This window comes from Trematomus bernacchii, unplaced genomic scaffold, assembly GCF_902827165.1.
Source record: "Trematomus bernacchii unplaced genomic scaffold, fTreBer1.1, whole genome shotgun sequence".
In the NCBI taxonomy this organism is placed as follows: Eukaryota; Metazoa; Chordata; class Actinopteri; order Perciformes; family Nototheniidae; genus Trematomus; species Trematomus bernacchii.
In genome coordinates, this window is record NW_022987594.1 from 667,781 (window position 1) to 739,869 (window position 72,089).

Consider the following 72,089-nt stretch of genomic DNA (forward strand, 5'->3'; position numbering starts at 1 on the left):
ATGAAGAATGTATCCTTCCACAAATCTTTTCAACTGCTGTATTCATAAAGTTGCCACGTGTTTTCAAATTTAAGTTAAGGCACTATCTGTGCAGAAAATTAAAAATATTCTTCATTTGCAGTATTTTTTTAAAAAGGTGTTCAGAAAGATTGCATCAATTATATGCTATATATATAATATCAATATTTTTATTAAAGGTGGGGTAGGTAAGTTTGAGAAACTGGCTCGAGATACACTTTTTGTTATATTCCATGGAATGCTCTTAACATCCCGATAGCAATGAATATCTTAAGTGCTTTGACAAAAAATCCATAAAAAAAATTCATCTGTGGAAGCCGTAATACTGTAAAAAGCACGACCAATCATTTTAGCCGACCCGGCTAAAATAACTGGATGGCCTACCTGCCTGTCAGCCTTCCATTTGTGCACAAACTTATCTCGTGCCCTCATTGGTCATGTGCACGTTCGGGGAGGGGCTCTGTAAGGAAGTGGCAGATTTTTTCCGGCTGTGTATTTTCAAATTCTAGCGATCTCGAGCTGGTTTCTCCAAAATTACCTACCCCACCTTTAACAAACCAAAGTCAATTTAAATAGCGGGCAAAAATTGGTTAATTGCCATGCATGTGGTGTTTGATATAGTTTACGTTCAATTTCAACTATTTTAGGCAGAAAAACGTATATAGACTAAACCTTTTTTAATAATTTACTATACTTTAGAAAGGTTTTTGTGAGAAATCATTTCAAAAGTAAACTTTTTTTTCATTTTATATTTAAATTTGAAATGTTTGCACACAACATTTTTATAATTTATACATTTTTATCAATTTTTTAAAATTATGAATAGATTTATTTTAATGTATTTCCTTGAGGCTGGGGAAGATATATCAGCATGTAGTTCAACATGCAAATGTTCTAATGCAAATAAGTATAAGTATAACATGGAAAAGGAAATAAAATATGTTTCATAGGAGGATGTGGATTTATTTTTCTCTCACCTTGTAATTACACAATCAAACAATCTATAATTTAGCTCTGGCCTTCACTCACAAAAAAACATTTTGTTGAATTGGACACATTTTTTCAAAACTCTATTGACTGACATGCAATGACTGTCTGGGACTGATGGAAGAATCTGCGAGGAATGAACTAGGAGCAGTGAAATAATCATATTTCAGTGTGCTGAAGGATAGTTGTGACCAGCTATCCAGGCCAGACTCTAAAGACTTTCCAAGGTGTAAAATGCTGCTGCCAGAGTACTGACTGGAAGTATTGCTGATATCAAGTCTACCATCCTCTTAAAATACTCTGTCCAACAATATCAGTCTCATGAAGAAAGGTTTTTTAACGCATATTCAAAATAGCAGAGAAACATGCATTCTTGTACTCAGGAGGGGACATTGACAGAGGAGTACTGGAAAAGTACACAGTAAGTACTTCATAGTAGGCTACTTGTGGGGGTTTCACTAGTACTGAGTCCAACAGGATCAATCTCACGAAGAACTAATGGCAACAAAAAGGAATTCCCTCATCAAACTTAGCAGAAGTGGCTTGATTTTGTTCTCAGCAGGGGACTTTGACAGAGTATTTCTAAAAAAATACACAGTAAAAGTACTTCAATGTATTGTTAGTAGTAGGCTAACTAATACAAAGTCAAACAGTATCAATTTCATTAAGAACTAATGGTAAAATAATATTTTTATCATTCATCAAAGATAGCAGAAAAACATGCATTATGGAGGCGACTTTGACAGAGGATTACTCACAAAGTACACAGTAAAAGTACTTCATTTTATTTCTGGTAGAAGTCAAACTAGTACCGAGTCCAAGAGTGTCAGTTTCCTTAAGAACTTGTGGTAAAAAATATTTGTATCGCAGGAATAATGAAGAGCAGCTGATTTGAAAAAACAAACTTGAGAGGCGGCTGAGGTGTAGTCCATTTTAGACATAGGCTTATTATATTTACAGCCCTTAATAACATCCATTTTCTGGGCTCAATATGTGTCTTGGCCATTTTCGTTGTGATCGCTAAATTCCCCTTGTTTATAATAATCACCGTTCCTTCAGCAGGATGTGAAGTGTGATTTTAGCAAACGAGTGCTTTTGTTTTGAAATCACTTCCGTGAGATTCGCCCCGCCCCTCGCTCCAAGGACTGTGGCCGTTTCTCAGAGAAGGGTCTAGCTGCGGCCGCGGCCAGTACACGACACTACACGACACGCCCCCTACACGACACGCCCACCTGACACGACACTACGGTGGCTGAGAGACATTACCGTACATGGCAGATTAAAAGCGAATTGACGACACTGACGCTGACGCAAGGATATTTAAGGAGACATGAGGTTTACACATAGACTGTATATATACAGTTTACAGAGAACAGACAAACAATATGGCGCACCGAGTACAGGTAATTAACTTATTGTGGTTTTAGATATAATTACATACTATTTATTTAGGTTCTCGTTTGTTTGTCGATGTGGCTGTTTAGCGCAGTGTAATTGTGTTTATTTTGCTAATTTGTATTTTAAATATTAAATGTAAAGGAATGGAATACATATATATATATATATATATATATATATATCTTAGCTTGACATGCTCGACGTTCAGTTAGCATGTCAAGCTAAGAGCTAAGATATATGTATATATTTTAGCTTGACAGATGGAACAATGCATGTACTCGCATTTTTACAAGAATCTGATTTTATGTAAGTTTTAAATATTCATTGAAGGTGTCTTTCACATTTGAATGTTTAAAAAAAAAAAACATGTATTAGCTGCTATACTGACATGCACATATGTATAATTATATTATTATTTTAAGTGTGGTTTAAAGTTAAATGATATATAGTTATTGGGTAGAGCCAAGTAACCCAGGTGGATGCAATCAGGCCTCTGTTTTTAGATGGGGTTTGTGGCCATGCTGTAGGCCTGACATTTAAACCATAGACTGTATATATAAAGATTTAAACTAGCTGAAGGGCTTTCTGTTCGAACCACATTGACATCTAGAGGTTGTTTTGTGCATAACATGTCAACCAAAAGGGTAGAGCTGGCTGAATCAGATGGAGTTAAACTTTTTTTTTTTTCAACAAGATATCAAGACACAAAATGTGCTCTACCAAATGGTGGCGCTGGCAGTTAAAGGGTTACCTTCTGAAAGTGAGGAAGTATGACCAGCTTTGTCCCATAGGATTATACAGGCCAGTCCTTTGCTGCTTGTTTAAGGAGTTAACTATTTCCAATATTAAAGTCACTGAAATTGTATTCTATTTTATTCACCTATAGACAAACAACACAACACTCCGTGATGGAGCACGCCCAGAGCTCAACAAATTGGACTCGGACACCTTCCAGTGTACATTTTGTGAAAGGACCGGGTCATACCCTGGTCTGATGGCTCATTTGCAGAGCCACCAGAGGGCACTTGTGAAATATGGAGGTAAGTACATCTATAATTCTATATGATCATTGTATACTTCATCACATTACATTACATGTTACTTGTTAGATGTGTTTAATGCCTCACACATTATGGATACATGTGTTATTTCTGTGCCCCAGGACATCCTTGGTGTAAATTAATTTTGAATTATAAATTGAACATTAAAAATTAGATTTATATTCAGGTTATGAAGTGTTAATAATGCTGGAAAAGTATCCTTATTTGGGGTAGGCACAATATAAGCATAATCACACATTCAATCTGCAAAAATTCAGTTTATAGGCAAAAATATTATTGTTGGTGACATGATTATTTATTGCTCTCGCACAAACACCTTGTTTCAAATTGCATATTTACAAGAAATTCATGTTGGTTTGTTTCTAGAATCCTCTAAACCACTTTCTGTCTCTTTTTAGGTTATAATGTTTATAAATGCCATCTCAAATGTGTGGCCAGCAGCCATTATCACTGTGGCTTTTGCCCAAGAATCATTGGGAGAAAGGAGATGTTTATTAGTCACTTTAAAAACTGCTGCACTGAACATCCAACTACGTTGGCGGCGGCCCCAGCAAGCACAACGACTCCTCCAGTGATGGCCCCGACGGCCGCTCCAGTGATGGCCCCGACGACCACTCCAGTGATGGCCCAGACGGCCGCTCCAGTGATGGCTCCGACGGCCGCTCCAGTGATGGCCCAGACGACCGCTCCAGTGATGGCCCAGACGACCGCTCCAGTGATGGCTCAGACGGCCGCTCCAGTGATGGCTCCGACGGCCGCTCCAGTGATGGCACCGACGACCGCTCCAGTGATGGCTCCGACGGCCGCTCCAGTGATGGCTCCGACGGCCGCTCCAGTGATGGCTCCGACGGCCGCTCCAGTGATGGCTCCGACGGCCGCTCCAGTGATGGCTCCGACGGCCGCTCCAGTGATGGCTCCGACGGCCGCTCCAGTGATGGCCCAGACGGCCGCTCCAGTGATGGCTCCGACGGCGCCTGCTCCAGTGATGGGCTCCGACGGCCCGCTCCAGTGATGGGCCTCCGACGGCCGCTCAAGTGATGGCTCCGACGGCCGCTCCAGTGATGGCTCCGACGGCCGCTCCAGTGATGGCTCCGACGGCCGCTCCAGTGATGGCCCAGACGGCCGCTCCAGTGATGGCTCCGACGGCCGCTCCAGTGATGGCTCCGGCTGCTGCAGCAACATGGCACAATATTTCCACAGCCCCCAACATTTTGATGTCAAAGCGCAAAACCACAACATGTTGTTTTTGTAGCCTACAACTAAAAAGGAACATTTTTCACATGATGTTCTGTTCAATAAATGTTCATTGAGGAAAAACGGTATCAGTGTCTTATTGTATATTTCATCACAGTGAATGCAGTGAATGCTGAACTTGCCGGACCATATACTTGTAGTTGAAAGTACACAATGAAACACTGGCTTGCTTGTATCAAATCAATACAATTCCCACATGCCCTACCCCGGAACCTGCGGTCTTCAGACTCTGGCCCCCCGCACCAACCTGCGATCCTTCGGGGACAAAGCCTTCAGTATGGCAGCCCCCACTCTCTGGAACGCTCTCCCTGCGGAGATCGGCAACATCCCCACGCTTGACGCCTTCAAAAGGGCCCTCAAGTCTGCCAAGGTCTTTGGCCCCAAATCTATTTGTTTTGTCTGTCTAACTGTTCGTCTGACTGCCTTTTGTTATGTTTGTTTCTACTCCTGTTCTTTTTAAAGCGACCTTGGGTCTCATGAAAGGCGCTATATAAATCCAAGTTATTATTAATACATCATTGGAACGGTAAGAATCTCAGCTACAACACTGACTAAAGCCTTCCCATCTCCAGTATGCCTACATGACAAGCATTTTTATAATATACAGTAAACATATCTTTGACTTATTGCAAAATTATAAAATGAAATTCACCCCTGCTGTCATTCTGGCTTTGACTGTTCAAATGAGATGTCAACCATCAAAATGGGATAAGGGGTTCCAGAAATATCACTGTGCAAAACACACCGGCCAATTTTGACCGATAATAGTATGGGAAGGGGGGTATGACCGAACGCAAGAGAAGAGACAATCATCAAGCCAGATACCAAGGTATTTACAACAGGCAACCACTTCAATTACTTTTCCTTTATGTTATTGTTATTTGTTTTTTATTAGTGCTTTTGTCGTTTTGAAGGAAATTAAAATACTGTATTGAGTTGGTTTCTTCTGTTTTGGAAGCCTTGTATATCTTTTTGGTCTTGTTAGAAATACCCCATGGTAAAACTGTGTTCTAGCAGCAGTTAAAGAAGCTTAGTTTGCTGTCTTATACTGCCAGATGTATTAAGATGGTTTGTTCACAATTTACACATAAAACCTAAATGTTCATCTGTTTATTGTTCTTCTTCCTTTATATTCAAAGCATGTTGATTGTCTATTGGCTATATCTTGACATTATGTTAATTTGATCATACTTGCCATACATTTATTTTAATTTATGCGATTCCTTCAAAGGTTTTGTAATAGACCCCTAGTACTTTTAATTTATAAAGTAATAATACATGTGAATGATTGAGCTCATTAGTGGCCTGACTGGCCCTCCTAATTTGTTCCTTAATGACCCCATGATGTGATTATGTATATCTTAAAACCTTTAACAACTATATTTAGATGTTCACAAATATCTACATTTATGTATAAAATACATGTGTAGCAGTTAGACAAACATAATCAATAGATTATCTCATTAATACCTATTTTATATATTTAAAAAAAGTTTACTAAACCACCGTTTGTTGACAAAATGATTTGGGTTGAAAGTTATACTGTTGTGTCTCAAACGGATAGACTAGGTTATTAATTTATTTGCCTAATAGTTGCTTAAAATGCTACAATAACATTTGCAATTCGTTTTTAATCTGCCATGTACGATCTCAATAATAATAAGTGTCGTCAATTCGCTTTTAATCTGCCATGTACGGTAATGTCTCTCAGCCACCGTAGTGTCGTGTCAGGTGGGCGTGTCGTGTAGTGGGCGTGTCGTGTAGTGTCGTATACTGGCCGCGGCCGCAGCTAGACCATATTGGTTTCTCAGGCCCCGGCTCCACGGGAACGCATACGGCAAAACGCATCGGAGTAACGCAAACGCAACCGCAAAAAACCTTCCGCCCACACGCAATATACACCGGATTGTGTCAAGCTCCACGAGACGGCTCCGTTTACATCCAACCGCTGGAAAAGCTGCAGTACATATGCCGAGCCTGTATGTGGCGCTGTAACTTCCTCCACAAAAGCAGCAACTTCCTCCACAAAAGCAGCGAAGAAGAATGGTTGTCATGGCTGCACTTCTGTTTATTCTCCGCGGTGGGGGCCGAGGGATCCGGGCAGAGTTTTTCGCCGGTCAACGTGTGTTAAAGTTTAAATCTTCCGGACAAAATTATAAAAGTGCCGGTCAAAGGTCTTCTTTGTTATTTATTGAGCTTTAAAACAAATGAATAACGACGATATAATGATATATGATAATAAAATACACGGAGCCTGTCTCTTTTTCCTCTCTTCTGACAGCGTCAGTGTCTGTCTCATGCAGCAGCTGATCCAGTAATGATGACTCGACAGTAAAAATAAACATATTTATAACTAGTTTAGGTAGTTTGAGAGGTAATTAAAATAGCTAAGGGGGATGATCTGACTTGAAGTGTGTGTTTTGCTCCCGCTGCATCACAGCGGGAGGAGCTGCGTGTCTCCGTCCTGTCAGATTAGACTTCACTCGCGTTTATGTCCATATCGAGATAAAGATAAATAATCTGAATTCAGTGTGCAGTGTACTTTTGCGGGGGTGAGCAGCAGAGGTGGGGAGAGGCGGGGCTATTGCGTCGTCATTATCAGAAACGGATGACCGTATAGGCGACCACACAGCCCCGTTGGACTCCCCAGAGCGCTCCGTTCCCAGATCTATCCACCTTTGGACCCGTTGTCGTTTGCAGGGTCTGTTTCTACGTTTCCGTTACGGCGTCATCGAGCTTAAAGGGCTATACGCATGAGAAATATGCGGATTCAACCCGTTTTCGTTCCCGTGGAGCCTAGGCCTCAATCGCGAGGATGCTGGCTTGGGTTGCGGTCGAATAGTCCATTTAGCTTAGGAACCTTCCTAACGGAGTGAAATGACCCGGAAGTCCCTCAGTGGCAGCCATGATAAGTGCCGTTCGAATTCTCTAAATTAAAAGGAAAGGAGGTTTCAAACTTCCTTTATAACCTCCTTTAGCTTAGGAACCACTGGACCTCCCTAACCGAAAGGAGAGGAGAAAATGCTGCCCCACAATGCCTTGCGGCCGCGGCATTTGCCGTCACACAACAGTCGGCCGTTCACGGAAACAACCGATTATGAACGAGAAATGATATCATGAAAGTTACGGTGCTTATTAAGCATTTTAAAACGTATGTGGTAAGTTGCCAAAGTGCTTTGTTTTGAACGTTCATCAGTATTATAATCAAAAAGAGAAATATGAACGTTAGTTTTGACTGAAATGATCAAATAAAGTCAACATTTCACAGTCTTTACTGAGCTGTGTGGGGTTTGTTCAACTTTTAAAAGATGTTTGAATGGTGATATACACAGTGATAGATGTTAAGGACTAACGGTTATAATAAATACATTTGTATTGATTTTAAGATCTTTTCATACAATCATACGTATTGGGATCATTTGTATTAATGTGGACCGGAGGGAGAGGGTGACGAGCATAAGTTTCACTTTCCTTTTTTATTTCAATTCCAACTTTGGTCATGAAGAATATGTTTCTCTGTTGTCCCCGTTCATAAAGCATAAAACAACAGCATCAGAGCACGGTGCAGAGTCTCTAGATGAGTTTACAGTAGTCCCTTGTTCTTATTAAACATCCATGTTGTAGTCCGCTGTATAGAAAACTGTAGTTTCCATAGTTTCCCCACAGCAGCAGGCGCACATTTATGACCTCCGCTGGCGCATCATAAACACGTCGGATAGTGAAAGTGCAGTCGGATTCTCTAAAGTACCGCAGTCTCTTCTCCTAAATCCTTTTGAATTCTCCTATCCACTATCCCTTAACCCCATGACGTTTCACTCAGAGGTCAAGGAATAGACGATAGGGTTAGAATTTAGGAGCTGTTTTTTTGGAGTATTCGACTGCAACCCATTAGACCATTTAGTAAGGTAAAAAGCAAAAACGCCTCTCAGATGCTCTTCCGTTTACTTGTTTAATAAAGAAAAACAATTGGACGGTAGATACACAGATTTTTATTGTATGAAAAGATCTTAAAAATAAATACAAATGTATTTATTATAAACGTTAGTCCTTAACATCTATCACGGTGTATATCACCATTCAAACATCTTTTAAAAGTTGAACAAACCCCACACAGCTCAGTAAAGACTGTGAAATGTTGACTTTATTTGATCATTTCAGTAAAAACTAACGTTCATATTTCTCTTTTTGATTATAATACTGATGAACGTTCAAAACAAAGCAAGTTACCACATACGTTTTAAAAAGCTTAATAAGCACCGTAACTTTCATGATATCATTTCTCGTTCATAATCGGTTGTTTCCGTGAACGGCCGACTGTTGTGTGACGGCAAATGCCGCGGCCGCAAGGCATTGTGGGGCAGCATTTTCTCCTCTCCTTTCGGTTAGGGAGGTCCAGTGGTTCCTAAGCTAAAGGAGGTTATAAAGGAAGTTTGAAACCTCCTTTCCTTTCATTTAGAGAATTTGAACGGCACTTATCATGGCTGCCACTGAGGGACTTCCGGGTCATTTCACTCCGTTAGGAAGGTTCCTAAGCTAAATGGACTATTCTACCGCAACCAGGGTCTTATTATACATCCATGGGCTGGACACAAGCAGAGGATGTTGTTTGTTTTTCATTCAGGCTACTATCATTATTTTGAAAACACCTTCCTTTTCTAAATGCAGCAGGTGGACACCTGATTTATCAAACAAAAATAACTATGAATGCTTGATACGTTTATTTATTTTCACTTGTATTTATTTGCATTGTATTTCATCCAAAAGGAAAGGAAAGTAACCAATGTACATTACTTTAATATTGTGATACTAAGATTAGGTTACTGCTTATTATAGAATGTTTTACAGGTAATTAGAAATTGTAACGAAATATATTTTTAAAGTAACCCTCCCAACCCTGGCAGGATGGAAGAGTGAACATAAGGACAGTCTGCAGGTGCATGTGTTTCAACATGGCAGTGCATTCTTGACTAACCTGTTCATTCAAAATTGTGTTTAAATGTTTTTGTAGACATTTTGCACACATAGACACATAGTGCTATCTTCAATTTGTACATGACATTCCCTCACTGCAAAGTTGATGACCAGGATCAACATGTAATGAGTATCTCTTGAGGTGTGGTGCAGGGACTGTTGCTGTGACTGGTTCTCTACACACCACCAGGGGGCAGTACCTGCCCACAGAGGAGAACACATCAGAACCTAGAGGAGGGATGCACAGCAGCAGCAGGGTCAGACCAGCAGCAGGGGTCAGACCAGCAGCAGGGGTCAGACCAGCAGCAGGGGTCAGAGGTCAGACCAGCTGCAGGGGTCACGGGTCAGACCAGCTGCAGCTTCCTCTCCTGTGCTATGTAAACTTTGGTGAAGCTGGATCATGATTGGATTCTAATCTGTGTTCAATTAGGCTGTATATTACATTACTCTGTCACTTTAACTTCTGATATACTGCACATATTATATTCTCAGAGTAAATGCAATTTCCTTATTGTAACTACATGTGTATAAATATATATATATATTTTATTCTATAAAAGTTTAAAAATAGTTCTTAATGTACTCCTTTTGGCACCTTAATTCCTCTTTATTTATGCAACAGTATACACCAAAAGCTAATTCCTTGTGGTGTAAACCTTGTTGGCAGTTAACCTAACTCTGGTTCTTATCCCAAGGATTGTGAGTCACTGGAAATGTTATTGATTTGATTTAATCTATGGGAGTTCTGATTGTCTTTCGTTGTTGCATAAAACTTCACAGTTAAAATAGTGGTGGATTAATTATAGGGGCCTGAACACAAATGGCTTCGAGCACATACACTCAGTAAAAAAACAACCAGTAAAACTCAAACTTTCACTTGTCTCCTCTGATTGTACTCCTCTCCTCTCCTCCTCCTCCTCCTCCTCCTCCTCCTCCTCCTCCTCCTCCTCCTCCTCCTCCTCCTCCTCCTCCTCCTCCCTTGGCCTGCACAGTATTTGGAAGAATAAAAGTCATCTGCTGTCCATCTGGAAGCTGTGCCGGGCGGTAATACCCCCTCATACTCCTCTGCTTCCCAAGCACCCGTGGACAATCCATTCTCTCTCTCTCCACCCCCCAACCCCCCCGCCAGCCCTGATCCACATCCCAGGATGGAGAGGTGGGATCCGGTGTCAGTGCCCCAGAAAGACCCCTCTCTCTGGAACACATGGGGGATCAGGAGCCGTGTTGTTCAGAAGGCTCAGTTTCACTGTTTGGGATTCTCACAGTGGCCTGCACGTATTCTCTGCCTCCCAGGTGCTGGCTCACAGAAAATGTAACTTTTAAGTCAGCTGATGTTTTCAAGAAAAGCATGTCCATTTTCTGATTTACTAATATGTTGTAAGATGAATGGCTTACATAACACTAAACAGCGTGACACTAAGGATCATTTATTAACGTTCAACTCTTTCCTATATTCACCATTGTAAACCTATCAGTCATGATACATAATACTGCACAGAAGCTGAGATCTGGCAACACTCTGCGCCAAGTAGTGAGTAGCTGGTGAACATTGTTAAACATTTAGCAGCTGAAGTGCAATATATCTTTCTCAGGAGTTGGTGGAGGCCTAAACAGACCAAAGGAGAGAGAAACGTGTGCGCAGGATGTGTAAATAATTAATAGTTTGCTAGCACAATAATATGAGGTGAAGATATGTTCATGTTGTGTTTGTATGAAAATGGTATTTATCTAAATGTTCCCCTTTTTTCCAAGGCAACATGTTTTTATTCATTCTTGATTCATTTAACCCTACCTAAAATGTGGTCCAAACAAGTTTGTGAGGGATGGTCTAAAGATGTTCAGCGTAGAACATCATTTTGTTCATCGTGCCCCTCTATCCGCTATATATATATACATCTTGTACAGTTTATCTGTGTAACACTTTCAGTGAATCCTGTTGAGAACCTGTACGTTAGCTCCCTATGTTCCAGTGTGATGGCTCAGCCTCAGTTTCAATATGTTCCATATTTACCACTGAACACTTTCTGAAAATGATACACAGCTTCTTAAAAATAGCCATAAAGATGCAGGTTGTTCTGGATACAGCTCTGTGGAGGAAGCTGAGCAAGTGCTCCACCTCTACAGATCAACCAAGTTCTGTGCTGCATGTTGTCGCCTACATACAGCACACAGGAGGGACGGAAATAACCGCTGTGCCCTCTCTGAGTGGTACTAGATTTCTGCAACGTGCCAGAGAAAAAAGATGGGGGCCACTTGTCAGAAACGGGGTTTTTCAGCTCCAAAGTGATGAGGAACAGCTCTGCAGGCCCACTAATGTACAGTAGATGTGATGGGTGGGTTGAGTTGTTGAGTTATGCAAGGCTTTCAGCCCTCTGTAATAGTGCAATACTTTGGCACGTTGCATAACAGATTTGTCCTCCTCGCTCTTTAAAAGTGAGCCCAACGATACTTCCACTGTCCCTGGTCCATTTCCATCCGTGCCCTTTAACTTTGCACAGCAGGATTACAGCGTTTAATTCACCTCTTCAGTAACTGTAAGAGCTTTTGTTCTGTGAGTGTAGAGTATACCATTTTGCTGGAATGCAAATTTAAATGACTGCTGAATGTGACTACGATCTCAGTTGCTCTTCCATTTGATGTGCCAAAGGAAAGGATTGCAAAATCAAAATAAAATCAATAAACTATTTACCAAGTATTAAGCTACAACAAAACATCCTTTGGCAGGTGGAAGTGTTTCAGCGCGGTAACACTGTGTGTGTGTTGTTGACAGAAAAACCACATGCTTGTGTCTGTGTCTCCGGCACAATGAGACTGTTTACTTTCCCTATCAGAGAGCTCCCCCCCGGTCAACAAGGCTTGATGGCAAGATAACCTCTGAGTCCTGCTGAATGACCCTTTTAGGTCTCTTATTAAATCTTTATTTTTTGCTTATTTTAATCTGGGAAAGTATTGTTCTGAGTTTGTGAATCCGTCATTGTGTTTTAAAGGAGTTGCAAGTCGCTCAATTTAAACTAAGACAATGAGCCATGATTGACACAAACCATTTTTCAAAGCAGGTTTGCTCATGACTTAAAGGTGGGGTAGGTAATTTTGGAGAAACCAGCTCGAGTGCGCTAGAATTTGAAAATACGCAGCCGAAAAAAATCTGCCTCTTCCTTCAGACTTCCTTACAGAGCCCCTCCTCCAACACACACGAACGCGCACATGACCAATGAGGGCACGAGATAAGTGTGTGCACAGATGGAAGGCTGACAGGCAGGTAGGCCATCCAGTTATTTTAGCCGGGCTGGCTCAGATGATTGGTCGTACTTTTTACAGTACTACGGCTTCCACAGATGACATTTTGTTATGGATTTATTGTCAAAGCACTTGAGATATTCATTGCTATCGGGATGTTAAGAGCATTCCATGGAATATAACAACAAGTGTTTCTGAAATAAATTACATACCCCAGCTTTAAGCGTAAATTCCCCCAAATTACATAAAAGCATATTTTCTTACTAACCCCTGTCAACTCGTGCACAGTAACCAGTTTTAATACAGGGACGTTTTCTTCAGAAGAACATCATTTAAATACAAATGCACTTCAAGAGTCAGGACACGTTTTCCAGAAGGAGATGTGTTGCAGGAAACTTCATTCAATTCCGTTCAACTCGATATCAGCAATCTGTGAGACAAATATCTGCACAGCTAAGATTGAATGTTTATGATGGTTATTGCTGCAATAGGTTCATTGAGAAAATATGATGTTTATTTCAAAGAATCGTTGTTATAAATATCTGTTGTGCAGTGGAGCCTGTATGTTATCCTCCCAGCAGCCCCGTGGCCTCGTGTCTTTCAGAGGCTCATCAGTGTTGCTCCGCCTAACACGGAGTATTACAAGATCTCAGGGGAGTCGGATCAGATGACACCGCTGCAGAGGAGCGCCTACCAACCTGCTGATTTCTTTGTTTGCAATGGTCTACTAAAAGGTTTCATATGTATCTATACGCAATTTGCACATTTCTGCTGAACTTGGCTAACATTACAGAAAAACACATTTCATTCACAAAGATACAACTAATGTGCTGATTTGTATTTGTTTAATGGATAGAACATTGAATGAAATGAGGCTTGCAAAGATATGGCTTTTATTTAATTGGAATGAATATTTTAACATGAAATCAAAGGAAACATGAACACCTATCAACATATTGGTTTTGCTCTTTTTTTGAACACATCCATACAACACAGAAACGGGATCTTAAATGTGGCCCACTGCGATTCAGTTCAAACTGAACAAATATGCAGAATGCAGAGCAAAACCAGAACAGTAGAACATGGTGAAATAATTAAACATATACAACACCATTTTCTTGTTCATTCTTTTTGATAAAAAAGAAAGACAGAAAAACATGTTAGTGGTGAAATAAGCCTATTTTATAAGGTATCTTTTTTGGTTTCTTTCAGATAACAAATTACTCTATTCACAGAATATACAGTACAATAAACATTTTGTTTACCAGTTGTTTTTTAAGGGGTGCTCTCATGTGGGGCCATTATTATAAATTGCATTTCTTCTTCTTATTTCTCAGTGTTAGACTCATTCACAGTACATGCTTCGAGCCTCCAGACACAGCATATATTCCTGTAGTTCGTCCAGTCAGTCAGGACACTGCAAGACACCACACAACAGTACAAGAGCAATGCCTTTATCAAGTCTAGTCCCATGAGCACATTTCTCTACAATAACACCAAAGTCAAGATCTTTTTCACCTCCATCAGTCAGAAGCTATCTTTATCTTTTCTTTTGGTGAATTTGATTAGATTTGACAACAGAGCCCTCCCCTGAATACTGCCGTTAATCACCAAGTAGATGAGAGAAGCCTGGGTGGGCCCTTTAATACTGCATAGCCCTCACACATGATGAAGGGCTTTCTATACTCACCTGTGGACTGACAAAATCTTTGGTCAACATTAGCATTATGCAACAACCAGAACAGTAAAGACAGATCATATTGAACACCATTGAATAACTTATTTGTCAAGCTCACAACACGATAGCTTTTCAACAAAGACTATTTTTGTAGACCATTGTCCAAATGAAAGAAAGGACACAAATCTAGTTCACTACTGCCTTCCATCAATACATTATGCACATCCTCACAGGGCAGTGTGAACATCTGACAACAGAAACACCAGAAGAATCATTAGCATGAAACAGTTTCACGGCTCAACACGTGGACAGATTCAGTTCATACAAACACATGTTGAGGTCTAAACTGGGCTGTAAGGCAAACCAATGCAAATCAAGCAGCTCTGCTTTACAACAACGATTGAGCTTCATTAAGGTGGCATTTATGATTCTTCGGAATTCATTTACTAAGAAGTGTATGTGCTTTGATATTCTTGATATGTTGACATGTGTGTGTAAAGCGTTATCAATGTCTGAGAAAGCCATTGGTAATGAAAGCATTTGCCTTATTGGACTTTTTCTCTCCTTTTTGCCAAATGATGACAGGATGGACACGGTATGGAATTTAAAAAGTGCTAATTGGTGAGCCTTCTTTAAGTGCCCCAAAACAACAACAACAACTACAGCAACAACAATACAACAATAAAAAGACAATAAGAACCAAGGAAATCAGTCATGTTAGCATTAGAGCTCAGATCCCTACTCCTGGTCCATGGGGGCCCCTGAGCTCACAGCCAGGTTCCTGTGAAGGTTTGGGTTCTGGCTGTGCCGGTTCCTGCTCCGCACCGAGGAGAAGGACGTGTCGCAGCCGGGGACTTTGCACTTGTGCAGCAGCCGCAGATGGACAGTTTTGTAATGAGCTCTGAACGTGCCCTTGTTGCTGTAGACCTTTTGGCAGACGTGGCAGGTTATCGGAGATCCACCCCCACCCCCCTGAAGCCCGGCTTGCCCTCCCCCAACGCAGCCCAGGGTTCTCTCTCCCCCCAGTGCCAACTCCTCGCCCCCAGGCCTCCCCACGTCAATCCCATCGCAGCTTTCATCACTGTCCTCCATGGGGAGCGCCTCCTCATCCTCTTCAATCCCTTCCTCTGCCTCACTACCGGCACCATCTGAGTCCCAGGTAGATGGAGCCCCAGCACTGCCTCGAGGTGGGGCAGAGGAGGAGGTGCTCAGGTCGAGGACTGCCCCCTCCTCCCCTCCTCCTCCCTCCTCCCTCTCTCCTATGGGAGACGCCTCAGCACTGTTTGGTGCGGTAGACATTTTGCTCATGGGGAAAACCAGGCCCATGCGATTGTGCCCTCGGAAGATGACGGAGTTCTGGCTGCTCGGGTCTCGATGGGGCAGGTCTCTGTCCCGCTGGTCCTGGTAGAAGTCAGCAGAGTCTCTGTCCCTGCAGTGAGAGGAGGGCAGGTACAGGGTGTTGGCTGGGCTGAAGGAGTCTTTGGTCAGCAGCTTGTTGTGAAGATTCAAATTTGCACTATGTCTGTAGATGAACAAAGAAAATATCACCACATGGTTAATCTACTTTCTGCAATATACCTTCAAATGCCATGCAAAGATCCATTCTTTGTTCCATAATGACTGACGTGGCCATGTAAACCTTGATAAGCCAAAGCAGAACAACTGAAAAATGATGTATAATGCATAATGTTTGTTTTTGGACATCCTAATTATGATTGAGACCACAGTTGTCATCTGCATTCTGTTGTTTGAACTGAACATGCTAACCTAACTTGATCAGCTGATTTCAGTACATCCTCCCTGCCTGCACATTAGAGGACCACTGATCTGATGCTATACTACTGATACACAGGCTGCTAAGGAATGAGCTGAAACGTGTTGAGATATCAGCTGTTCTTATGGTCATTTCTTCAACTACTGTATACTGCTACCTATTTGTTAGTTTTTTACCATGGTTTACTTATTGTGGTTTTATTGTGTACCTACTTTTTTATATAATATGTAAGTCTACTTTGTTATCAATCTGCACTCTTGCTGTTGTAATACCGTTCATTTCCCCGTTGCAACACAAGTAAAGGAATTCTGCAGAATGTACACGTTTACATCTTCAAGCGCATTCTATAACCTGCTCTTTAACAATGACCCAGCATGGCCCCTCACCTGTCTCTGCTCCTGCGGGAGGGGAAGGCAGCGTTGCAGCCGTCCACCGTGCACATGTGCATCTCCTTCAGGTGGACATTTTGGTAGTGCATCTTCACGCTGTAGGGGTTCTTGAAGGTCTTCCGACAGATCTCACAGTTGTGTGGCAGGTCAGCGTTGTGGTTGAGGTGAGAGAGACGTAAGTCGCCGTAGTCGTCGACACAGCCGTCAGATTCTTCCTTCTCATGGTCTACGAGCTGGAGAGCGCCTCCATTGGTCAGCCTGTGCTCACCCTCATCCCATTTCTGCTCTGAGTTGACTTGGTCCCCATTCTCCATGTGTTCATTGCCATTGGGTTCCTGACGGTGTAGGTCGTCGTCACAGTGAACCTCCATCAGCTTACCTTCAGAGGGGGAGGATGCACAGGTGATGGCTCCGGTCTCAGCTTGCCTTGTCCCATCGTCTTTGTCCTCCCTCACAGTCATTTCCCTCCCTAGAGTTGGGTCCAGAAGATGCTTGGTGCCCTCCCTTTCCTTCTCTTCACTAATGTAAACTCCTGTTGTGCACATGTGACCTTCTTCTTGGCTTTCGTCACACTCTTCCTTCTCCGTGCTTTGTGACGGAGCCTCGTCCTCGGAGCTGCTCCCCTTATCCATTTGCTCATCTCGTTCCACCAACTCCTTCTCTATCTTTATTGGCATACTTGACTTCCTAGACTTCTTCTTTGGTATGGGGTCTGTTATGCAGGACTCTTGGACTGAGATAGGTTTGATGGGTACAGAAGAGGAGAACAGAGGAAGGGAAGGCAGTGTTCCTGGGGTGTTGGCAAGCTCTGCCGGGGTGACCAGGCTGCGGTAGAAAGGAAGGACTGGCTGTACTGTCTTTAAGTTGGGGAAGAGAATGCCACTCTGGCCCATGCTGGGGAACGAGCTGCTGTGGACTTTAGAACCAGGGTCCACATGGCTCACCATGTAGCTGGGCACTGATTTATGGCTTTCTGCAGAGCAAACCGGGATGGGGGTTCCATATTCATGCCTATTCTCTCCTTGAGAGCTCTCATCACCGGACATGCTGCCCCGCATGTCTTTGTCCCGGTTGTTACGGTTCATAGGCATGTGCAGTCGTGGATTTGGGTTGGCACTATGGCGGTTGCGACTGCGTAGGGAGCTGAACACCATGTTGCAGCCATCAATGGTACACTTGTGCTTAATCTTCAGGTGCACTGCGTTGTAGTGGATTTTTAGTGTGCCTTTGTCGTAGAACGTCTTCTCACAGGCGTTGCAATACACTCGACCTTTCTTCAGAGAGCATCCTCCCCCTCCTGACCCCCCTCCACTGCTAGCCCCATTCCTGTCCATGCAGCGCAGCTTGCCCTCGGGCGACATCTGGGTTACATCAGAGCTCATGGAGGGCGTGCATGGTGTGGAGGGTCCGTCGGAGTAGTTGTCACTAGTGGAGAAATCCTCTGCCTCAATCTTTGTAGTGGTGGAGAGCCCGTCCATGTGTTGGTCTACACTTCGATCCAGATCAGCGTTGAATGAGACAGCGGTGGAACCGAGCAGGCTGCTCTCTGAAGGGTGTAAAAGAGGGAGTGGGTTGTCCCTCCCTAGACCGTCCCGAGCTGGATCATCTTGTCTCTGACTCTGCTCCATCGACCCTCGGCCTGGCTGCTGTTGCTGCTGGTGCTGCTGTGCCCCTGTGGGTGAGCCCAGAAACGGAGCAGGAACAGATCCTAACAGCTGGAAGGGCAGCATGAAGGCCATGCTGTTGACAAAGTTTTCAAAGTGGTGCATGCTGTTGCTGCTCAGCTTATCCGCTTTGGATGTGGCCAGGTTGGCAGCAGTGCGTGGGGTGTGGCGCTCGATGAAAGTGCGGATATCTGAGTTGGTGCGGGTGCTGGGTACCAACACGGCCTGGCCCTCCTTATCCTGCAGAGCCATCAGCTCCACTATGGACTTGGTCTCGCCAAAACGCAGGAACTGCTGCAGTGTGGCGATCTCCTCCTCGAACGTCATGATGGCCCAGCGGTCCAGCACCTTCCCTGCTACATCCTGCAGATGGGGGGGAAGGGCAGAGCGTACAGTACAGGAGAGGAAGGAGGTATGAAGTAGATCGAGAAGGAGGGGGAAATGAAAAAAAGAAAGAGAGCAATTTGATCATTAGCATTATAAGTGTCTGTTGGGTTGCTCATACATATTCACACAGTGGGTTAGACGACACACCCTATGAAGCCGAGCGGCAGGGCAGCTAAATAAAGGAATCATATGGAGTGTTAATACATGCGGCAGGGCAGAACCCTGAGAACCCTCATTACACAGACACACACTGTTTCATCTTACAGGTCATTTCTCTTCATTTCAATCAAGAAGATTGACTCACTCTGCATCACACACACACACACACGCATGCATGCACACACATCCTGCCAAGAACATACTATCAGACACGTATACTTATAAACACACTCCCAAAGGCATGCACAAATAAATACACGCACCAACGTACCACACACATACACATGCAAAGACACACGAGTCAGGGAGGGGTGATCAGAGGCCGGCTCTCTGTGAACAAGCAGGTCCTCTCCCTCAGCCCAGCAGTAATCACATGTGAGTTCGGGTGTCTTTGAAAGTGAAGAGCGGCCTAGTGCCGTAACCGTGATTAATATTTCATCACAGAGCATTCATTGGGCGCCTGTCGAGGATTCTGACTCTACGTTTGCCATTAGATGAGCTAACATGAATTAAACGCAGCCCATCTTGAATACTTGATGATGTACTAATCGAAGTGAGAGCCTGCTCTGACTGAGAGCCTGCAGCCGGGGCCTGCAGCCGGGGCTGGCTTGGCTCCGGCTTGGCTCCGGCTTTTGAGGAAATCTGAAGCAAAAGACATAATATTTACAAATCTACCCAGCACAGTTCAGAGACCTCCCCGAGCTGGCGGTACCACGGCAACAAGCCGGCCGCATCAGCAGGCTACCAGGAGAGTTCATGGCTCTCTCTCCTGTCATCATGTTGCCTGACCCTCCCTTGTCCTCCTCAGAAATTCTCTCTGTCTCTTTCTTAACATACTCTCGCTCACTAAATGTAAGAGTTACATGTCAGTGTCTCGGCTGTTTTTAGAAGCTCACAGCCTGAAAATAATCTCACAACATAATATGAGGACGGGTGTACGGAGGCATGGCGAACCAGCCTCTACAGTTCACGCACAGGCCACATGGTGTATATCAAAATCCATGCACACAAACAAAAATGTGAAAATAACTATTAGTGATTTTCAGTCTCCCTGGGTCTCAGCATGTTTTAGCAGCATCTTCAGCTGCATTACAGACACAGCTGGCAAACAGAGCTTTGGTTCTCTTCTCTGTACAGGCACAACGGTCGGGGCACCCAGAGGCTTTTTGCTTCAAAAAGTACAAGTCATGATTGTTCAGAAACCCAAACTGGCATAATGCTTTTTTTACAAAACCACACAGACACCAAACAAATCACACCTGGAGCACGTATCCTCGTATGTAGTCCTGCAGCGTCCAGTCCAGCGCATTGAGGATCTGGACGACCTCCTCCTGCTTGAGGACGGAGAACAGGCGGTCCAGGAGGATCTTGAGGCGGATCGGGATGGCCTGGGTGCCGTACAGCATCAGGCTGCAGATATCGAACACCACGTTGGAGTGCACGATCTCCACCTGGCTGCTCTGGTATATGTGGTGCACCTTCAGTTTACTCAGGGCTGGAATAAATCACATCAGATTTACAGGATTAGATTTTGTGAAACTACACTGGACCTGAGTGAAGAGAAACAACAGTAGAACATGTAAAAAGAAGCGGTATATGGAGAAAAGAAAACGAAATCTATATTTCACCATTGTCATGGTTTGTTTGCAAAACTCTAATTCCTTTAATACAAACAACTCTGTTTGGTTGTGTGCTGAAAAGCAGACAGGTAAGAGATGTCATTAAATCATATCTCTCATTGTTTAAATAATATAATATAATAATAACATTATTTAAAATAAAAAGCAATGTGTAATAATTATTCTACAGGCACATTCTATATCAGATTAACTATTTTTTTTAACAAAAACAATCATTATATCTACTATAAATTCAGGTGTATTGCCTAAGTGCAAACGAAAAATAGAGAACATCTTTTAAGTCTGAGTGTATTATATGGAGAAAAAGTCCATGATTCAGTATTTTAAGACATTCAGGTTTTGAGAACGTAGTTAGAAAAATAAAGATAATCATAATTTAGAAAAATAAGAAACTGTTGCCGAGAGACCTAATAAGCCTCTTTGAATATGATATAATTATACACACCAGCAGTTATAATGCCACAGTGTGAAACATTTGAAATGGTGGTGGTTCTCTTTGTGTCTTACAGCTGTCTTTGCACGCAGATATTGTGCATTTGTTTTTCTTAGATTTTCAGATGAAACATTTATGTCTCACCACAATTCTAGAAAGGTGAATACACTTCTCGTGTTTACAGTAAGGAACAACGACATTTGAAATGTCATAGAAAATCCAGAGATGTAGACATGTTTCTGTTTAATGGGAATTCCGTTTTTCTAAAGAAAGGTTGCTTTTTCATTTTGAAGGCACTTTTCTCAGTACAAATGCATCTTTAACTATAATGATGGTTTTATGAAATAAAGCCTCAGTAAAGTGTTAGCATTGTGCTCTCACCATGTGCTACCCAGCCATGCTTGCAGTTTTCACACTGCCTCCTCTTCAGCTTCCCCGGCTTGAAGCTGTCACAGTTACAGTTCACCAGAGTGCAGCAGATAGCCTGTCAAAAAACACACAATTTGACCTTTTGATGATGATTGTTTTTTCAAATCAAGATAGTACGCGATACATTTGGAATTGCTGACCTCCTCAGGACTTGATTATCATCTTTAAAATACCCCATGTTTCTCGTGTAAAAATAACATTTGCATTAGTCTAAAACAAATATTCAGCAGCAGTGGATTACCAAATTATTCAAACCCCAAGACACCCAATTTTTTTTCTGCAGCAGCAGTTCATAAAAGGAATATCCTCTGGATGTGTTTTATTATTTTGTTCACAGTGGGCCAAATTCATCCAGACATATGAGATATTGTTGGAAACCTTGAGGTCTCGAGCAAAGCGTAGAGTTCCGTTTGGGCAAATACTTTTTATATTTTGTATCATTCCAATTGTATAATATTTGATAACATTTGTTTATAACCAGGAATGCAACATAATAATGCTAATACAGAATATAGCCTGTCATCCCGTCGCTCTTTGACTGAGCAGCATGTTCAAATGTGTCCGTAACTCATCTTATAGGCTACACATAAGGAATAGAAAAGAAAACAGCACAGTTTCCTTAAGTCACTCATTGCCTGCTTTCCCTTGTGAGAGCAGCGTTAACATGTGTGTGTGTGTGTGTGTGTGTGTGTGTGTGTGTGTGTGTGTGTGTGTGTGTGTGTGTGTGTGTGTGTGTCAGTGGTACTGCAGGGCAGGTCCTAACTACAGTAACCTGGACCACCTAAACCATCTCAATCAATCAATGCCTGAGGCGCACACACACACACACACACACACACACACACACACACACACACACACACACACACACACACACACACACACACACACACACACACACACACACACACACACACACACACACACACACACACACAACACACACACACACACACACACACACACACACACACACACACACACACACACACACACACACACACACACACACACACACACACACACACACACGGGTCAGAGTACTACCTCCATTAGATCATCTGCTAATGGCTTTTATCTTTCAGGTTGAAAATGTATTGAGTGGACAGACTCGTGGAGAGAGTGGACAGACTCGTGGAGAGAGTGGACAGACTCGTGGAGAGAGTGGACAGACTCGTGGAGAGAGTGGACGGCAGTAATGAGCCAAGTTTTCTGGGTAGCTGCTGACTTGGCAGCGACCCGGAGAAGACTCACACTAAAAATCGTTTCCACTGCCTTAGACCAAAAAAAGAGAATAAATGATTTACCCACCAGGAACTGAGGGAAGAGCATCATCAGATTTCTGATCAAAGCTGTGTTGTTAGCGCTACATGCTGAAGAGCTCTGCCACCTCTCTCCTCTGCATCTATAATGCATGATCAGCGGGGTTTGAGTCTACATGAGCGGCATGCTGAGCTCCTCGCTGGAGCTCACCCCCCCACCCCACCAGCAGAGACGGAAGAAAAGTGTGGGTGGACGGATGGCTAGGGGACGGCTCCTCTTCCTCCTTTAGTCAGCCGCTCCGGGCTGGACTCGTCCTTCAGATTGGAGATCATGTTATCTCCCCCTTACCATAACCTCTCATCATTAGGCGGATAAACTGACCCTATGAAGGTGGTGGCAGCTACCTGGCCCTGACACTCAGCTTCGGTCCCATGACATCCACTGGCTCTGCTTTTCTCTTTATCTGGCTCAGACAGTGGTGAGGTGCAAAAAGCCCTCTGCTCATCTCTCAGCGACATAATCCCATCATTACAGAGCACCAAGAACCAACACGGCCCAATTAGGCTAATCCCATCCCATACACACCTCCTGCTGCTGCCCCCCCCTAATATACATCTCAATCAGGTTCCCCCTGCCTGCTCACCAGCCTGTAACACACACACACACACACACACACACACACACACACACACACACACACACACACACACACACACACACACACACCACACACACACACACACACACACACACACACACACACACACACACACACACACACACACACACACACACACACACATTCCATCGCACAGTGTGCTCCAGGTCGTTTATCTCAATTAGAGAGTCATATCATGAGTTCTACAGAGGAAGAAGAAGAAGAAGAAGAAGAAGAAGAAGAAGAAGAAGAAGAAGAAGAAGAAGAAGAAGAAGAAGAAGAAGAAGAAGAAGAAGAAGAAGAAGAAGAAGAAGAAGAAGGAGAAGAAGACTAAAACAGTGACTGTTGGTGAGCGCCCCCCCTTGCTGTTCCTTTCTGGGGTCACCAGTGAGACCCGGCTGTTCGATGCCTCTCAGTCAGCGATGAGAGGCTAATTGCACAGAATGATGTCCGGGTCAGTGTTCCCCTTTATATCAGTGTAGTGAAACACCAACCAGCCACCTCTACACACACCCTGAATACATTGCACATGCCTCAATGAGCATTTCTGTCCTACATGTAGTTGAATGAATTATGTTTTTTTTTTTAGAAGGACATTTAAGTCAGGGGTCCTTCATGTAAAATATAAAAATATGCTTTTGGCAATAATCGTTATCCAATCTTGTTTTTTCAAATGCTTTGTAAGTGTTTTTTATTCTGCATAATTCCATTTTGAACTATAACAAATGTTGCCTCTTTTCCACTGTGAGCACAATACATCATATGAATTGGTAGACACTATGGAAGTGGGAAACTTGCGTTAAGCCCGAAAGGCAGAGCAGCCCTCGTCCTTTTGAAACAGATCATACACATGCTCTATCTGCTGTTAGATGGACTCGGAAAGCCTGAGAATGATCGAGTTTCACTTTAGGACTAATGGAAAAAAACGGATTTTTTATAATCTGGAGAAAAACCTAACCTTGATTTTGAAAGGAAAATAGATCTTCTCTTTTGTCTGTAAATTGAAACATACGAGTTCTCCCTGTGTACATGTACATGTTAGCACTATGAGTGTGTGTTTGTTTCAGATAAGGCGCTTTGGATAAGAGATGCCATGGATTGATGGAGGTTAAACCTTTCCGTACACAATATTTCATTAGCAAATTTGCCTTTAATAAATATTGATGGATTAGATTGGAATTTATTATAATAATAATAATAATAATTATTTAACCATACAAAAAATAAATATATATCAACTTAAAAAAAAACATACATTTCATAAAAAAAAAGCTATGGTCTGTCTGGTAAGGGAGCGTGTTCTTCATCGTCCCACCTGTCACACACACACACACACACACACACACACACACACACACACACACACACACACACACACACACACACACTGAAATGGTCCTTTCGGGCTGTTAAAATAAACCCTGCCGTACGTCAGTGAGCAGCTCTCAGATGAAGACGCTTTGGATGGATTTATGGCCTAATGCATTACAAAGCTAATCAATTAGCACAGCCTGGCACACACTGACTGCCACACTGGGGGGGGGGGGGGGGGGGGGGGGGGGGGTTACTATCGGACATTAATCAGTTCACAAGAGAATAATGGCATGAGGGGATTAAAGGAGGTGAGTGTTTTCCTGATAGATTTGCAGCACACATTTGATACACTTAAGGCTGTATTTTGAACTCAATCTTTTCTCCCTGCCAAACATGTTCTCACTCGTGTGTATAACAGCCGCGAGATGAGGATGACATATACATATACGTACAATTCATAAATAAGATTCCTATTCAGGCCAAAAATAAAACTCATGGATTTATTTAAGATGAACAAATGATTTACTAATGCTTTAATCATTTATACAAAACGTTCAGATTTCCAGGTTTAAATGATTGAAGCATAACTCTATTATTTATTGAGCATGAATTAAGCAATGAGTGAACACGTATACACCCTTTATGAAAAGTGAGTCAGTCCATCCGTTCATTCATCGATTAGCTTAACACTCACTGATCAGAAAAAACACGTTCTGGAATATTAAACGTACAATGGACCTTTTGTCACTTCGAACAGATGGATCATAACCAGAACAAGCATGACATCACATGTTTCTGCTTTTAAAGTTGCATGACATATTTATGAAAGTCACTTTTTATCCATTCAAATGTCAAGTCTTAAAGGTTATTATATATGATAGCAGTTCAAACAGGAGGTTGAGAAACTGACAGAGCATTATGGGAAGTGTGATCAAAACTATTTGTCTAAAACTTCTAAAAACCTATGTTTTTATGGCTGCTTAAAAACAAACACACGACAGCACAGCGATCAAGAGAAGCGGATCATTCACACACACTCACACACACTCACACACACTCACACACACTCACACACACTCACACACACTCACACACACTCACACACACTCACACACACAGAAAATAAATATGTTATCTGGGCAAGAACACACAGAAAACCCTGAGGAATTCAGTGGGAGGATGGTGTTCCTGGTACCACTCAGATATCCTGCGCAGACCCCAGCTTCGTAAGAACCTCAGCACCAAAGCGTTGGGCTGCATGGAGCCCCAGCCCGGCCCCTCCACCGCCACACACTCTCTGTGTGTGAGTGCCGTAGTAAAGAACAGTGCCATGAATAAATCACTGCTTGGACTGAGCTGTGTATGTGACAGCGAGGCAGTAAAATGTTAATTGATGACAAGTGTTAGTTAAAGTGAGGTTACGATACATGAGCCGCTCAGCAGGCGACATGATCCGGCTCACATTATGATTTAATGTTGAGAGAGAGGAAGCACTTAAACACACCAGATAAAAACACCCGAAAATGATTACATGGAGTTCTACATCGCCATCCAGCCTGAGCTTTACTATTTGCTTCATACAACTCCATGTTAGTAATAGCTTTAAAAACACATTTAAATCTAATAAGGCGAGCGCTCCTTGAACACCACATGGTCCTGAACAGGAGAAGACAAACCCAGGAGGAGCTGAGCGGGTACAAGTAGTGACAGGCTGAGTTTGAGCCTATTGAGAGTCCATACAGCCCAAAGACAGCGTGAAGAACTCATTACTTCATACTCATCCAGCAGTCAATCACAAGAAAGCACACACACACACACACACACTACATGTTCCAACACTACAGCAAACAAAAAGGTAGCAGATCTTTACCTGAGTATCCATGAGGAAAGCTCCTTTAAAGGAAAACAAGTCAAGACAAAGTGGGGGGAGAAGGAGGCGAAGCAAAGTTTAGTTGGCTTCCTGGTGTGTGAGGCTCCCCGTTAGGAACTCGCAGGGAGTGTTTGACTCGGAGAGGGAGTAAATGAGGGGAACATGTTAGTACACTGAGTGTGAGAGAGTTTGGCTCCCAGCTACGCTCTGATTCATATCAGATCTGCCTCTCTACTCGCTGCCTCTTGACAATCTTGTCACATCTGGCTGACAAATCCTCACAAGCCTTTTTGTGGCAGATGCAAGGGGTGGCTGCTGTGTGTGTGTGTGTGTGTGTGTGTGTGTGTGTGTGTGTGTGTGTGTGTGTGTGTGTGTGTGTGTGTGTGTGTGTGTGTGTGTGTGTGGAGTTTGGGGGTGTTAAGGGGGTATGCTGGGACCAGGGGGGGCAGATCACAGCTTGAGGAGACGCTGAAGGGGGTACAAGGCTGGAGCACACACACACACACACACACACACACACACACATACACACACACACACACACACACACACACACACACACACACACACAGATAAACACACACACACACACACACACACACACACACACAGATAAACACACACACAGCCAAGTGCAACTCTGTTAAGACAAGCAGGACCCAATGAGTTGTTTTCTGTTACAAACATGTGTGTGTGGGTGTGTGCTCGTGTGTGTGTGTGTGTGTGTGTGTGTGTGTGTGTGTGTGTGTGGGTGTGTGCTCGTGTGTGTGTGTGTGTGTGTGTGTGTGCCCCCGGGCCATGCAGAACTAAGGAAGAACAGAGAGCCCCAGAGTTGGAGGTAGAACGAGGAAACACGGTAAAGAAAGAGAGAGAGAGCAGCATGAATAAAGAGACGGACATGAGTGTGTCACAGAAAAGCCACTGAGGGCCAGTATACACACACACACACACACACACACACACACACACACACACACACACACACACACACACACACACACACACACACACACACACACACACACACATTCTGGAGTAAAGGCCTCTCAAAATGAAAAGGCAACCTGTGAGAGGAATAACACACACCACATGCCGACATGATGGCTGGGTTTCATCATATTTGAAGTATCAACTAATACAATTAATCACCCACATTTATAACAAATACATATCTGATACATTTTATTATCATAACAATTCATTTAGTTTTAAATGTAGGTATATTCTATTCATTTGTTATGCTTTCAATAGTTAAGAGGATACATGACGAGCAAAGTCTCCAAGATATATATTTAAAAACTGGTTAAATAAAAACAAACATAAGCAAAATAAATATATGCAATACTTTTAAGCTAATTAGCAGAAACATAAAACCATTGAAATGTGTTTTTGTCTCAGCTGTAAATTCATTAAATATATTTACATGTTTGTGATGAATTACACTCCAGCTCGTCTTGATGCTCTGACAGGGTGTCACACACACACACACACACACACACACACACACACACACACACACACACACACACACACACACACACACACACACACACACACACACACACACACACACACACACACACACACACACAGATAAGGGGGAAATGGAGGAAAGAGAAGTTGTTCCCTCCTCAGATGAAGCCTGCCTGTCTGTGCTGAAGTTTGCGTTGTTGTTGTTGACGAGTCGTTTCTGGATATCTTAGAAGGCATGTAAGGACAGTCTCCGTCACACTGACTGGAGCACGAGTGTTTGAGAGCGACTCAAAGTTACAGACATGTAATGAATGAGTTTGAAACCTTTCAAGAGAGCTTCAAAAAGCTGCCATAACACTCAGATTTAGAATCATGTTCACGTATTCTTTGAACAGTTCCTAATGGAAACAAAAAAAGCCTTTTTCATACAATTGTATTTAGAGAACGTTTTTGAAGAGCAGCTTGTGCTTGTTTCAACATTTGCGAAATGATAAAAAGAAATGTATTTGTCAAAAGTAAAGTGTTAAAAAAGTAACTCTTTGTCATCATACTGAAACTAATCGCAAGCTTAGTTTCGGCACTCCGAAGATTTCCAAAGCTGCCCGCTCTTTAGTCACCGTGTCACAACTTGTAACATCAGCTCTGGAATCACAGCACAACCACAGCCATGTTCCTCACGTCATTAACAAGCACTCATCCTAAATATAAAACATCTACGTCTCAGCAAAGTCCTCCCGTGTGTCACTCTGATCTAACTCCTTCACTTTGTCTTTGTTGAACATGTCCTGCTGATGTGTGTGTGTGTGTGTGTGTGTGCGTGTGTGTGTGTGTGTGTGTGTGTGTGTGAGGAGGTGAGCACAGCAGTGAAAAGCTCTCTCTCTTACCTCGGCCATTGTCATTTAGGCGGATGTTTCCAAGGATACCGTGGAGTTTGCCATTCCCCGCGAGTCCAACAAAACAACTGGCTCCAAGTCTCCTGTCCACACAGATACTAACGCAAAAGAGCCATCACACCCAGCAGCATCTCCTTCAACACACACACACACACACACACACATGTACTCTGTCTTCACACACACACACACACACACAGACACACAAACATACACACACACACACACACGGAACACTACAAAAAAAGAAAAGTCACTGTGCTTTTACTCTCACTCACAAACACACACACTCCTCCTCTGCTTTCTCTCCTCTAATGTTGCCGTGGACTGGCTCTAAACTACTCAAGATGTTCAGAGTGTGTGTGTCAGAGTGTGTGTGTCAGAGTGTGTGTGTCAGAGTGTGTGTTGAAACTGGGCACAGGGGATTGGAATGAGATCCTCCCACTCGGCATTCTCACCTCAGGAGCTGCCTGCTCCCTCCCCATCCTGCACACACACACACCCACACACACACACACCCACACACACACACACACACACCCACACACACACACACACACACACACACACACACACACACACCCACACACACACACACACACACCCACACCCACACCCACACACACACCCACACACACACACACACACACACACACACACACACACACACCCACACACACACACACACACACACACACACACACGCTACCCCCTCAGAGTCACAGGGCAGTCCCCTCACAGCTGGCTGGAAGAGGGCATGACACTCATCTTTCACAGAGATTTGATCAAAAGGAATCACAAAGGCTGGAGGCTCTCTTAATGCAGTCAGGGGAGACTCCCCCCCCCAACACTCTCTCTGTCTGAGTAATGCCCTAAATCAACGTAGCCCCTCTCGGTGCACACAGCCCAGTGTGTGTGTCTGGATTCACCTTAACACAGCTCTGTGAACAGCCTCCATAACAAGTTATTCCTTGTGCCGCCAGGAATGTGTCAGTATGAGTGTTTCTCGGGAAGAGAGGGACTTCGCACATGACAAAAAAAAAATCTGAGTTAGTTATCTTTAGGAATATGTGTACCTGAAGAGTCGGGTATCAAACCTCTACACCTCAGGTTCTGTGTTCACAGCAATAACTATTCAGAAAACATCATCGGTCTGCTCTTATCTGTAACCACATTACACACAGTAACAAGTAACACAAGGTAAACTGTTGTTAAGCCCTGTATGGAAATGCAGGTGTCATATCAGAACAGCAATAATAAGAGCAAAACAGATATAGTTTACAAGACATCAAAAAGACAACAGTGGTTTGAATGTCTGAGGTTACATACAGACATACTGATGAGGATACAGACATAATGCATGTGTTTAATGGGCAGTAAGAGCTCCAGAGAATCCTGTAGAGCAGGGGTCACCAACTACATTAATAGTACAAAATTAATCCAAGAGACACTTTCGGGGGCCAGAGATTTGTATATATATATATATATATATATATATATATATATATATATATATATTTATATATAAATCATAATAAATTATATATATTTATATATATATATAATTGATTAACATGTTCACTTTATTGAAAAATGTATCTTTTTTTATAAGCCTGTATCCGGGGTAATAAAACTGAAAGCAGTCCTGATTGGCAGGGAAAGGAATCAAGTTTCTTATTAATACCGTGTCCTGATTGGTGGGAAACGGTTGTAGAATATAAGAAAATTGTTTGCCAAACACGCATATCTCAAATAATGTATGCGCTGCCATTTCCCCACGTAAACATAACAGTCTGCAATGAAACGGTTGTCTCCTGTGTGCTCCACTTCCTCCTTGGCCAACCGGTAACTTTCTTGTTAACCCGTTTTGGTTTAAAAACAGAATAAGGTCGGTTTGTTGGTTTTCCGTTTTTTGGTTTTGGTTTTGGTTTTAAAACAGAAAAACAAAAGAACAACAACGGTTTTTAGTTTTTCCTATTGGGTTTTGAAAGGGAAAAACCAAAGAACGAACCATACACGGATTAAACATAAACTTCTCCTCATATTTTTCTAAATAATTTTTTTATAAAAGTAATCATCATCTTTATATATATATATATATATATATATCACCTATACAGCACCTTCGGGAATGCAGTGTCTTGATCAAGGACACAAGGATGTTTTTTCTCCAGCTTGGGGCTCGAACCCGTGTAACTCGATGTGACATGAGTGGGGGGCGAACGCACTAACCACTCCGCCAACGCCACAGTCACCACTGCCGTGCGGGCCACCAGTTGATGGTCACTGCTGTAGAGGAAGTAAGAAATATAAATATATAGATATAACTTATTGAAAGTATATAAAAACACAAGGGCATATGGCATGTTCCTGTGATGGGATTGTTGCTTGATGATTGTATTTACTGATTCATTGATAGTACCCATTTATTTTCTGCCAGTTTATTAGCCAATCATCTCAGCTCTAAATGTTATAATCATTTAATAATACTATGTTTCCATATCATTCATAACCACACATTATTTATGTTGATGTAAAGTAAAAGTCCCTGTGAGAGTGACATGCCACTAACAGCATTTACACGGCTGCAATGTGAATAGAATAAAAGAGAACTGCCACTCATTTCCTTATATCTTATTATTATATTTGTATATATCACCTATTGTGAATTCAAATTCAAGATTCATCAGTTTACGATCATGGCTGTCTTCCCTCTTTTCTGCCTGTGTCTTCTTCTCCCTCCTCTCTCCCCTCTGTGGCTGAGCTCTGAAGATTTGAGCCATTAGAGGTTTCTACTAATCCACAAATTACACAGCAGGTTTAAACAGGCACACCTGGTGCTCTACCTGTGGCAGCTTCAGGGAGGAATGGAGGGAAGGAGTGGGGGTGCAACCATGTTGAGACACACTTTAAAAGGTTCCGTAATTAGAAAGTGCAAAATGAACTCTCCTTCCTGTTTTTTTCTTCTTATAGGCCCAGAGAACAGTATAATTGAACAGCTTTTCGTATAATCTAATTGTTCTACTTTACCCAGTGGGATGTTCAGTGCCTTGCTAAAAGGTAACTCAGCTGAAGTGGGAGGGAGAGTATTACTCATCCTCTTCCCTCAACCACATTCTCCCAACTCAACGGGCCAACCCTCCAATCACAAAGCGGCGTCTCTGATCTCCAGGCTAGCCTCACACCCTGACTTGACATTCAGAAATTTGCCAAGCAGCTTCGCTAACTGATAAAAATGCAGCTAATGGCCCTTGAAGTTGGACCTTAAAACTGCATTACTTTCCACAGGAGATCAAAGCTGTTCTTATTTGTGAAAAGCCTAAATGTTATGAGGTTTCATATATGGATGAGAGACATCCCGTCAAGGCTTGTAAGGCAACGGTTGGAAAGCCCTCCACCCCCCTGCGGCCGCCCGGCTAGCAGATCTGCTTACCGGCCTTGTATTTATTCCATACCTGAGGGATGCATAGCAAACAGCCGCAGACCTGGCCTGGATTAGGGCTGCTGTCAGATTGCTGCTCCCCGGGCTGGAGCTCGGCTGTATCTGCACCCCGAGGCTGAGCGGAGAAACCACGGCAACAACCTCCATGTGCAGCACAACAGTCACGCTGCCTACTTACATGTCTGTCATTAGCTGTCCTGCAGGGAAGAGAGCGGACTACTGGAGCAGATGAGCAGCTTTGGGAGAGCATTACACACTCCTCAACCCTTTCTTTATTTGATGAAGCAGAGCAACATTCTACACCTGCACACATCTGTCACTGTTGGCTTAATGACTGACTGGGCCTCTGTCAGATGAGATGATTTAAGGCGCATGTTAGAGATTTAATGGCTTATATTGTTACCATGATGGTCAAAATGCTGTTAAACCTTTATGCTGTTAAAAGCCTTATACAAAAACCCCTAATGGCTTATTTGGACAATCATTTATTAATTGCTAAATCATGTTAAAAAAACAGCAATGTGAAGAATAGCTATTACTCTAAGCCAACACTCATATCTTTAAATTATTAGTTTTGTCCAACCTTCAGTCTAAAACCTTAAAATATTACATTGATCATAATGTAAAACTAAGACAAGCGATCAAGAAGCTGGAACCATGTTTTTTCAAAAAAACAATAAAGATTAAATTGTTAATTATCTAATAGATTTTGTTGACAGCCATATTTTTATAAAAGGAAAAACTGCCACCGGTGATATTTCAACAATATAAAGACAATGCCTTTGCTTGTATTTCCATATGAATACATCTCATAAATACAAAATATAATTACTTACGATCCATTTGTAGTTCAAGTGAGCTTGAAACACTTTTTTATACTGCCTATTACTTCTCTCTGCTGACTACTGTATCATGCAGAACCTGCCCCAACGAAGCCTAACTCCAAGGCAAGTTGAAATTGTAGTTGAGTGTGTGTGTGTGTGTGTGTGTGTGTGTGTGTGTGTGTGTGTGTGTGTGTGTGTGTGTGTGTGTGTGTGTGTGTGTGTGTGTGTGTGCGTGCGTGTGTGTGTCGTCCAAGTATCCGCCTGCCTTTCCTCACTTTAGATGACAGTAAAAAAGGCCAAAAGGGGGGCTATCACCTCCCGTAGTGCACACGCTCCGTACCAGGCTCCAGCACTGAGGTTTACCTGCCATTCATCGCTATTACTCAATACAGATTGCAGACACTGTCATTTGGTCACTGAAAATCAGAGAGCACAAAAGACTGCTATAAATTGAAACGAGAGGAATCTGAGCTGGTGAAAGATATGGATGATAGACAGGGTTTTTATAACAGTAAGGACTAGAGTTTGTTCATTCCTGCCCATGCGGATATGTAGGCCGAAGTATTTCAATCATGCAACAGTATGTATGTGATTATGTTTGAAGGAGATAGAAAACGATGTAACAAGAAAAAAGTGAGGAGAGCACTTTCACAATGCAGCATGAGGAGAGGTCAGCCTGCTCCTGTGTGGGAGGCGCAGGGCTTTCATAGAGATTGGTTTTATATAAAACAGCGTTAGTGAAAGCAGAGCTGGCCACTGAGTGCACTTCAAATGTTAAAAGAAGACCACAGCATATTAGTGCTTACTATGAATATATTCTTCGCTCTTTAGTCAGTGGGTAAAGTGAAATGGACATAGAAGTAAATGGGGCGATTCTGATTGTAGCAAGCTCAGTGCACACGTGGCAAACGGTGCACAAAGACAGGCAAAATTAGGTTATTGTGGACATCAACTTTAAAGAAATGACTGAATCAAGGTCTTAAAGGGCCCATGTCATGCTTTTCCGGTTATTACCCGTCCCCTTGTGTGTTATGAAGGTTTTTATGCATGTAAACGGTGTGCAGAGTCAAAACCCTCAAAGTACACCCTGTAGCGAGTAAAACTCTAACACAGAAAATACCTCTCCAAAACGCCTCGTTGGAGATACGTCACTGTCCATTTGATTCTTCCATTTCGTTCCGGGTACGGCATGATGTCATGCCGTACCCGGAACGAAATGGACCAATCCGTGGAGCCGTTACGTTACGTCAGCGGAGCCGTTAAGTTAAGCCCCCGCTGATTGGTTCAAATTGACCAATCCACGGACTTCCTCACACACACTCTATGTGCAGGCAGCAGCGCTGCTGATTTCTCCTCCCTGGCTGCAGGCTGATAACAGACAGTTGGGATCGCGGCAAAATTCTCTCTGCAGACCCATTCTCACAGCGTTTATCAACCTTTTTCTTACTCAATATCAAGCCACACTTATTGTTTTTACTTCGGCTGTGACTTTGTGTGTGCTCAGGATGAGTTTGGCTGTGTTTCGCTATGTATCCTAAACAAGGAAACAACACCTCCACGGAGCTCAGCGCGATTCACAACGTCCCGACCAATCAGAGCACACTGTGCTCACAGGGAGGGTGGGGGCTGGAACTATTGGAGCTACAACGAGCCGTTAAAGGCAGAGAGTGAAATTCAGTGAATACACGTAGTTTACAGAGATGCTGTATGAGAAACCAATGTGAGTTTGGAAAATTGCACAATATAAATCTATTCCAGTATACCTCAACAATGGAATTATGATCAGTGGAAATGGCCATGACATGGGCCCTTTAATTGTCTCTTAAGAATATTCAGTGCTAGCCAGTGTTCAAATTACACAGTGGCATTTGGGGAATCCCTAGTTTAGAGGGTGGGAGGGTACGGTACACATGTGCGTATATACAAACAAATGCATGCAAAAATATATTATCAATACATCTGAATTTATACAAAATACTAAGCATAGGAAAAAGAAAAATGTCACACTGTTGCAGTGTTTTTGAATTGCTCTCTTTAGAGAAACCATAAAAATGCCAATGCGCTATAGACAGGCCCAGGTTTGCATTACCTTTTAAAAAACTGTGGCGTTTTGTCACAACCCTGGACATCTAAGACCAGTGCACAAGGCACACTTCAGCATGAGTATGAAATCGGATGATGTCGTTTAAAAACCAGGGCTAGGTGATATTAAGTGGCTGAACCTTTTTGAGAGGTATTTAATTTCAGTCAATATTTATAATTTGAAAAGTTGGTTTTAAATGTGTAAAATACCCAGAATGTTAATTAAATGTAAACTTACGTCAGAATGTTTATAGTTTACAATGTTGATATCAATGTGTTGTGTTGCAGGGATATGTACCTGTAATTCCTTTCTACAGACGATATGAGTCAATGTAGCGTCTAGCCTGCTGCTGTCCAGAGGATGAAGAAGAATGCCCCTAAGGCTTGTCAATAATACATCCATGGTTTGTGTGCAGCTTGAAGATTTTTGATTATGAATATGATGTCAGCGTCACAGAGCAGTGCAAGACAATGAGGTATGATGGGACACGGATTAGAGACCAGAGACAGAGACAGACAGGCGGCGTCTCGAAACCAAAAGGAAGGTGGGAGAAACTTTTTTATCATGAATTGAACACAGTGGCGAGCCGTGACTTTTATACCTAGGCCCTCTTACCCCCACCCCTTCCCTCGAAAAAAACGTAATCGTAACAGATCGAAAAGTTCAGATACATTTTTCAATAAATGATGCGCTTCCAAAAACAACAAACAACATAATTATTACATTCAAACAAACTAGTTATAATTGATAAAGTACATTATTCAAAAGTTTACATTAACTTTGGATAATAACCAAGCGGCAAACTCTGGGGCAGAGCCGGGACGCCAATACGGAAGTGCCACAAACTGCAGTTCATATATTGGCCGATAGGCGATCACTGCAGAAAGGAGCAATTTCCATAGACCCCCATGTTAAAATGCCCAATTTTACAGCAGAAAAAAATATGTTTCTACCCCTGGATGCAATAAATATTATTATGTATATAGTTAGATTCCACCTTCATGATTATGAATCTGTGAGTGAATTGTTTTCTAACGCGACCCTGTTATTTATATTAGGTCTTAAAGTTTTTGCATAAATTAGGGCGTGGTCACTTTGATGGACAGGTACGTGCCTCACTGTCAGCTAACAGCAACTTGTCCACTCTGCTAGGCTACAACGTTAGTTAGTTGTAGTTACTGTACTTGACCCTTTAGCCGTGTTCGTGGTGATTGTGCCTTTTAGGGAATATTGTTACAAATACCAGACAATTAAAATGTCGTGCTGTGCGCTTGAATGTACTAACAAGAAGTCTAAAATGATAATATTATACATGTTAACCCCGTTAGCAGGTGTTTGTGTGCTTGTTAGCTTAGCTTGTTATGTAGTTTATTAGCCAGCTAAGGACGTAACCCTTTATACATGTATATATATATATATTAGGGCTGTCAAGTTAACGCGTTAATAACGCGTTAACGCAAAAAAAAATGAACGCCACTAATTATTTTAACGCGATTAACGCATGTGTATTTTTTGTCCTCGGCCGCCGTAGTTTCAGAGCGCATCGAGTGTAAAATACCATTGACAAGCTGATGCTGACAGCCCCGCTCCAGCCGCGTGCTTGTGGCAGACCACACTTCCACGCTCACTGGCAGGCCCGGACTGGCCATCGGGAGGACCGGGAGGGAGTGTGTATGTGTGGCGCGACTCGCGCGAGCGAGGCACACCTTACGTGTTGTTGTTGTTAGCATCTGGTGCTAGCTAGCTGCGCTAACGGATATAAGGAGCTGTTTCAATGACATTTCGCCGACAACTGCGCCGAGCACTTGACTTTATGCAGGTAGCCAGACAGTGTGACATTGTACGAAAAGTCAGCACACTCAGCACGGATAGTACGCGCAACATTATTGCAGCGTCCAGGCAGCTCCCATTCGAGCATATATGCCTTGAGCTGCACATAGCTCAACGATCCATCACAGTGTCTCCACACACACACACACACACACACACACACACACACACACACACACACACACACACACACACACACACACACACACACACACACACACACACACACACACACACACACACACACACACACACACACACACACACACACACACACACACACACACACACACACACACACACAGTATTATTGTATGAGAGAGGTTCCAGGTTGAATTGAGGCGAATATTTGTAATGTTCAGGTTGTTGTGTTTAATATTCATGAGAATATTTGTCATTGTTCAAATGATAATAAACAAACATATAAAGCATATTTGTCCACTCATATGTTGATAAGAGTATTAAAAACTTGAAAGATATCCCTCTAAGGTACATTTAGAACAGATAAAAAATTTGCGATTAATTTGCGATTAATCGCGATTAACTATGGACAATCATGCGATTAATCGCGATTAAATATTTTAATCGACTGACAGCCCTAATATATATACAGTTTAGTTTATGATTCAGCCTTGGGTAAGACTTTTATAGTCTATGGCTATGACGCCCATAATGCTAAACGGGAGCAAATGTTAAAAGGGGACCCAATTATCCCAGTGGTGGCCGCCGGAGCTAACGGAGCTGCAGGGGGCTAGCTCCAGCCGGCGTCCAGCTCCAGCCGACGTCCCGGAGCTCCCTGCGGCTCCGTTAGCTCCGGGCGGTGGAGTCCGGCGTTATAACTGGAGATCAAGGAATGCAGTGAAACGCGGACTTGGTTCGCCTGCAGCCCGCTGTAGTATTAGCTAAATAAATTATGTTGAACAAGGCTTATTAAGCTGAACATCGCCACAATTGTTCTGCTATGTATCGGTACTTCTTTTATTTTATTAACGTGATGACAAGCATTAAGAATAACAAAAAATAGCTAATTCTCTTGCAGATTGTCTCGTTTGATTATGAATGTAACGTTTATATAGTGGAACTACACTGTTTTATCAAAACCAAAGTGCCACGCAGTAACTTGGTATGCATGTATTTCATGTTAGCTTAGCTTCTTAGCCTGAGCTAGCTCTGTTTACTTCCAGTTCGGAGGCAGCAGGTCCCACCTCGGCTCCACCTCTTTGCCCTTATTTGGAGCAGGCTGGAGCAGGCGGGAGTTAGACTCTGACGTCACTGTCGAGCCGTTAGTGGCCGACTCCGCCTACTAAGGGCTTCTCGGCAACTCTGCAGAATCCTATGGGTAACGTCACGGACACTACGTCCATTTATATATACAGTCTATGATAATAACACGGGAGGAACGGAGCCTCTCTTTTCCTCTCTCCCTCCCTCTCTCCTGACAGCCCGTCAGTTTCTCATGCAGCTCGCTAAACAGTGGGCGGGGCTTCAGGTGATCATGCAGAGCTGCGTGTCTCCATCAGACTCAGCAGCTGATCTCTGATCTCTCTCTCGCGTCCGGTCAGTGGCGTTTTCTCCCGGAGGCCAAGGGAAGCCAGGCTTCCCCTATTTTTTCGGATTGTAGTTATAATTTAAATAAATAAATAAAAACACTTTGTTTTGTTTCGATAATTCTTGCTGTGTGTTGCTGCCGGCCCGTCTCTCCCGTCTCTCCCCCATTCTCATTGAGTATTTTACAAAGAGTGAAACAAACAGCGCCCCTCTAGATGTTATGGTGAAACAGTAGATTGCATTCACTGTTGCGAGAGGAGGCCAGCCGAATCGGGCTTCCCTTGGTGAAAAAAAATGGAGGGATTGACCAATCAGATGAGGCCCACGTGATGCCCCTGCCAACCTGTGATTGGTCAGGGCCATGCTCAGATGGTCATGGTCAGAGGCGGCTGGCGATTTGATTGGACACTGCCATCCAATCAAATCACATCAACATCAGTTTTACTACGTACTGTAGTACTGTAACTGTCATCACCGCCGTTTGAAATGATCAAGCAAATGAAGCATTATGGAGGGTGGAGATTTGGCGTACTTAATCAAACATAACTTTACTAAACTTCCGCTACAGCAGCAACTAAAAATTAAATCAGATGACAGGCCAATGCCCACACTCGAGCTGTGTACACAGAGGAAAAAGGGAGCGAATCGGACGTTCAATGAGGACAACTATGTCTGCACGGAGTGGCTAACTGGAAGCGCTAAACTTCAGCGTCTATTTTGCTGGCCATGTCTTCTTTTTGACAAGGATTCGTGCTCCCTGAACAATCCTTGGGCAACTTCAGGATTCATCGACCTTGCCAACCTGTCACGGGCCATTGAGAGGCACGGTAAATCCAAAAATCACATAGATTGTGCTGTGAAATTAAAGCTTTTTGGACGCGTCAGGATTGACGAGGCTCTGGATATAGCAAAAACCATTAGCACAAAGAAGCACAATGAACAAGTAAAAAAGAACCGGGATATTCTGAGGAAACTCATCATTGCTGCCCTGTATCTTGCGCGTCAAGAACAAGCATTCAGGGGACACAATGAGGCCGCTGGCAGCTCTAACAGGGGCAATTTCGTGGAGCTGGTACGTGCATTTGCAGAGTTTGACACTGCACTTGCGGAGCACTTGGGATCGTCAACAGTCTTCAGCGGTATGTCAAACACCATACAAAATGACATCATTGAAAGCATAGCTCGTTCTATCCAGGATGAGACAGATAAAGAAATACACATTTCTCCTTTCATTGCTGTACAAGTGGATGACACATCAGACATTTCCAATAAGTGCCAACTCACTGTCATCATCAGATATGTGAATGAAAAAGGCAGTCTGTGTGAACATTTTCTCGGGTTTTTTGATGTCAGCTTAGAAAGAGACGCAAAAGCTGTAACATCAGTTGTCATGAGAGCCATCGGGAACTACAGTCCAACAAACAAACTGATTTGTCAGACTTATGACGGAGCAAGCTGCATGAGTGGACAGCACGGTGGCGTTCAGGCTTTAGTGAAAGCACACTGCCCCAATGCGCTATTCATCCACTGTTATGCTCATAAATGAAATTTGGTTTTAGCACAAGGCACAAACAACATTCAAGCAGCCAAACTGTTTTTTGCCAATCTTGATGCCTTCCACAATTTTTTCTCACGTTCATGTAAGAGATCAGCATTACTGTGTGAAGTTGATCAAGCTGTGCATGTACCAGGGGGTTCTGCTGTGAGGTGGAACTTTAAAAGCCGCGCGGTACACGCCATCCACGAAGGACACGGGTCGCTCTGTATCGCTTTCGACAAGATAATGACAGAGCCGGGATGGGACAAAGAGACCATTGCACAGAGTGCTTCCTTGAAGCAAAAACTTGAGGATTTTGACTTCACCTTCCTGCTCGGGGTCTTTCAGTCCATTTTCGGCCTCACAGAACCACTCTTCCAGGTTCTGCAAAGTAAGACGGTGGACAAAAAAAAATGCCAGGATCGGATCATGAGCACTCTCAGCGCTCTCAAAGCCACAAGGACAGATGAGACATTCAGTCGCATTTACGATGAAGCAGTCAAGGCAGTCGGAGATCCTGTGCCCCGACGTAAACGACGTCGCCGCGGCTGGGACGACCTGGAGCAGGGGTTTAACCAGCACCAAGAAGGAGACGAGGAAACGGTTGTGTCTTTCCGGCGTCTTTACTTCCAGATTGTTGACGGCATAGTGTTACACATGACCCAAAGATTTGCAGATATGGAGCACCTGAACTTTTTTCGGATACTGGAACACACATCATTCACATCTTTCTGCAAGCCTGCTGCATTTCCCAGCAGTGAGCTGGCTCAGCTGATCAACACGTATCCATTCTTTGATGAGCAGAAGTTAAGGAATGAGCTGCACACGCTGTACAACAACAGGTTGTTTCACAAGCCACCAGGAGAGCTGATAGAGCTTCTTATTGAGGATGACCTACAGGGCACACTCTCCGAGGTCTACAAGCTGCTCCAGCTCATGCTCACGATACCAGCCACCAGCACATCAGCAGAGCGCTCCTTTTCCTGTCTAAAAAGGATAAAAACGTATCTGAGGAACACGTGTGGACAGGACAGACTTGTCAACCTAGCCACAATATCCATTGACTCTGTTGTTGTGGAGGACCTAAAGGCCACTGGGAAGTTCTATGACATTGTTATTGACCACTTTGCCACCATGAAAGACAGGAGAATGGCCTTCCTCTTCAAATAGAGTGAGTGAAATGCACACCCCTTTCTCTCTGTGGTATACCTGTTGCCTGAACTGTCCGTGTATCTATGTGTGCAATTTCTGATGTGGTTCTGTTGGTTATTGTGCATTGCTTGCCTGGATTTAGCTGCAGGTGTTAGTCAGTCTGAATTAGTTGTTTTATTGTAGTTGTTTAAATAGCACAGGGTGCTATCCGAAAATCAGCACCGCGGATAGCACCCATATAGGGCCCGATCACCTGAATAGATGAGATTGTTTATATTTTTTTGTTACTTTTGGACTACGGACTGAGCTAATTACAGAGACGAGGACTGTTGCTGCACTTGCCGTGTGTTAGAAAGGGAAGGGAAGAGAAGGTGGACATGCAAATGTTTCTGCACATAATGGTTTTTGAATTCATGTGTTTCATACACGCCTACTGATACTTTGATGTGAACGTAAAACTTTAAAGGTCTCCTGATTTACTTTGTGAATGAATGCTTCTTTTTTATTCATTACCGAATCTGCACTGCCCATTGAGCGGCTGGTATTGCATTTGGAGGGGGGGGGGGGGGGGGGGTGTGTCTGCATAAATTAATAAGAAAATGCTTAAATTAAGAAAACGAGAGAGTTTCGGCTGGAGAGTGCGTGCGGACCTGTCGGTTAGATAACAGGCGTGTGCAAGTCCTGCATCTGTGTGATACAAATGTGTGTAAAATGATACCGGGCGCTGTAATCACTCATCTGGTTACGTTATTGACCACCCCTCAAAACCCAGGTTTTGAATTTACCGGTTTTTAATAAATGTTACCAGCTAAAAATCGGTAATTACCGGCTAACGGAAACCCTGGTCTACCCTACTTTTATAATTTTTTAATCATAAATCTAGTCGCCAGAAGCAAAATGCTAACGTTATGCTATAAACGAACTACAGCAGGGTCGCTGCTTCAACTTCACACCAACTTAAAGTGGACCTATCATGCTATATTTAAATGATATATTGTAGGGCCATACCTATATAAGGTATAGTTATACGTTTCTGTTTTCAAAATACCAAACCGATCATGATTTTAAGCCATGCCTCATTTCGCTCTATTTGTTGTTCTCCAGCACTGTTTTTGCAGGGGTCTGATTCTGTGAGCTGCAGCTGACCACGCCCCCCTGCAGGAGAGGGGAGCGCGCTCTGAACAGCTGCTGGGCTGTCAGAAGAGGGGGAGAAAAAGAGATCTCCGTCCTCCGTGTTTTATTATATAGAGTCGTTATTCATTTGTTTTAAAGCTCAATAAATAACAAAGAAGACCTTTCACCGGCACTTTTCTAATTTTGTCCGGAAGATTTCAACTTTAACGGACATCTTGACCGGCGAAAGAAACTGAAACTGAGAGAATTACAGTGCTTGCCTCGACGGGGAGGGATTGCATTGAATTAAAGCCATGGTAACCATGCGCGGGAAGTCTTCTTCGCTGCTTTTGTGGCAGACTACAGCGCCACTTACAGGCCTGGCATATGTACTACAGCGTCTCCAGCGCTTTCGAGCGGCAATGGCCGGCCGTGGCCCAACCCCACATTCCCCTGATAGGTGGAGAGTTGGCCCAATAGCCGTAGCGCCACTTCTGTGACGTCATAGAAGTGTTCAAATCTGGATCAGTTTTTATCAGATCCGTTGCAGCCCCTTTTTTAGAGATTTGGGTATGGAGGAAAATAGAGAGGGTTGTGTTTTCTGACACTTGGCGAGTTCCCTGGAACACCGGGGACACATATTCATGTATAAAAGACGTACAAAAGTGCATTTTGCATGATAGGTCCCCTTTAAGATCCATATTCAAAACTACAGATTCAAAATTGTACAAGTTGAAGCGTTTGTTTTAACATTTTGCAGGAGGCAGGTACTTGCTTTCAAGCAGAACACGGGGAAAAACAAACTTAGCGGGAGTGTTTACGTGTTCGGCGTAATGATGTACAGCATCCTCGACAACTTCTGTTCCTATTCAGCCACTTGTTAACAACGTTAATCATCGTTATTCAGACACGTCAACTCTTCAAAAATCACCAGTGGGGTCACTGCTGATGTATTTAATGTCGTAGAACAAAACGTGATCCGTCTCTTAAATGTGTCTCAACCACAGACCTTATTTCCAGCTATTTTCCAAAATCCTATGGAGAAATTGCATTGCTTTTTTGTCGAAGGAACCGGAAGTGGTAAAATGCTAACTTACTTCCGGGTTTTATGACTCGTCACTGTGGCACTCTATACCCAGAATGGTTTGGGTCGAATAAATTATTCTGGAATAGACAAATAAACTTAATAAAGAATATGTAATCATATTTTGTATTGCTAGTAGTTTTAGTGTAGTCTATAGAAATAAACCATTTAAATATTGATTTTGTGTTGAGACACGATTGCGTTCTCAACGGTTTAATTTGTGTTACATAAGTAATTTACATCTTAAACGACAGTATTTTCATGAACGTTGTTTTGTTAGAATTCTCAACGTTAACCACATGTCTGCTTCAACCACAGTGTTGTCATAGACCATTAAAGGGCTGCCCAGTGACCACAGTGGGTCTTGAGGAGCTGTAGCATTTTTTTCATTAAATAACTGAAACCTACTCTGTATATTTATTAACACCTGACTACATTACTGCTAATTTCCTCTTTGCTCTGTCTGATCTCCAACACCTGTCTGCTCTGATTGCTTTCACCATCATTCTCTCTGCCGCTCACACACTTACTGCACACACTTTAAGGCGGTTCGGCCAGCAGAAAGAAAGCTCAAATAGGAAGACCTCTCCTGAGCAGAATCAAATGTGAGAAAAAGCCATATATGCCTAGTGATTGTTTTCATCAAACTGAATATGGATGGAACTATCTTTTGTCATACATGTGAAAGAACTAGTATGCTTGAAATACTCGATGCCATCGAGCAGAAATGTTCATTTTGAAGTTTTTCAAAAGCATAGTAGTTTACAAACTATAGAATCCTGACTGAACTAAAGAGATCGCTTCTATTCAAAAGGCCAAGACTATTGGTACAAAATCAAAACTTAAGTTTGTGAGCTAACAAGTTAGCATCCATGATGAACGAGATCATCCTCAGGGTTCCATTGTTACCTGAGTTCTTCTGTATGTTTGTTCCTCTTTGTTCCGCTGGTATGACACACATCTGGCTGAACTGGTGATGTTTGTGTGAAAGGTGTTTGTTAAAGAGTAGACATTTGTGTTTTATTGTATTATATACATGTATGGAGTAAATCACAGAACATACAGTAATGTTATTTCCCCTTGACTTTTATTACAACTGTAAAGTTATGGTGATCTGAATTCCTTACTTCAAGAACCGATCCCGTATGTCCCGTATATTTTTGAATGCAGCATTTATACATCATACTGGCTAGATAGCAGTTTTTAGCTGTGCAGGGAACTACAGTATAAAGATAAAATCCCTGAAGGTAAACACAGAATGAGCGTCGCAGACCGGACTGCTTTAAACTCTATCTGGGATTGATCCTCTGTGGGAGATTTAATAAGTGTATTGTTGTAAAACTATACTGACAATATCAGCCACACTGAGGACAGACTGCTCTCCCACTTCAACTGTGACTGCCATCTATCCGTCACACTTACACTCTGTGGGTCAACAGAGTGTCCCATGTGATGAGGGTGTTCTCCAATATGTGTCATCTCACTGTTTCAGTCTAGAGCAGAGTGAGAGGGGGGCATATGACAGAAACTGATGAGAAGCAGCTGCCTGTCTTTTTAAAAGTCACTGATGGTGAGAATACAATCTGCCCTCCAGAGGACATGCTGAACACACCTGCAGGGGAAGGCATTAACAGAAACAAAAACAGCCCCCCCCACACATACACACAGACACACTGCTTTTGTGGGCAGCTGTGTGGTTATACTGGTAGCATATTAAATTCCAAGTCAGAATCAGAATCGGTTTTATTACCAAGTAGGTTTACACATACGAGGAATTTGCTTTGGTCTATATTGTGCATACAGACACAGAAAGAAGAATATGCAGCAAAAATAATAATAAATAATAATAAGTCAAATAATAACTAATTATAACTAATATATTGCATCGGATAACAAAAACATTTGGCTTTGTGTCGCTGCCATGCCGAGGCGACATTGCGTTCACGGCAGAGAGAAATATAAAGCGGCTCCCTCTGCCTCCATCCCTCCATCCCCTCCCTGGAGTCTGGTATTGATCAGACATGTCCACATTAGAGGGAGGGGAGATGCTTTTATGATAATCCACCCACCCTCCCCGCCACTCGTAATGGCTGCATTAGACGCTCATCCCCTCCGCACCCGACACCTGGCCCTCGCTCTCTTTGGACTTACTGTTTGCATTACAACACTGTTTAATGGGCTCTTTAGAGGGGCGAGGGGGAGGGGGGCCGAGGAGGGCAGGAAACTTTCCAAGAGTTTCCAGTAGATGAGGACCCAGCGAGGAGCCACTGGGAAGGTCCGGTGAGAGAGTGATAGATGGCACCATGTTGAAGTGGGGGTCCATTACCTATTACTGAATGCCCTCTCTGTCTAGCCAGGCTGAGGGCTGACAAACTCTGGGAAGTGGAGCTCTGGATGAGTGTGTTCTCTGACCAGACCCAGACAGATGGCCAATCAATAACTCTCTCTCTCAGTACCTTCCAGTCAAAACAGTCCAGATCCTTACTGACACAAACAGAGCTGAAACTAAAGACCCAGGTAGGACTCTGGTGTTGGGAAGCACTGGTGCTACCAGGAATAGTGTTAGCACTATTGCTCTACAGATGCATTATTCACCATGCTGGCTGCATGCAGCAGTGGTAGGGCTTTCAAGATGCCTGGTTCAGGGAAAAAACACAAGATCGAGAAAAAAAGAGAGAATGAAGCGCCACCTGGACACCATCAGTCTCAGCGAAGTAAACATCTCCCACATTCCTGCCGGCACACTGGCCTGCAGGGGTCAAAGGTCGTGATGACAAACGAGTGACCCAGGAGCCCTGAGAGGCCAAGAGAGGAGCCTCTGGAATCTCTCAGCAGGGGGACGGGGGACACAGATATATTGAACCGCCCAAAAGTCAGGGATAAAGGATAGTGCTTTACAAGGTTGCAGGTCCACCATGCAAGACCCAACCTGTGCCTCTTCAAGGGGGAAAACAAGAGCAGCACACATGTGCAAAGAGCACAAATAGATAGGACTGATTCTATCAGTTTCCCTTTCTACCCCTTATGGAAGTTTACACAAAGACATAAATAAAGGACCCCCACTCCTCAGGTTCATGTGGCCTATACAAAAATCTGACTTAACTAAGAAACATTTGTTAAATCTTGAATCACCTCAGATAAGAAACAGAGGAAGTCAATTTGAACTGCAAACTATTGGGAAGTCACTAGTAACTAAGGTGTGTGTAATGACAATATTCCATGTGTAAGGGAAGTTGAGGGGTTAAGGCACAGCTGGAAGCCCAGGGGTCCGCCATATTTACTGCTGTATAAACATGAATATTATGAAGGTGGGTCTGTGTAAGCTGTTTGAACACATTTGTACTTTTACAGAAAGAGACCTACACATGGCTTGAAGTGGGGACAGTAGTAGAGGCAGACAGGGACAAAATATCTGATCATCGTCTTTGTGCCATAGCTATGTATCACTTGTGATCCTATTGGCTAGCGCTCCAACACATTGTGCGTGATAGGCTAAGGGGCAGGACACTTCTAAGTGGTTGACCGATCACAACAGAGCCAGCCAACTAGCCAATAAGAGCAGACTTGGCTCTTGATACTATTACTTCACTACAATTTGGAAGCAGATATTTGACTTGTTACTGTGTCCACATGCCTTTTGGCAGAAAGGGGCTGAGCAGGGCCTTCATCGGCATTTCATCGAAAAATAATAGTTTATTTTGTATTGTTTATTTTTGAGGCGGCCTCGTGTGACATGAACATACTCTGTTCTCACTGAACTGCATGTGTTTGACAACCAAAACTGTAATTGTAGTTGGTCAGTAGCAGCCAAAGATTAATTGTTATTTATCCTTCTGAATATATTGATTATATAAAGTTAAAAAGTTAAAGTTAAAGCCTTTTATTGTCATTACACAAAAGATACAACGAGATTCAGAGTGCAACTCTGTCCCAGTGTGCAAAAACTAGACATACATAACATTAAAAACATGGCAGTAGGACAGACAACATAAGCAATCATACGGGGGGAATACATAGTTACAAATATTGATATAAAAATAGTTTTTAATTTTTTTTTTGCCCGGTGCCTTGCTCAAGGAGAGTCTATATACAAGTGATTGGAATATGATATATTAGATAAATTATTTCGAAGTAGCAGCCAGATGAATGTTATGGATATTGTTTCAAAAGTTCAGGTGTTTAACAGTCTTATGGCCTGTGGGATGAAACTGTCCCTGAGTCTGGTGGTTTTAGTCCGGATGCTGCGGTCCCGCCTGCCAGACGGCAGCAGACAGAACAGTTTGTGGCTGGGGTGATGGGGGTGAAGAAGCCTGCGGAGGAAGAAGAGCCGCTGTCGAGCTCTTTTGGTGATGGTGGTGGTGTGAAGAGACCATGTCAGGTCCTCAGTGATGTGGACACCGAGGAACCTGAAGCTGCTGACTCTCTCCACCGTAGTCCCATTGATGGCGATGGGGGCGTGTCCCTCTCTCTGCTGCTTCCTGTAATCCACAATCAGCTCCTTGGTTTTGCTGACGTTGAGATGGAGGTTGTTATCCTGGCACCAAGATGTCAGGTTTTCGACCTCCTCTCTGTACGCCGTCTCGTCGCCGTCTGTGATCTGGCAGATGACGGTTGTGTCATCAGCAAACTTCACGATGGTGTTGGAGCTGTGTGTGGCCACGCAGTCGTGTGTGAACAGGGAGTAGAGGAGAGGGCTGAGCACGCAAGCTTGAGGGGCACCGGTGTTGAGGATCAGGGTGGAGGATGTGATGTTTCCCACCCGCACTGCCTGGGGTCTGCCCGTCAGGAAGTTCAGGATCCAGTCACAGAGGGCGCTGTTGAGCCCGAGGTCTCTGAGCTTGATGACCAGCTTGGAGGGCACAATGGTGTTGAAAGCTGAACTGTAGTCAATGAACAGCATTCTCACATATGTGTTCCTCTGGTCCAGGTGTGAGAGGGCAGTGTGGAGGGTGAGGGCTATGGCGTCGTCTGTGGACCTGTTTGCTCTGTAGGCAAACTGCAGGGGGTCCAGAGAGTCAGGGAGGGAGGAGGTGATGAGTGTTTTGACTAACCGCTCAAAGCACTTCATGATGATGGAGGTGAGTGCTACTGGGCGGTAGTCGTTGAGGCTGGTTTTAGACTTTTTGGGGACAGGAACGATGGTGGAGTGTTTGAAGCATGTGGGGACCACAGACTGCAGCAGGGACCTGTTGAAGATCAACAAAAACTCAAAGTCAATGATGGCACGACTTGATGTTCCCGAAAAGTAAATCTTCTTTTAAAATAAGATGATTAGCATGTGTTAGTGCAAAAGTGTGCCTTTATGATATGTTTTCATAGTTTCTTGATAATGATAAACATAACCAACACTAGGTTTGCCTCACATTTTGATAATCACTATTAGTACACTTATCATTTCCTGGTCATTTCAAATAAAACTACATTGATTTCTTTCATATGAACTAAATAAAGGACACTGTATTTGTCATTACAGCAAAGGTACAGTGCACATAAAAGGAAACATTTTAAAAGAGTAGACTGACATATTAAAATAAATAAAGTATGTTGTGATTATTAAATAAAGAGGCAAGCACACATTAACAGAAATCAACTCAAATAGGTACATTTCCATGGTCAAAATAAGTAGCAGCATTGTTAAAAAAGATTGTACAGTTCAAATAGCTGCTTAACCCTTAATAAAGAGTATGTACTGTAGATCATTATTATGCTATACTTATGTTTTAGCCTTGCGTGTAGTAGGAAACACATGTAATATCTACCTTATCACATTTTATTTCATTTTTAAAGTCAGATGGAATGGGCTTATTGAAAATGTCATAAAATCTGGGGATGAAGGTTCACAGGAGGCTCTTCAGAGTTCCTGAGAGAAACCCTGACCTCTGACCCCTGCAGGCTCTGACATGAGTCTCTGAGGAGTTCCACAGGTACTGTCAGAACTCTTCAGTCCTGTACAAATGCTCTGCTTTCATCATCAGCTGAGTAGGCAGACAACAGAAGCTAAGCAGATACAATGTGAGTCAGCCTGAGAGCAGGGCTGTGAGAGTGCTGGGACCAGAAGCTCCATCCCTGCTTGACCTTTGAACTCCATCCCTACTCTCTTACAGTACATACCCTGACAAAAACCCTCATATTGCATCCGCATCAGGATATACTTCCTGGGAAAACTCATAGCAACTCATGGGTACACTGACTCACACAGGGACATCTGCTGACTCCTCATCCCCCCCCCCCAGCCTCGGTACAGTCAGCTAATATGTGCAATATGTTCCTAGCTAATGTTATTATTACTACTGGCTGCTACTTCTTAGTTAGTCCATCCCTTACTCTAACAAGAATCTGTATGTAACTCTGTGCAATGTATCCTTTCACTACTGCTACCGCTCTTCTATAAATGAAATACATTATCACATGAACCATGAAAATGGTGAATGAACCTGCATTGTCTGTGTCTGTAAACCCCCCCCCCCCCCCCCCCCCGTACAGAGCAAGAAAACATTAATAGTACAAAAACATAACAAATAAACAACAAAAGAGATAAAAAATATCACATAAAAAAAACAGAATAAATAATAATAATAATAATAATAATAATAATAATAGAAATAGAAAAGTAACAACAATTCAAATATAATTATTGTTGAATTATGGTTGAGTGCCTTAAGCCACATGCACACAAGTTGAGACCTTCATACTTTGTGGGTCCTTGTTCAGCATCATCTACCTTTGTTATGATGCAATTTAATTACATATGTTTTGTAAAACTAGTCCACCCACCCTTTATCTACGCCTGTTTGTCCTGCACAGGTCTGGGGAGGGCAGGAGCCCCTCCCACAGGGCGCTGCTCCAGAGTGATGCAACATTTTTTTTTTTTTATAATTAACTTAAAAAACTAAAAATCAGCATAAAATGTAAGCTATCAACATTTTGAACCTGACATTAACACTGACTTATAAAGGTCCCCTTGGCAATATTTCAACACTATTTTTGCTTTAGATCAATGTTTTCAACACATGAAGAAATCCATGCACCAGATAAAGTAAGAAAGAAAACAGCTAGATGTTAAAAATGCAGCATTCAAAGTGTTTAAAAAGTGTCTGCAAACATTTACATTTGATAAAATATTGGACTTAAAGATGCTCACAATGCAGTTTGTTGTGAAACAATCAATGTCAATCTAAGTGTGTTCATCACTAATCACAGGGAAGCACTTGAAGTAGAGCCCATCACAATGTCTGTGTGAGGAGAGAGGACGAGTGTGGAACCACTGAACATCATACAAACATGTAACCATGTAAGAATGTGTTCTTATTACCAAATATCACCACCATGTATCATACAGACGGGAAAGGGTGCCTAGTGCCTAAATATCAGCAGAGTCATGGAAAGAGAGATGCAGAGGGGCGTGACAAAGTGGCGGTTTGACACGTGGCCCAAAGGCTCTTTCTTGATGCCCAGAAACATCCCAACACAGCAAAATTAGAAGAAAAGAGAAGATCCAGGCAGACGGATGTTGGTCAGAAATGATGATTGAGAGGGATTATTTTTGCTCATACATGTTTTAATGAATTTATTGCATATTATGCTTTAAAGCTTTCATCGATAGAGCCATTTTATTCCCATGAAAGTCTGATTGGTCAACTGATTCCCCGCCCAGGGAAAACCGTTTTCAAAGAGTACATCACCAGAATTACTTAAATAATTGACCAATCAGAGATTTGGGTAGCAATTCCGAGGTCTGGAAAATGTTTTGCACGTAAAAGAAAGAACGAGTTAAGAGGCTGATGTAGAAACTGTGTATTTCTACAGTCAAAAACAGGTGAGACAGACAACGGAATACAAGAATGAAACAAGACTTTCTTGTAAGGCTCACAGTCCTGCAGGTGTGTCACACATGGATTTCACCAAAAAACTAACAACAAAGAAACTACAATGTGCATGCCTGTTTTTGAATGATACCTCCACAGAAGCATGTACTCATTATCTATAGCTGAGAGATAAAGCAAGAGCAATAACTTTTTGTGTACATAGTAAACATTTATTTAATGCATTCCCATAATATTTACTACAGGAAATAGAAACAGCACTGTATCTATGGTAACAGAGGTGTAGCACACAGATGTGATCTTTATGTTACAAAATCTGACTTTTTTGACTCAACCCTAGTGTGACACATATTAAAACCATGATAAAAATGAACGCGTCATTCAGGAGTTATTACTGGCAGCAGACCAGCGGGACGACAGGGACAACTCTGTTCAGCCGGGTTAATGATACACAATTAAAAGCATAAAGACAAAGCAAAGGTTTCAAAAATACATTTGAGAGAAGAGAAGAAAATCCTCATTTCATGATCATCTCTGATCCCGCTTGATCTTGAACCCCTCAGGTCATGCAAGCCACCGGGGTATTTTCAGAGGTAGGAGGTGGTGCTGAGAGGTGGGGGTGGGGGGGCTTACCAACAGGTTCATCTAAAGGCCTTAGCTGCTGGGACACATTGTGACCTCCCATGGGCTTTGGGCAAGGCGAGACCTTGGCGAGGGGGGAGCAGAGCAGAGGAAAAGTAGAAAAGAAGGTCTGTGCGTGTCTTCACAGTGTTTAGTTGTGATTAGACGGAGCAGCATCTCTGTGGTCGCGCTGCATCCATCTGCCGCTCAGGGCTGAGCTGAGTGTTCCTGTTGCCACCCTCATGACCTCAGACCTAAACACACCAATTAACCACCACTGGACTTTCCACTTTTCCTCAAACTCTGGTCCAAACAAACACACCACTATCTAACCCCCTCTATTCATGTTCAGACTGCTGCCTCTTGCTCTGACCTAACAGAGAACATCGCCCTCTTTTAGCCAGGAGCAGATTCCAGCTGGGAAACTCACTGGTACAGTTTTCTAAGAAGCAGAACAGGCAAAAACACACACATAAATGATGTGTTCAAGAGTTCAGTTTATCAGTTCAGTTTATATAGATAAATGTTTTATTTTATTTTGGATAACTAACCAACGTTGTTTTAATCTCAGAGTCATTATCCTAAAGCTGCGTCCACATGATACCTGATTTGCTCTTTGCTCAGCGTGAGGTTGGGACTCAGACTCTTGTTGCGAAACAGCCAGTTAAGTTTTGTTTCTTTGGTACTTCCCCTTGAAATAATTTGAACTTCGAGTGGTGTGCAACGTCCAGGGTCCGCACTGCTCTCTCCATAGAAACACCACGGGAACGTCAGTGAGAGCTATACGAGTTATTGCTTGGCAAAATACATATTATAGTGAAACATAATTTCTGCATGAATTATGTTCACATAATTGCCTTCATGCATTGCTAGCGGGGTGGCTAACTATCTAACTAACTAAGTAACTTAACATTTTGTTAAGACATTTATGGTTCCCAGAGGATGAATCCTGATTTGCGCTCCCCTGATTTGTCATTTGCGCACACCATGATACTGACCTTGTTAGTTAAGAATAAAATATCTCAAAGACTATTGCATGGTTTGCCATAAATTGTTATACAAACATTTGTGTTATGTCTTTGGTTATCCTGACTTTTTCTTTAGGTGTGGGTATGGTGATTTGCAGGTAAAGGCCAGATCTGTTTTGAGATGTGTATTGAAGTTTTCTCTACTTTATCTTTAGGCAAGGCAAGGCATATCTGGGAAATGATTAGCCAATCAGCTTAAAGGTCTCCTATTATACAATTTTTAGGCATATAGCATAGGTCTCAGATATATAAAAATATATACAAAACATGTCTATGAAGTGTTTTGCTAAAAATACCAAACAGATCACCCATTTCTAGCCATGCCTCATATCCCTCTGTTTCAGCCCTGTTACTAAAGTGCTGATTCTGGATCTGTAGCTTTAAAAAAAAAAAAAGGAGGGGGGGAGCTTATGCAGGAGAATTCTTCCCAGATACTCAGCTAAACGCTGCCGTGATTAAACGCCATATCATGTTCAAAACCACATCAAGGATTATTTCTGATACAGTATAGAGCTCAAATGCTTTTTCTCTTGCAGGTATACCACAAGCTCTGAGTGTTAGCGATGCTTGCTAATGTAAAAAGACCATATTACTTCCAAAACACGTCGCGCATTGTTTCTGATAGCGACGTTTCTGATAGGGTCGTGGGTGTAAAGCCAGCCCACATTTTAGTAACGTCGTCATGACCGCAGCAAATCTGGATCAGCTCCGTTGTACCCCCGTTTTTAGAGATGTGGGTAGGGAGGAAAAGAGAGGGGTTTTTATTTTCTGACTCTTTGTGAGTTCCTTTACACACCAGGGACACATATTTAGGTATAAAGACATCGAAAAGTGCATTTTGTATGATACAAGACCTTTAAGGTTAAAACAAAGTGAGAGTGAGATTCTACGACCGAATGTGCCAAACTCAGCAGTGACTTATGATTTAAACGGCAGCTTTAGTATGAAGTCACAGAGCCACGGCCAGAAGTTGATGGTGACAATGAGACAGCTATGCCAGCTGAGGGAAACATGCCAAGATGTCAGGCGTGCAAATGATATAAATAAATATATATATAACTTACAACATTGCCTTAAAAGCACAATTCAAGTTTAAAAATGAGTCCCTCTGCGGCCCTGGCCACAACATTGCCAATGACGAGAGGAAACTTGCAACTGAAAACATCTTATGGTTGGGACGGATAGAAATACATTTGAATAATACAAACTACTTTATTTAAAAAAAAATCACACATTCATTTAAAAGTGTGCTCAGATACTTTGCTGAACTTGCACTTTTAAAGTGTTTTATTTCTCATTTCCATAATCCATCTCTTGTTTACCGTGCTGCCGGGGGGCTTTAGATGTTCCTGTGAGCACAGACACAGAGAGACAGATCACCGTAGGGCCTGTGCCGTTTCCGGGCCGTGTCCGGGCCGTGTCAGGGCCGTGTCCGGGCCGTGTCAGGGCCGTGTCCGGGCCGTATCAGGGCCGTGTCCGGGCCGTATCAGGGCCGTGTCCGGGCCGTGTCAGGGCCGTGTCCGGGCCGTGTCCGGGCCGTATCAGGGCCGTGTCCGGGCCGTATCAGGGCCGTGTCCGGGCCGTGTCAGGTTTACAGCTAAAAAATCAGAAAAACAAACACTGTCAACTTTCTGGTAGAAAGTTGTTTGAATGAAAGACATTGAAAATAGTCCATCCATTGTTTTATTATCTTACCATGCCAAAACTACTATTTGTTCAGCTAGCTTGATTAACAGGCTGGCTGCCCAGAACAACAATTTGTATGCAGTTAACTAAAATAGTTACCCAAGAGGCTTATTTCTGTGTGTACTTTTGGAAATCCGCCTCAGTGTTGTGCGCTCACTGTTTTGTCTTAGTTCAGTGTTTACCCACAATACATTGAGCATTTTCAGAAATGTCAGATAATCAACCCCAGTGGATTTACATCCTAGTCTTTGATATTCTTGTTAAAGGTGCTCTTACCTGTTTTCAAACAGTGCACCAACATGCATCTCAGTGCAATAAACTGGACCTCAGCTACGGTGTTCTTGGCCAATTGAAATTTGGAGGAATCATTTTTTTACGAACAATAGTTTGTGTAATGATGTTTACCACTGTTCTCCTGAAATATACTTTTCCAATTAATTGTATATAGACTATTCTGCACTATTTCTATTATATTATATTTTATTTCATTTATTTGCACTATTTCATCTGTTGTATTGTGTTGCACTGTTGGAGGAGCCTGTGACCAAAGATTTTCATAACTACACTGTAGCTATGCACAAATTATTTAAAAAATAGCCTTGAATCTACTTATTATTATTATTATCTGCAAATCTTTCTTCTCCCCCTCTGGCCTCACTTAATTTATAGTGGTAAATTCCACCGCAAGCCAATGTACAGGAGGCATTGGGCCAACGCCAACCAGATCTGTGTTTGCAGTGGACAAACTCCTTAGTCACTGCAACTTTAACAAAAGCGACCTCAGCCATGGACTCCCTAATTACAGATCATTTTATTAAATGCCTGACTAGAGAGGACAATATTTTGGATCACTGTTATAGTATTATCTGTGGTGCATGCCTATCATACCGTACCCCATGCTGCACTGGGTCACTGTGAGCATGTGATGATCCAACTGAGACCTGCATACAGGCAGAAACTGAAGCTCTGTAAACCTGGTCCAGGGAAGCTTTGGAGGATCTTCAGGCAGCTTGGACCGGACTGACTGGGATGTTTGTATAGGACTAATACCAACAGCGTAGGTGAGTGAACAGATGCTGTGACGTCCTACATCGTGTGTTAGAACAACAACAAAGCCTAGTTTAAAGCCACTCTCATACAACTAAGGTTTTAATAGGAAGAGGCGTTTAAGAGTGTGGACAAGAGAGGTTTAAAGAAGCAAAGTACAGGTTTAGCCAGGCGTAAGTTCATCTGTTCTCTAACCAAATAATAACACCTCACAGCTAATGACTCTGATTCTGTCTGCAAACCCCCCGACCCCATCAACGAGCTGAAAAGGTCTCTGTTATTGTAAAAGTCAACATGACAGTCCTGACATCAATCAATCAATCAATCAATCAATCATAAACCCATCCTCCAGCTCCAGTACTACAGCTCCCTCACCCCACGTGTGATCTGCTGTCCGCCAAAACCAGCTTTCACAGAGGTCCCCTCCTCCTCCCTGCTCCACAAGAACCCTAACCGTAAATATTAATGAGGAATGTTTACAGGCGGTTTGAAGAACAGAATCCCTGCCAATCAGCTGGTCTGGACTCAGTCTCACCATCCACCCACCTGGACTCAGCAGGAACCTGAGTCTGGATCCTGTTTCTGGACTCCAGCCCCCCCTTTAACACCATCATCCCAGCTGCACGTGCCTCTCCTCCTGTGTGCGTGAGTAAACAGCTTTGATTCACAGGTGCTTGCTTTTCTTTCAACTAAGGTTGACCCAATATGGCAACAGTGAAGCAATTTGAAATGAATACAGCAAAGGAGAAAATTGGATTGTGGAAGCTGTTTTACAAGTCTGGGCTGATCGATGCTTCCATGGCGCGCACACAGAAAAATCTTCTCTGAGGCTATCATTTCAACATAAGAGAGGAGAGGTGCCTCATTAGGAAGGCTGGCGTTGCAGAACTGAGCACTTCAGATAAACTTATTAGTATACAAGACCCATTCCAGTGAGTGTTCGCAGTGCCCGACGCAGCCAATTTTGACTTTGTTTTTCTCACTTAAAGTCAGGGCAAATGTGTTTCAGGCCCTCTACATGAGCAGACAAAGAGACAGTGGTAATCCCTGGAGTGTGTGTGCTAGATTGTTTACTACGCGGCCAGTCTCTCCCTATATGACACTGACACTCTCTTACATGGCCCAGAAACTGCGCTGCCTCTGAGGCGGCCTGGAACAACGAAGAAGAAAGGATGTCTCTCTGGAACACACACACACACACACACACAGACACACACACACACACACACACACACACACACACACACACACACACACACACACACACTAAGTCCTCCAGATGCTTGTCCTTTGGTGGCATCACAGCATACACTATGGAAGTTACATTTTTAAGACAATGCTAGAATGCACTGAAGAGAATGTCACCAGATTTTGTCTAACTGATTTGGTTGGTTGAAAGAAATAATATTAAGTTGAACATAATACATTTAATTAAAGTCAACGTTTCAGTTTTTTCAGTGTGTGCACATGACATGTCATCTCGATTTACCACCCATTGGAAAAAGAAATTCTTCAATTTCGTTGTCACTCACTTTCCCTTTTTTTTGGTGCCTTTTTTGTGAAATCTGAGACTCCTAGGAGCATTCCTTTCTAAATTGCCTGTGAGAGCAAGGCGATGAGTGTGTGCATGTGTGTGTGTGTGTGTGTGTGTGTGTGTGTGTGTGTGTGTGTGTGTGTGTGTGTGTGTGTGTGTGTGTGTGTGTGCATGTGTGTGTGTGTGTGTGTGTGTGTGTGTGTGTGTGTGTGTGTGTGTGTGTGTGTGTGTGTGTGTGCATGTGTGTGTGTGCATGTGTGTGCGTGTGTTTCAGAAAGAGAAAGTGGAAGAGATAAAGAGAATGGTGCTGTTCAGGGAGAATAAGGGAGCAATGACAGAAGATTATTTTTGCAAAAGTAAATTCCAACACATTTTCCTTTGTCCGATTGAAATATCCGTTTGGACACCTTAAGGAACAGAATGGGCCGCCCACTTAATTGAGCTAAAGGCTGGCACACACACTCAGATCACAGCTGCAGCGTGGCTCACCGGCTTCTCAACAGGAACACATTTATGTATAAGCAAAATCTGTACGCATATGTACAGTGTCAGCGCCGCAGCTGACAAGTCCTTTGGGACGAGCGGCGTTAATCAGAGCAAGATGTTTATTTTCATCTCATTAATGATCAGGATAGAGCCGCTCCACACGGACACAGATATGTCTTCCGCCAACATACATCTGTTTGTGTCATGATCGATCCACTCTGACACATGCAACACACACACACACACACACACACACACACACACACACACACACACACACACACACACACACACTAGTGGTAAGTTTATTCCTTTGTCTTATGAAGACATTGCGATCAGTACACTCGTAGCTGCTATCCAAACACAACTACAATAGGGTTAGATGGAGCAGGAAGCGTGCGTCTCCAGGTTATAAACAGGCCTAACGTTTGTTCTATAGGATCATTTTCAACCTTTGGGTTCTCTAACTATTAAACTTTATATCAGCTCAACAGCTGTTACCATTATTTAAGTTTTTACTTCCAAACAACAACGTTTAGTTTGAACCTAAACAATAACTTAGATTTAACTTTAACAATAAGCATTATTAGAAATAAATAATCATACGTAAATAAGCAAGTTGTAATGAACCAGAATGATCCTTTAATTTACCCAACTTAAAGATAATGATAAAGTGACCTGGTGACCTTCTTGTCTGTACAATTTATCAGTAGTGTTGTCCTTTTTGGTCATCTGTCTTGCTAAACCATGTCACCTGGAGCGTGGAGGAGGGGGGGGGGGGGGGGGGGGGGGGGTAATTGGTGCACAGCAGGGGTCAGTGAGTGGCTGGGGGCCGCGGAGGTGGTGGAGGGGTGATGAAATTGGAAAAGCATGTAGAGATAGATGTGACTGCGAGGCGGATCCAGACACTTCCAGATGCCCGGGCACTGAGGGGCTGAGGGCCGCAGCAGAGCCACCCTCCCGGGGGATGTGACTCACCTGGAAGGAGGGCCAAGCACTGCCAGATGTGGAGGAAGCCGCCCGGGTCCCTCACGCCAAGCCCGTCTAACACTGTCTCGATTGTGCTGCAGCATATGCTTCCAGTCAAGGGTGAAAAATGCAGGCACCAGCACATGCCAGAAGTCTTTCAAGCATAGCCCAGCAGTCAGCCTGCAGCCACACACACACACACACACACACACACACACACACACACACACACACACACACACACACACACACACACACACACACACACACACACACACACACACACACACACACACACACACACACACACACACACACACACACACACACACACACACACACACACACACACACACAGCAGATCCTCCCAGTCATCCAGCCAGTGTAGTGCAGACATGTCACCACACAGCAAGTCAAGGCTGGTTAAGCTGTAAAGCAGAAAGGAAGCGAGAAGGGACCCGGTGCAGACATCCCACCCTGGGGATAGCTCTACACACACTCAGACAAACATACACATTTTATACATGGTCAGCCAACAGCCAGAGAGATGAGGTGATTGTATTTGCTGTGTCTTAGTGTTAAGGCACAGAGTCTAAAGATTCAGCCAGGATCCAAACAAACACAGATGCCTCTGACTGAGTCACAACAGATGATTTCCCCCTTGTTGTAACGTCCATAAACTAATGGACCCCTTGTGACTGTACCAGAGACAAGAGTGACACAGTCGGAAAAACCCTAGCCAGCCACCCCTAACCTGCCGCCCACTCTCACACTAACAAGACGCTGATTTTGCAACACTGGAGAACCGTCACTTGGCCCGTCTGTGTGTGTGTCTGAGCCTTGGAGGTGTTTCTGAGAGTGTGTAGGGACACGCAGCTGGTGAGCACACATCTCTTTCATATAGCAAATCTCATCCAAATCCCCCTCACCTGGAGCAACACGCGCAGATGGCTACCTCCAGCCTGTAAAAGTCCGAGGGCCCTGCTCAGGAATGTGTGTGTTGCACAATGACCTCATTGTGCCGTGATATGGCTTGTCTGAGCCACGCTCTGTGGCAGAGTCACACCTGTTCCACCTATGCCAAAGGGCTGACAAAGCCAGAGTTACATCAATCAGCATTTAGAGCACATAGACACACACACAGATGAGAGACACATGCGCTCACATGCAGAGACACACACACGCACACGTACACGCACACGCACAACGCACACACACACACACACACACACACACACACACACACACACACACACACACGCACACACACAATGCTGATGTGGCACTGGCTCTGTCTGCAGCAGGGTGGCTCCCTCAACACTATTATATTTAATGAGCTTAGATACATTTTGATTTACAAAATCTTTATTGTCTTTCACTTAAAGAAGTTCACAAGCAACAACAGTTTCCTGGGTTTTCCTGTTCTCTTGAAACACTAAATTATGGTATCAAGGTTTTATTTTTTTTATAAAAGTCATTAGTTAGAACTGTTAATGAAACTGGTGTGTAATATTTGATTTTGTAATCAAATTGTCCATTGACATAAAATAGTTTGCTATCTTGATAAACAATTGCTAATTTGAGTTACTGATCAAGCAACACATTTCAAACATTAAGAGATTGCAGCTTCAGATCTGTGTGGATGCGTTCAGGCACAGTATTTAGTGTAGGTCACCCAAGTTTTGGTATTTATCAGGGCCTAATACATAATTACTGTAGTTATGGTGGTAAAATGGAAGGAATTGTAAGTTTGAAGCATTATATAAGATTGTGGTCACGCATGCAGAGCACGATTGAAGTGCAGTGTTATGAGCCTGTGTAGGCAGCTGCATTGATTAAAATAGATGCATTTCAGTTCCGTCCGATGGACGACAGAAAATAATTGAGTGAAACGCCTCCTGAGGAGACAAACCTCAGCCCCACTAATGGCAGTATGCCTCATTTCCTGTATACAGCTCTTGAAAAAAATAATAGCCACTGCAAAAGGATCAGTTTATCTGGTTTTAAATGTAAATATATATTTTATTCTATAAACTACTGACAACATGTCTCTGTGTTGCAATTCAACAGACACTGGAATGGAATAGCTGCCATACATGTAGAGATTGAGATTTAAGAACAATTTGGAGTGGTCTCTTAATTGTTTCCAGAGCTGTATTGTGTTGCATGACAAGTCTTTATACCTGTTCTGAGTAGAAAAGCATGTTGTCGCTTTCTTTTGCATGTCTTCATAAGATGAATCTCAAACACATGTTTTAAAGCTTTACATTCTAAACAGTGCCTACTTTAACTATGCCTGTAATATTGCCTGTTTCTTAAATTTAAAACAATTATTGAATATAGCCTCCTGGTTTCACTGATGAAAAAACTGTGTTTCAGACACTGTGGGACACTCTAACACTCCTAAGTGTCACTTACTGTAAATTAATTAATGAGAACCCGCCTGGTCTGACAATGTTGGCCAGTCTTAGCTCAACGTGTTTATATGCCAGCCAATAAACAACAAGAGTTTGAAGAATGGAAAGGCCAGAGATATGCTTGAGGTTTTCCAAAGGTTTTTGGTACAGCTTAAAATGTCACTTTACACATTTTAACCCTGAATGAGGAATACTCAAACCGGGATCAATAATGTTATTTTATATTATGTCTTTTCATTGGACAATAAATATCAGCCATTATAATGTTTAAGACAGGAATCCTCCCATCGATATCAGACACAAGCATCAGTCAGGCTATAGAACTATTGAATGAAGGGTCTTCAGGAACAACGGACTCTTTTTGTTTCACTCCATTAGAATCATACAGATAATCACTTTGACTTTCTCTTAACTGAATGTCAAATGCACATTATAAATCACGACTTCTTCTGTTGTACATCAAAATGTGTCACATTCAACTTCCTGGAACCATGAAACAGAGTCATTAAGACAATTGGTGCAGTGTCATTTGATCCACTGACGGTCCCCAGTGTCGAAAGAGCACTTCCAGGAAGCCTTGGGTACTCTTGTGTTGAAGCCTTCTCTGGAGGGCCAAAGTGATCAGGGTCAGTGGGAAATGACTGCTGTTTGTCATATTATCACCAGCACTCTGAGAGGAATCAATCAATAGCAATCTTGTGAAGGTCCATCTGGGAGAGCTGGTGCTGATGATGATGCACAGAAACACTGATGTTCATTTAGATTCCTGTGTCACAATGAACTCATCAAGTAGTCAGCGGATGAAGAGTTAGCTTTTTAGGCAATAAGCAGTCAAATGCACTGTGTCTACTTTATAAACACATCTTAATACATGGTTAGTTTCAGCAATTTGTTTTTATATGTGTACTGATGCCTCGAGGCACATCTTCAGTGATGTTCCTCAAATTGTGGTTGTTTTAGGTCTTTCAACTTCTTACACCCTCCTCCAGGTGAACCACTGGAGTCTGATCAAATCCAAGCTTGTTTCGAGATGACTATGTACTTGCTCTTTGCTTTTGAGTCACACCCAACATGAAGCACACTGACGCATCGGTTGTGCTGTAGATGTCTCCCTCTTTATTCTCTTCATTGATACCCATATATCTGAAAGTTCTTGCCAAAGAAGGGGCTGCATCTAACCTCCACTGGGAGCCACCTTGCTCTCCACGAAGTCTACTGACAATTGCTGACCAGAACTGCATACTCAGAGAGATCTTTCAATGGCTTCTTTCAAGCATCTTCTCATGGGGCTTTCAGTTCACAAGGTTGCAGGGTTGTGGCTCCAACATGTTCAGGGAGTTTCTACTGCTGTTCAAGGGCCATCATCAACCAGCAGTTCCTGGCAGGGGTCAGGACGGCTACAGATATTATTTTGAAGGATTTTGGCTGCTCCTCAGCCCTGACAAAGGTGTCTTCTCGGTAAATTCGGATTGCTTTGCCTGCTTGAGTCCTTAAATGAAGTCTTCAGCCACAGCTTTCAGAACCTGATTATGCCAAGATCGGTGGCGTCCCTCTTCAGCTTTATTTGTGCAGGAAATGAGGATGTGCTTCAGGGCTCCTTGTTTGGATCACGGAGACTGGTGATTCTTCTTTGCTCGCTGTGAAGATTTGATGGGCTCGAAAGCTCATTGTACACATGGTTGAGAAATACCTTAGCCTTCCAAGTTCAGCCTAGGTTTTACAGCATTCTCCCAGATTGTTGAAGCCTTGCCTCTGCTTCCAGAGCAGCTTCCACTGCCCTCCACTTATTGCTATTCCTCATCATACACTTTGATAGCTGCTTTAGTAACCTTCAAATCACTTGAGTCTTGAGAAACTTGAAATTTCCAGGTAGGCTAGACGGTAGGCTAGACGTTTCTACTGACGTAATCCAACAGGCTGTACTTCAGTGTTGTGAGGGTCATGTTGAACAAAAAATCCTTCCAGTTCTTCCTGTTTCCACCACAGCGGGGCGTCCGACTTACGTCGAAGCGGGTTCAGTGGCGCTGAGCAAAGTATTTGAAATGGACCACACACTTATATCAAGTCAGTCAACACTAACCAGGCATAGTGTGATGCTTTTTGTTTTTACCTTACCTGTTAAGCCCGAGAGACCCCGGAACCGGGGCACTGCCGCAACATCTTGCAGGAAACAGTGTCTGAGGGCATGTTCATTTAATAAACTATGAATGTTTTATATCCATGTAATGGGAAGAAACTCATCTAACTGATCATTTTTATTTATTTTTCAAAATAAAACCCACAATGCTAACGCTGAACCTCTGAATTAGCAACGAGCGAAATATGCTAACAGATTACTGCACCGAAATTCACTCACAAAACCTTATTAGTTATCTTTTCTCCACATCCATGACATCGATTCACATCGTGAGGTGACACAGAATCGAAGGGTACCCTCATTATCACTCAATTATACGAAATCACGACTTTATAAACAAAAACAGACATCAAAACATGTGGCGCTAGTTAGCTAAAAATGCTAACATGGTTACCTTGTGTCGTAGTCTGCTCAAAAGTGGTTTTCAATGGCATTAAAACGATAAAAACGCTGCTGAAGTTAATCCATAGGTTAATCCAATGTGTCTGTGTCCCTTTGAAATGATTTCTGATAATCCATGAGCAATAAGACTGCTTTTCCGTTTCTAGATGTCAGAGCGAGAGATAGCTTCACTCTCATGCAAAACTACATGCGCAAAGGCCCCACCTTTTTGTGTTAACGTTGGAGTCTATGTGAAAACCCCCCTTCGATTCTATTGGCTCTAACGGTCAGAAAGAGATGGCAATCACCAAAATCGACCAATGGGTTCCAGAGAAACGGTAAAACCCCCATTTCCACCCAAATCACCTCAGAGGTGGAGTTTCTTTTGCTAAACCTCTCTAAAAAGGTCAAATGTCACTTGTTTTGCATCAATCTTGATACAGGGTACTTATTATATGTTGTACTTTGGATTCCTAAAGCTTTTAGTCTACCTTACCATCATCCAAGGGTAGTTTTCACTATAAGTAAAAAAGAATTCTTGGACGGACACTATCATTTACAGTTTTTTACTATGTAAAATCTGAATTTTCTTTAAAATAAAAAACATCTATATTGTTCTGACTTTTCTACATCCAACTCACAGGTTTATCATTACTTTGAGAAAAAAGATTATTAATTTAACCCTTTTAGAAGGGAAGATATGGTCATTTGTTCTGGGAATGTCATTTTCGAGCCTGAGACCTGAAAAACAGGCTCAGGGCTAAACAGGTTAATGACCATACGTTCACTGTTATTTCCAGTTTTGAAGACCTGCACACTGCCTCATATGTTTTCCTGTTGTTTTTTATTAGAGCAGCTATCAGGTGCTGTTGAAGCACCCCCCAGGATAGCCATAGCACCCCCTAAGCACCCCCAAGTATGTGTCTTTTTTCTTTTTATGTGTGAAATTCATAATTTGAAAAAGGATTGATTTGAAAATAATATGCTACAGTACAGTCCAAGTAGCTTCTGGGTCTCTGTGTTTCATTCAAGCTCTGCTCTGTGTGTGTGTGGCACGAGCCATTTTGTGTGCATGTGCGAGCGAGAGAGAGAGCGAGCGCGCGGATATAAGGAGCTTTTTCAACAACAAGGTGGAGGGAGAACTCTCTCCTGTCAGACTGAGAGTCTCAGATAACCTCAACTCAGGTGAATTAACTTTAGGACTCTCTCAGTGTTTAGATAGTTAACTTTAATCTAAGTTATCTCAGTGGGTCTCAAAACGGTTTGGTCAAGATTAATGTAAATAAGTATTTCTGAGGCACACGTTGATCATTATAGGTTTAAAAAATGAAGAGCATAAGTGGAAAAACAGGTATGAAATACTATATGACAGTAAAACAAGAATACAGTTTAAAAGGGGAGTGATTTGTAAAATATCCATAAAGAAATAGAAAATTGGTTTACAGTTCTGTTTCATATGGGTGTTGAGAGATGTATCCATAGATCTCTTAATTTTGCTCTCAAAGTGCACCAGATTGATGCATTTAATTTCAATATTTAAAGCTCCCATGTCATGCTTTTCCGGTTATTACCCGTCCCCTTGTGTGTTATGAAGGTTTTTATGCATGTAAACGGTGTGCAGAGTCAAAACCCTCAAAGTACACCCTGTAGCGAGTAAAACTCTAACACAGAAAATACCTCCCCAAAACGCCTCGTTGGAGATACGTCACTGCCCATTTGAGTCTTCCATTTAGTTCCGGGTACCGCCTGATGTCATGCGGTACCCGGAACGAAATGGACCAATCCCGAAGAGCTATGGCCACACCAGCAGCGGCGTGTTCCTCCAGAGGTTCGAAGAACCGGCATTTCACAGACGAAAGCTTCCAAAACATTGCCCAGTTTGAGGCCGGATATGCACAGCTTGTTTGGACCGTTTGGAGCAGGGGAAGATCCGGGTACACAACCTGTAAGTTTGCATTGTTATTTGTGTATTTATCAAACAAGACTGTTTAAATGTGTAAACTGTGTTGGACTGCTAAGCCATTGACACAGTGCTAACTGTGCTAACTAAGTTGCTAGAGTTTCCATATATCAACTCTAATATCAGCAGATGGCCTTGCATACATGTATCTCATAGCAGGAGAATGTGCATTCACACACAAAATACCTATTGACAGTATACTCCGGGTGATTTGCCGTGCGGTCAGTCGCGAAACGTAATTACATTATAGCTGGCGTAGCGTGTATGCAACCGATCTAACACACGGAGCTAGAGCTATCCCCGAGATCGTACTTTCCTGGGGGAAAAAAGTGCCCCAGTTCTGGTTGGCTGGGCGAATTGCAAACCACGCCCCGTACAACTCTGAAATGTTTTGTAGAGCCGCCATTTTATTATCCTCGCATTAGCATTATTAGCATTAGCATTCGCCCAGCGCACAAACGCAGAGAGACTAACTTATGGCAACACAAAAGAAAACATGGGAGCGGTGGAGTGATGAGGAGGTGTCGGCGCTTCTGGCGATTTACTCGGAAGGCTTCAGTAGAAGCTGCTGGGAGTCCCAGCAGCTTCTACTGAAGCCATTCCCCAACTCCGGGGACTTCCGGCCGGGAACTTCGGGTGGCAGTATACGCCGTGAAGTTGTTTGCGGCCTGCCAGTAAACCCAAAGCAGAAGAAGAAGAAGTGACGTCAGCGGCTTCATTTGCGTAATCCTCCCTCGGGGACTTATTCCGGTGTGAACGCGATCTACTAGATAGTTCCGGAACTAAAGATTTCCGGGGAACTAAGTTCCGGGAACTATTCCTGGGAAAAGTACTTGGTGTGAAAGCGCCTTATGGCATCCTTTAGCTGCTGCTCTGACATGTCAGTAGGGTCTTTTATAATGTTGCAATCTCACAGGTCCTTCTCTCTTTCAGGGTCTCTGTACTGAATGTCTGCTTCAGATGTGTGTCGATGTCTTCCTGTGTCCAGGCCAGTTTCCCACTGCACTTCTGCCCCAGGAACTCCTTAAGGGAAAAAAGGGCTTGGCAAGGACGCATATCAGCACAGACCATTAGCTAGGCCAATCTAGTGAGTTCCTCCTCGTCTGGGTTTTGCACAGGGAGTACTGTGCCTTCATCTTCATACTATTGTCATGATGGCTCATGTCAGTGATAGTGATGACATCGTTGCGAAATTATTAACCGAGTCATTTTCAAGATTGAGTTACAATGATAAATTGGATTGGCAAAGGATCAGCTGCATGACCCGCCATCAAGTGCTTCATCCAAAAGGACAGGAGGATGGACTTTGTGTTTAAGTGATTTGATCATGAAGGTAGGCTGTGGGTGCCTTGTCATGATAGGTGTTTATATAAATGGTGTTGTTTTGTGTGGTAGAGGGTCGCTGTCATTGATGCGTTTTGCACCCCGGGCCGTTGTTTTGATATTCCGCTGAAGTATACGCTGTGAAGTAATAACTCTTCTTTTTTTCAAGGGAAGGGGGGGGGGGGGGGGGGGGGGGGGGGGGATCAAAGGGCCTAGGTATAAAAGTCACGGCTCGCCAATGTGTATTAGGATAGTTGAAAGAAATAATATTAAGATGAGCCAAATATTTTTTATTTAAACTCAATACTATTGCTTTCAACTAACCCTAATACAGTTGTCTAAAATCTGTTGTCTTATTACATTTAATTAAAGTCAACGTTTCAGTTTTTTCACTGTAAAAACTGCTGATCTGAATGCCCTGAGACCACAAGAAGGAGCTAGAAAAAAAAAACCAAGCCTTTGATTGTGATATAAGTGATCACAGATTTATAGGATCTGGAAACCAGGGTGTATTACAATTTTGTTTCTGTAAAAATAGACAAATGTAGGCTCCTTTCCAACCAAGCCCAGTGCAGTGGAGTGTGCTAGAGCACCGCTGCAGACGCTGACAGCCGCCAGATCCTGGTGTGCTGGAACAGAGATCAGGTGGGTATGAGAGCACGCCGGGTTACGCTGCTGATTGTGGGATTGTGGGATTGTGTCAGGCTGAAAGGGGATCCAGCACAGAGAAACACAGCAGCTCCCCCTCACTGCTGGAGAACACTGCTGACACACTGCCAAGTTCTCAGGGCTCACACACACACACACACACACACACACACACACACACACACACACACACACACACATACAAGCAGCAGTTCACATTTACACAAATATTACACACACATCCAGTCACACATTTGAAAACAACACTCCGCAACTATATCAACTATATCAACAGTATATAGTATATCATATATCATATATCATATATCATATATATCATAGTATATATATAGTATATAGTATATCAACTATATCAACACAAATGTAGATATAGACACACAGATACCACCTCAAACACACAGACACACACTGACTTTCTTACTCTTCTGTTTCTCCCGTGTAAAGTTCTGAGTGATGTAGAAATGCGGAGGGAAAGACAGAACAGACATTATCACCAGCTAAATTGATACTTTGTTTCTGATTCATCTCATCGATGCAGCCAAGTTTCTTGGTAATTCACTGCACAAATTCATTCAGATCTTAAATACTAATGGCAGTGTTTAAAAAGTAAACCAATAACTTGTTTATTGGGGACTATTTCTATAATAAATAAAGTTTACTACCAATAATTATATAAATCTTCTTTTATGAATATGAGAAGTGAGCATTGAAAAGAGTTAAAGGGGTAGTTAATTTGGACACATTTTCTTGCTTTCTTCCAAATAGTTGATTGATATGTGTAGGCCAGAAAATGAAGTTTATATTTTTATCTTGGTTGACTTTATTGGGTTATTTGAAAGCAATAATATTAAGTTGAACCTAATATTTATTTAAACTTAATATTATTAATTTAAACTTACCTAACACAGCTATGTGAAATCTGTTGACAATACATTTAATTAAAGTCAACGTTTCCGTTTTTTCAGTGCAGACTACTTACCTATGACTTTTGTTCTGAACAAGAATGTAGCACTACTGGAATGTAAAGAAGCTGGCCAACACAAACCACACAATAACATCTCCTCCAATTCCTCCGAGGTGATTGTAGACACACTGCTGGGTCAAAGAGTTAGACGGGAGAAAAAACACATGTTGCGATGTCTGTTTGGGGACGGGTTTGAGCCTGACCTCTTGGGACCATCAGGGTGAGCCATCAGCCGTCAGCCCCCCCCCCCCCCCCCCCCCCTCCGTGTGATGAGTTCCAGGCGGCTCTGCTCATGTCAACCGTCCCCCACCTTAAGCCTGGCTCTGGACTCCCTTCATCCCTCGCTCGCTTTTCTCCCTTGTGTCCCATCGCCGCACATCATCAATACCTATCAACTCCTCTGTCACACATCCCCCCTTTCCAACCCCCCCCCCTCCCCCTGCCCTTCACCCCTTCAGCACCCCTCTGGATCCCCTCACTTCAAAAGCCTGCCAGCTTAACATGTCATTGATTAGAGCAGGACGGGCCTGCAGCCTAAGGGAGGGGGTGGGGTGGGTGGGGGGGATTCCAGCAATCTATCACTACTGGCGAATCAAACACATAATCAGACAATCAAAGAGAGCACTCAGATCTCGTACACATGTCCCTTATGGCCTGCCATGGACTCCTGTCTCTTCTGGTGCACAACACTCTAACATCCCGTTTTATTTCAGTTTTAGTTCTAGAAACAGGTGGAAACAAACACCGATAACAGCAGCATTTGAACCGAATCATCATCAATCCCAGGATCATCTCTAAATGTGTTGGAAGCTGTGTCTCTGCCAGTGTGTGTGTGTCATAGTGAGGTGGCTTCGGGATGTAAGGGGAGGACGTGGTCGCAGTCAGTTGCGTAAAGTCCATTTAGTACTGTACTTAAGTAACATTTTTAGGTACTTTACATGTTTTGCTTTCTACTCCACTACAGTTCAGAGGTAAATGGTGTACTTTTACTCCAGTACATGTATTTAGTACCTTTAGTTACTTCACAGATGTGGATTAATGATGTGAAATATAATCAAGTGTTAAATCAGACTTTAGTTCCACCTGGAGTAAATTCACAATCTACCCTGCAGTATACAAAGTCATTCAAACTAGCTGCACCTTTACCAGCTTTGATAACACTTTATTGATCAATCATTATAAAACATATCATATATATTATTCTGAAATGGACCAATCTGCACAATGACTACTTTTACTTTTGGTACTTTAAGTATATTTTGATGATAATACTTTTCTACTTTTACTGAGTAACTTTTTGAATGCCGGACTTTTACTTGTAACAGAGTATTCCTACACTCTACTTCTACTTTTACTTATGTACAAGATCTGAGTACTTCTCCCACTTCTGGTCGCAGTGAGTAGCACCCTGGGGTGTTCCACTAAACATTAGAGCCTCCCTGTACACCTGCACACTAATAGACACGGTCATGGACAACGGTATGCTTACACAGACTCACACACACATTCTCAGCTTGGACATGTGGCAGGCCACCCAGTACTGGTGCTCCTGCTCCTTTAAAACACATCTGGTAGCTCCATTAACAGGAGCGAGTACTCCCTCCCTCTGACCAATCCTCACTTACACTTCTCATAACGACCACACCACCTCAGTGAAGGGGATAATTGGCCAAATGAAATGTTTGCTCACAGCAGACTGTGTATGTCAACAACCTATTTAACAGCGATTATGCCTTGAGCAATGATGTTTTAGCCCAGGTTTTTCCTGGCTGTCCTACTCTCTCTCACAGAATCATCCTCCACTTTTTCAGGCCCTTCATCAGTCTCACTGTTCAACTCGGCAGCAGATACGGGAATGGACACGTTTCTACCGGGGAGTGCAGTTAAAATAACGTGGAACTGGAGAATGTGTATTTTGGTAATGAGGCAAGCAACAGCTCCAACACGCCTACACATTGTCTGTTTATGCATGAGACAATAGCTACCAGACAAATCCACAGTGCTCTCCCATTGCCACACTTGCATGTATGGAGTAGAAAATGTCTTGAAATTCAGATTGTTTCAGTTGTGGTAGCTTTAACTTGTTCCATGCAGGGAAATAAATAATTTAAAATAGTTACCTAAAGCCATTTTATCGAATTGCCAGATTTAGATTTACAGAAACTGGCAGTCATGGTTCATCTCCACTTTTGGTTCAAACCTTTTTTTCTAAAGAAGCACAAAGAGCAGTAATGAAAGGCATTGGGTTTGTGAACCTAAAGCTGAGGTGGCAATTCCTCTGTTTGGTTGTTTAAGAACACTGAACTGCCACATTATGGCCGAGCAATGATTTAAAGTTGCCAGAAAATACAGATGAGGTGTTTGAAAGGTAATTTCTGAGGATGATAGATGTATAAAGTATACAATGCCACCAAAAATTCATTATTATTTTAGTTTACATATGTAATTATCATAACCAAGCAAAAGATATGGACTATATGAGGCTTATGCATTGTACCATGACCTGTATACACCTGTAACAGTCAAAAACAGGCAACTGTTGAGGAGTTGGAAAGGTACTGTAGTTTCTGAAGATTAGATTCAGCCCCGGCCTAGTTTTGCTGCTATAGGCTTAGTTTGTCGGGGGACACCTTACTTCTTCCTTCTCTCTGTCTGTACCTGTGTACTCTCATGTTCCGAATAACCCAGCTTCCCCAAATTTCTTTTTGGTGTCTATCTACAGTACGCCGGGATCCTGAGTCGTGGCTGATCGTGTTGCTGTGGTCCTGAGTCCTGGATCGCGAGCCCTGGATCTTGAGTCATGGCTGTGCCTGCTGCTGTGGTCCTGGATCATAAGTCCTGGATGGATATCCTCGTGGATTCATCTTCTTATTATAGACACATGCATTTCCAAACATTTGGACTACCTATGTTGTAAATGTATTATTTATTATCAGACATTGTCTGTCCGTCCTGGGAGAGGGATCCCTCCTCTGTTGCTCTCCCTGAGGTTTCTCCCATTTTCCCCTTTAAACTGTGGGTTTTTCTCCGGAAGTTTTTCCTTGTACGATGTGAGGGTCTAAGGACAGAGGGTGTTGTATTATCATACTGATATTCTGTACAAACTGTGAAGTCCATTGAGACAAATGTAACATTTGTGATATTGGGCTATATAAATAAACATTGATTGATTGATTGACTGATTCAGATTTGCTGCGTCATGATGACATTACTAAAATGTGGGCTGGCTTTACACCCACGGCCCTATCAGAAACGTTGCTGTATCAGAAACAATGTGTGACGTGTTTTGGAAGTAATATGGTCTGTGTTTACATTAGCAAGCATCGCTAACACTCAGAGCTAACTTGTACTGGAGAGAATATGTGTAAAGAAAAAAGGAACTCACCTTGTGGTAAACCTGTGAGAGAGAAAGCGTTTGAGCTCCATACTGTTTCAGAAATAATGCTTGATGTGGTTTGGAACATAATATGGCGTTAAATCA

General features: G+C 42.9%; 1 protein-coding gene across 2 annotated transcripts; it reads right to left on the reverse strand.

The window, feature by feature from the left end:
* Positions 1 to 13,802: 13,802 nt before the first annotated feature.
* bnc1 (basonuclin 1) lies at positions 13,803 to 29,332 on the reverse strand. 2 transcript variants are annotated; one of them, XM_034130547.1, is made up of 5 exons: positions 28,942 to 29,332; positions 21,432 to 21,534; positions 20,237 to 20,472; positions 16,765 to 18,794; positions 13,803 to 16,126 (listed from the first exon to the last, which is right to left on the reverse strand). In XM_034130547.1, exons 1-5 carry the CDS (start codon positions 28,954 to 28,956, stop codon positions 15,343 to 15,345), a joined length of 3,168 nt encoding a protein of 1,055 aa, XP_033986438.1. In that variant the 5' UTR covers positions 28,957 to 29,332; the 3' UTR covers positions 13,803 to 15,342. The 2 variants fall into 2 exon arrangements, with proteins under 2 accessions (XP_033986438.1, XP_033986439.1); XM_034130548.1 differs by lacking the exon at positions 28,942 to 29,332 and adding an exon at positions 26,585 to 26,788.
* Positions 29,333 to 72,089: the final 42,757 nt, after the last annotated feature.

Coding starts and splice junctions, on each gene's coding strand:
- bnc1 (XM_034130547.1), bottom strand. Junction 20,473..21,431: donor GCATGGCTGGGTAGCACATG/GTGAGAGCACAA, acceptor GATTTATTCCAG/CCCTGAGTAAACTGAAGGTG. Junction 18,795..20,236: donor TACGAGGATACGTGCTCCAG/GTGTGATTTGTT, acceptor CCCCATCTGCAG/GATGTAGCAGGGAAGGTGCT.